Source organism: Pyrus communis, chromosome 16, assembly GCF_041283825.1.
Source record: "Pyrus communis isolate YQ-2024b chromosome 16, ASM4128382v1, whole genome shotgun sequence".
Taxonomy (NCBI): Eukaryota; Viridiplantae; Streptophyta; class Magnoliopsida; order Rosales; family Rosaceae; genus Pyrus; species Pyrus communis.
The window spans coordinates 25463421-25535509 of record NC_142580.1 but is presented as its reverse complement, the minus strand read 5'-3'; the positions used below and the strand labels follow the sequence as shown (position 1 = coordinate 25535509).

General features: G+C 38.6%; 3 protein-coding genes across 4 annotated transcripts; all 3 read right to left on the bottom strand.

The window, feature by feature from the left end:
• Nucleotides 1-25354: 25354 nt before the first annotated feature.
• On the bottom strand, nucleotides 25355-31849 carry LOC137731516 (cyclic nucleotide-gated ion channel 17). Its single transcript, XM_068470638.2, has 7 exons — nucleotides 31434-31849; nucleotides 29813-30377; nucleotides 28818-29030; nucleotides 28423-28712; nucleotides 27215-27326; nucleotides 26817-27053; nucleotides 25355-26439 (listed from the first exon to the last, which is right to left on the bottom strand). Exons 1-7 carry the CDS (start codon nucleotides 31460-31462, stop codon nucleotides 25717-25719), a joined length of 2169 nt encoding a protein of 722 aa, XP_068326739.1. The 5' UTR covers nucleotides 31463-31849; the 3' UTR covers nucleotides 25355-25716.
• A 15180-nt stretch (nucleotides 31850-47029) lies between these two features.
• Nucleotides 47030-50199, bottom strand: LOC137731906 (uncharacterized). Of its 2 annotated transcripts, none has more exons than XM_068471163.2 (5): nucleotides 50011-50199; nucleotides 48915-48999; nucleotides 47896-48009; nucleotides 47480-47581; nucleotides 47030-47256 (listed from the first exon to the last, which is right to left on the bottom strand). In XM_068471163.2, the coding sequence occupies exons 1-5, from the start codon at nucleotides 50106-50108 to the stop codon at nucleotides 47212-47214; spliced, it is 444 nt and encodes a 147-aa protein (XP_068327264.2). In that variant the 5' UTR covers nucleotides 50109-50199; the 3' UTR covers nucleotides 47030-47211. The 2 variants fall into 2 exon arrangements, with proteins under 2 accessions (XP_068327264.2, XP_068327263.2); XM_068471162.2 differs by having other exon boundaries at nucleotides 47030-47316; nucleotides 50011-50196.
• Nucleotides 50200-58036: 7837 nt separating this feature from the next.
• Nucleotides 58037-59171, bottom strand: LOC148690187 (uncharacterized). The gene has a single exon (XM_088687318.1). The coding sequence runs from the start codon at nucleotides 59116-59118 to the stop codon at nucleotides 58156-58158; it is 963 nt and encodes a 320-aa protein (XP_088543444.1). The 5' UTR covers nucleotides 59119-59171; the 3' UTR covers nucleotides 58037-58155.
• Between the last annotated feature and the right edge of the window lie 12918 nt (nucleotides 59172-72089).

The following is a 72089-nucleotide window of genomic DNA, read 5'->3' as shown; positions in this document are numbered from 1 at the left end:
CTCACCCCTGCTCACTCTCTCTGCATCTCTTTCCCTCTTGAACATGTGAACTCTTAGCCCCCTTTCTCTCCGAATAAAAGATACCCACTAGGAATTTTTTTTTTTTTTTTTTGTTTTTTTTAAATCCACTGGGTCACACTAACCCGGTTCTATCGTGAGCTCAACAAATTAGGACCTTCCGATTCCCGTCCGCACGTAAGGTCTAAGGTCCACACCTTAGAAACGCCCATATGTTGAAAGGGTGCCGGGTTGTCAGCCAAAATTTATTTGGTTTGCTTCACAAGTGACCCAACCCAACTCATTTCGGTTGATTTGTTCAGGTTGGGTGGCTGACCAGTGAACATGCTCACCCCTAGGTAGCATATTCAAAACTTAAGCATGATAGCATATTAATATCTTCCACTTTGAAAAAGCATTAGGTGAACCTCGTCACACTCTGAAAGCTTTTTCCACCACCTTTTAGAACATATACATCTCCCTCAACTTGGATGATGACTTTCAGTCCTACTTCTCTCATCAGTTTGAATTAAAACTTGCTTTCCCCACCTTTTTAGAAAGTCTTTGGCTCATCATCATTATAAAAAGGTCTTGCTTTGCATTCGGTTCCTTCGTAGGGAAAAAGTTCTTTTTTCCCACTACAACTCAATGCCTTTTCAAGCCCTCCCACCTTAGCAATAATAGAGGAACCATAATGCTAATGAAACTTTCTTTTGTTTTTTCTTCTTCCCTCCAATTAAGGATTGATAGATCCACCAATAACCCTAGTTCCAAGGATTTTCCAAGTTGGCTCTCATGTAATTGATTTTTAATAGAAAAGGGCTCTCTAACTAAACTGTGGTTTGTAATGTTACGTTGTTAAACTCGTCTTAATTACTAATCAGATAATATTTATTTAGACTTTTTGTTTATTTTACTCATTTAATTTGAATAATTAAATATGAAGATTCAACTATTTTTCTAAAAAATAGTTAAAAGAAAATTTGTATGCCATCATGTATGATACCTACACCCTAGGTTGACAAAATTTAACCGGTGATTAAGGTAGAAAAATATGAAAATAAATAAAACTTAATCTAGCTATCGAGAATAGTTCAAAGAAATTTCATCTTCATACATTTATAGATCCATACCATTATGTATATGCTCATACATATGGTAGCTACAAAATAAATTATTAGTTAACACAATTAACATGTGATGAAGGTAGAAAAAGAAACTAAGATAGGATCTAGAGCAAGAAGAAGAAGAAACAACCCTAAATTCTTATATTTAATCTAAAATTAAGTTAAGTATAATCCCATAAATAAGCTATAAGATTGACAATTTAATAATAATAATAATAATAATAATAAGTTGATGTGTATAATTGGTGAGCGGACATAACCCAACAAAGTGAACTAAACCCAATAGTAACTTACAAAAGTAGACTTATTGTTGTAGAAGAAAATAATTTGGGAGAAAATGAGAGAATGAGAGAATTCTAATAGAGAATTTCTTAGTGTGTTGCAATGTACAGCATAGCCACGATTATATAATGTTGTGGCTATCTTGTCAAATTGCACAAATATCCATGATTCATTAAGGAGAATCAATTTTGCTAATCAATTGAATGACCTATTCATTTAAGGTTTGAGGAATCAATGATCTAACAATTGCAACAGTTACACCAATTAGTGGGTGAACATAAATATCCTGCAACACTCATCATTGGACGTTCACAAATTGCTTAGTTGGGTAATAACGAGAACTCCATGTCCATGCCTCACCTTTGTCTCTCTTAAAAATGAAATGTATGCTTTTCACACAGACAACCCAGAAAACTCAAGTAGGGAGAAAAACTATTTAGTCAGCATAGAAGAAACTTCGTACCCCCTGGGGATTTCTCCCCTTGAGAATGGCAGAACACCTTGGGAGGCTTTCCATGACTTCAGGCATGACACAAGTGCCGAATGACCATTCTTGTCTGGTCAGAATACCAAAACTGGTGCCTCATTATACCATTTCCAAAGAAAATGTCAAATACGTCAACTAGGATTAAGAGACATCAAGGTGTTCTCCAAGAGAGATTTCATATATGACTTTTCAACTGAGTCATTGGAATCCTTGCTTTCTAGCTTTATTTTTTTATTTTTTATTTATTTTGATAGCAAATAATATATGGAGTCAAATGCCTTTAATTTGATTTTTAATGCAGGGTTTCCATTGACAACCAATAGAATGAAAACTAAAATCAATTTTTAATTATATTTTAATAGTTAATGAACCTTTGGGCCCAATTTATTAATCAAATAAATATTTAACACATCCATTGGAAAAAAAAAAAAAAGCAGATTTAACATCTATATTCATTAGCCACATCAGCAATCAAATATACTTTTGAATTATTATATTTAACAACTCCTTTGATATGCTCTTAAAAACCTTTCTAAGCAAAACCGAATGGAGTAAAAATTTAGCGAAGGAAAAAAGAATACACGGGCCAAGGTGTTGGAATCTTCGGGATGTCGCCCCCTAACTAGCACACGACTAGGTGGTTCCAGAACATCAACATGGACAAGATGCTTCATTTTAGCTCCGAAATCTTTTGTAACCCAATACCTCTAACGTACTTCTAAAATGAGCTCTTAGTCAGGGATTTGGTAAATAGGTCCGCATGGTTTTTCTGGGAACTAACAGAAGGGACCTCAATTATCTTCTCTTGCAACTGTTGTGCGAGAAGAAGAATTTAGGTTCTATATGTTTGGTGGCATGACCCTTGATAAAGCCTAACTTTATCTGGCTTATACATGCAGTGTTGTCCTCATAGATGATCGGTCATCGGTAGCAGCGGTTAACTTATACGTACTTCGAATAAGCTCGATCATAGCTCGTATCCAACTACACTCCCGGGTAGCTTTATAAAACACTATGAGTTCAGCATGGTCAATCGAGGTAGAAACCAAAATCTGCTTTTAGACCTCCAGGATATAGCGATGCTTTCGACCGTAAAGATATAACCCATCTAGGAACGTGCCTTATGCGTGTTTGATAGGTACCCAGCATTGGCAAATCCAACAAGCAGTGCTCGAACTTCTGGGATGCGTGGGTATAGAACAGGTCCACAACCGTAGTACCCTTAAGGTATCAAAATATATCTTTGATGACATTCCCATTGAGTGTTGGCGCAAAAATGTATCTCGCCAGGAAATTCACAGCAAATGAGATGTGGACGAGCAGCAACGAAAGCAGTGTGCTGAACAGGAGTCATTTGGGCAACAAGAGTTTGTTGTCCTTCAAAAGCAAGTAGACTAGTCCTCGGGTCAGAAACGGAAGGAAGTGGTGGAAAATTCAGAAGCGTAGTCACAATCATCTAGTAATATCAAGTCCCAAGCCACGAAACACATCAGTAACCAAGTCAGAATTGGAGATAAGTTCGTGGATCGCTGCTAGTAGGCCATGCTTTTGGCTGTAGCCAGGTATTCAAAAATGGACTGGGATCCTTTGGTAAAAAGAGAAGAGGCAAAAGTTTAGTTGAGCGGAGTTGGCAAGTGATTGTTGGGAGAAATTTTGTTGAAGGCACTCCCAAATTTTCTTGGAGGTAGAGAAATCGATGACTTGACAGGAAAGACAATTCGAGCTTTCCACCGGAAACTCTAGGAACACACTTTTGGGTGTCGGGTTGGGCTTACTTATGGAAGTCCCACTAACAACAAAGTTGCTATGGCTTTACGCCCAATGGGGATTGAGGCATCATGTTGAGCCTCAATATGGCATATACATGTATATTATGAAAAAGCACAAACAACCGCTTTCGATTTAAAAATCACAAACAACTGTTTTCGGTTATATGCATAAAATTAGATTAAAGAGGTTCATGCATCATGGTGATTTTGTGTATCGTGAAGCTTTTGCAAAATTGAAAAAAATAAAACGATATATGATAATAAAAATAAATCTCATAACCAATAAGAAAATATTATAATCAGGTTCATCCTTCACCTGATGTTTAAACATATAATTACAAGTTTGGCGTGAAATTGAAACCATGAAACAAAATACTTACTTCAAAACGCAAAAATGATCGTACTTTCAAAATTCAGAGAAACTGAAATTTTGTTGCCAAAAGGTGAGACCAAACTGTAGGTTTTAATTTCATTAAGAGCAAATGTGCTGATAGCATGTTGTAGAGGAAAATAATTTGAGAGAGAATGAGAGAATCGATTAGAGAACTTTCAGTGTGGTACAATGTGTGGTACAACCACCTTTACATAGTGGTGTGACTATCCTGGTAAAATTACACAAATACCCCTAATTCAATAAAGAGAATCAACTGATGAATGAATAGCCTATTCATTTGAGAAATCAATGACCTAACTATTACAATAGTTACTAGAGTAAAGACATATATGTCGTGCAACATTTATGTCAAATTTACTCTAAAAAAAATCTCGGAATTGATGGAATATCATGAGACAAAAGGGTCCACAACTCTTTTCACTAGTGCAAGGGAAAACCCCACCTAGCTCTTCTTTTCTTTGTTCTTATTTTAAAAAATACGAATATATAGATGGGACAATCATGTCACCAAGGTCAAACTTTAAGCATAAAATAGCTACAAATCATTCACAGCTGGGAAGAATTGTGAATTGAGAGTCGTCCCCTCGAAAAGGTTTTTGGTAGCTTCTTGCTCTCAAAGCAAGCAAGACTTTGAAGCCCCCCTCCTTTTTCCACCCCTCCTTTTTAGATTAGAATAAAGAGAAAGTGGCCTTGCTTTTTCATGAATCATGAGAAATGAATTCGATCGGCAAGAGGAGCACCAATCAAGCAAAAGATGACCATTGGTTCCCCCTTTCACCAGTGTGCTGTCATCTAGGTTTTATTTTTCTTTTTTGGTTTTGTTTGTATCATCTAATTTTATTACAAGGAAACTACGGGAAAAAGTTTAAAATATGATGTCAAATTTTTTTTTTTTTTTTTTTTTTTTTTTTTGGGAAGAGAGAAGATTAAAGTTAAAGAGAAACCTCAGTGACACTCAAGGTCTCGTGAATCATACAACAGAGCGTTTTTTGCTTAGGGAGGAACACACTCATCCCAAACATATAAATTAGTACAGTTATGCCCAAGGTAAGTGATAGGATCCGCTGTGAAGCTCACTTCCCTGTAAACATGATTTCCATTCTACCAGCTCGAAAGATGAGGTAAGCCATTTAATATCCTCAACAATGGTCCTAACTCTCCACGGAACATCACACTTTCCTAAAACTACATCATTGACAATCTTCGAGTCTCCTTCCACCACAATTTTTCTGATTTGGCGATGTTTGGCCGAAGCCAGAGCATCCCGAAGAGCCTAGCTTCCACCATGGTTATAGTGTTTGGCCCATGATGACGAGCACCCGCCAATGAGGGCTGCCCCCGATGATTTCTGATGAAAAAACTCGTAGCAGTAGACGTGTTCTCCACCGACACATCAAAATTGAGCTTATAAAAGCCTTCTGAAAGTGCTTTCCAACTAATGGTGTTGCCTAAGCTCTTACTCTTTCTTGGTTTATGTTTCAATTAGCCTTCAAGAAATCTTTATTAATTGTAGCTGCATGCCATTAGACAACTAGTTGGATGAAGTTTAATCTGTTTAAAAACAAAATTATTTCTATTATTTCACATTTGCCAACAAAGAATTACGATTTTACTAGGATTAGAAAGATCATCTTAATCTAAAAATGACATCCTTATTAACCAATCATTCATATTGGTAATAGAGGAGGATAGAGACAAGTCGTTACAGAGTTTCCAAATTTCATGAGCATGAATACAGTTAACAAAACGGTGTAGTTGATCCTCCTTTGCAATATTACGTAAAGGACAAAAAGTTCGACCATTAAGGTGATGCTTACTTAATCTCTTGTAGGTAGACAATCTATTTCTTATAAGCAACCAAGCAAAAAACTCAACTTTATGCGGTATATTAAGTTTCCACACTTTCTTTAGTAAATCTAAATGTGATGTCAAATGCTGAACCAACCTTTTTTCCTTTTCCTTTCAAAACTTTCTCTAAAAGAGAAAATGGAGAGATTATTAAAACATTCACATTAGAACTGGGTGTGGATTATATTGGTTTTGTATAAACCGTGCACCAAACCGCACACAACGGTTTGTCTAATAAACTCAAACCACAACTGAAATACAATGTCTTAAAGTCGAAGTAATTAGTTCACCAGTGTTGCGATTTGGTTTGGTTCGGCTTCCTGTTTAACCTACACGTATTACCATATGAAAATTTCATAGCTGGGGACAAATAAGTTAGAAAAAATTCATAAACATATCAATTTATAATACATTCATGGAAAAATTAGGTTTTCATTCATATTTTTCCTAGTTCATTAATTAAAACCTTATTCCTTTTCAATTTTTTTATCAAGGTCCTTAGGTTTTAATAAACGCCATTAATTATTTCAATAATAAAATATTTTTTATTTAGAAATATATTCATTTAGTTTTAGAAAAGTTACATTTGGTATATTTAGATTTATGGCTATATTTTTTATTTTATATATATATATAGTTTGTAAACATTTTTAATTTGCAACCCTTTTTTTAATTTGTACTAATTTTCTTTTTAGTTCTAATTTGTACCCATACATTAATTCCTTTTTGTGCCCATATTTTTTAAACTTTTATTTGTATTTTTGCCCATATTTTTTAATTTATTTTGTACCCATTTTTTATTTTGCTAAAAGTATTATTGTTTAAAATATGTTAATAATTATGTGGGTACATTATTTTTTTTTTTTTGTGAAGAACAATATTACTCTAAAATTGATTTTTAAGTATTTATTATATTTTAAAAATATTATTTGAATTTGTTTAAGTTTCATAATTTTTGGGACATTAAATGCATAAATGCATGAGTTTAATCTCTTAAATGATGCTAAGGATCTTGATCAAAATATTTCAACAAACAAGGTTTCAGTCTAACAATTAGGTTGATTAGGGATCGAAACCAAAATGACCCTACATTCGTTGTCAAGATGTCAACCTTGAAACTTAAATTCACAATCTCATAACTCAATCACAGTTTCAATCTTCCAATATCATAACTCTAAGATGTTTAGTAAACTACTAACATATATACATGTTTGGGCCCGAAATAACGCTTTGTGCCGAGTCTAGAGTTATTCTCGATCCAAAGAGGGATAATGGGAATATTCTTCCATGGACCCAGCCTAGTGGAGTTCGGTCGAATCCTATCAAGAGATGGTTTTATCTGGATAGGGGTTAGGTGATCAAATCCCAGTACAATGAGGATTCTCAAAAATTAAGGATGCTCAAAGTCAGAAAAGATGTTGAGAATCAAGGAATAAATCTAAGTGATTAAAGAGCTTGGTTCAAAGTCCTTTGGTCGAGACCTGATGAGATTAGGTTGAGGAATTCTAGTCCAAGTGAAATTCTACCTCGGCCATGGAGGAAATCATTACTATAAATAGAGAGGGGAGTGCATCATTCAAAGCCCCTCTAATTCAACACACAACTGCCCTGCGAAAACCTCTCAAACATCTTGAGATTTTTATTTTCTTTTTTCCTGCCAACACATCTTCAGTTTGGATAAACAACACTTTGAAGGCAACCAGCAACATCTTCAGTTTGGATAAACAGCACTAGAGCCGTAGAATCAACCGACCGAAGAGTACGTTCAGTTTGGATAAACAGCACTGCTTCGAGACCGACTTGGTTATCTATCCAAGTCTCGATCAATAAGGATTTCCAAGTCCTTGTTGGAAGAGGTCATCTCATCAACCTTCTTAACAAAGTGAAGTGTTACCAGGCTCGGCACATTGAAAGCTGAATTGGATATTCGCAAGTACATTTTAGAGTTCGGCATTCCGAGGGCTGAACCACATTTACAATCAAGACACTTATCTCTTTTGAGTATTTGTGTTCGTACAATTTGGTACCAGTTTAGCGTACTTATATTGTCACATCCCTGCCCGGGACGGATCACTTCCCAGGCCCGCTCCACCACCGTAGCACGATATTGTCCGCTTTGGGCTTACCATTGCCTCACGGTTTTTTTTTTGGGAACTCACGAGCAGCTTCCCAGTGGGTCACCCATCATGGGATTGCTCTGGCCCCCTTCTCGCTTAACTTCGGAGTTCCTACGGAACACAAAGCCAGTGAGCTCCCAAAAGGCCTCGTGTTAGGTAAGGATGGGAATATACATTTAAGGATCACTCCCCTGGGCGATGTGGGATGTCACAATCCACCCCCCTTAGGGGCCCGACGTCCTCATCGGCACACACGCGACCAGGGTTAGGCTCTGATACCAAATTGTCACATCTCGGCCCGGGGCGGATCACTTCCCCGGCCCGCTCCACCACCGTAGCACGATATTGTCCACTTTGGGCTTACCATTCCCTCACGGTTTTGATTTTGGGAACTCACGAGCAACTTCCCAGTGGGTCACCCATCATGGGATTGCTCTGGCCCCCTTCTCGCTTAACTTCGGAGTTCCTACGGAACCCGAAGCCAGTGAGCTCCCAAAAGGCCTCGTGTTAGGTAGGGATGGGAATATACATTTAAGGATCACTCCCCTGGGCGATGTGGGATGTCACATATATTCTTAGAAATATAATTACTGTGGCCAAACCCTGCGCCAACGATTCGTGAACTTCGAAGAAACTAGCAACCTTTCAAGCTTTAGAACCCAAAGGCTGAGACGATTTCCTTCCTCGCCGCAATTGCAAGATGCATAAGTCAGCAGCGCGCCCAACGCCACATCAACACATATTTTAATCCCCGCCCAAGTTCGGCTGACGAGTTGGCATGCCCCACATTTGATCGAATGATGTAATTAGCTTATTAATTACTCAACCTACGTGCCACGTAGGCTAGGTAGTTTTTAAAGTCAACAATGAGGATTCTCAAAAATTAAGGATGCTCTAAGTCAGAAAAGATGTTGAGAATCAAGGAATAAATCTAAGTGATTAAAGAGCTTGGTTCAAAGTCCTTTGGTCGAGACCTAATGAGATTAGGTTGAGGAATTCTAGTCCAAGTGAAATTCTACCTCGGCCATGGAGGAAATCATTACTATAAATAAAGAGGGGAGTGCATCATTCAAAGCCCCTCTAATTCAACACACAACTGCCCTGCGAAAACCTCTCAAACATCTTGAGATTTTTATTTTCTTTTTTCCTGCCAACACATCTTCAGTTTGGATAAACAACACTTTGAAGGCAATCAGCAACATCTTCAGTTTGGATAAACAGCACTAGAGCCGTAGAATCAACCGACCGAAGAGTACGTTCAGTTTGGATAAACAGCACTGCTTCGAGACCGACTTGGTTATCTATCCAAGTCTCGATCAATAAGGATTTCCAAGTCCTTGTTGGAAGAGGTCATCTGATCAGCCTTCTTAACAAAGTGAAGTGTTACCAGGCTCGGCACATTGAAAGCTGAGTTTATTTTATGATTGGATATTCGCAAGTACATTTTAGAGTTCGGCATTCCGAGGGCTGAACCACATTTACAATCAAGACACTCATCTCTTTTGAGTATTTGTGTTCGTACAATTTGGTACCAGTTTAGCGTACTTATATTCTTAGAAATATAATTGCTGTGGCCGAATCCTGCCCCAACGATTCGTGAACTTCGAAGAAACTAGCAACCTTTCAAGCTTTAAAACCCAAAGGCTGAGACGAGTTCCTTCCTCGCCCGCAATTGCAAGATGCATAAGTCAGCAGCGCGCCCAACGCCACATCAACACATATTTTAATCCCCGCCCAAGTTCGGCTGACGAGTTGGCATGCCCCACATTTGACCGAATGATGTAATTAGCTTATTAATTACTCAGCCTACGTGCCACGTAGGCTAGGTAGTTTTTAAAGTCAATAATAAGATAATATATTTTTGTTTGAATATATTTGTTTATAATATTATACTTATTATGTGTTATTTTATTATAAGCAATTCGGTTCGGTTAACTTACGATTCGTAAAAATCAAAATCGCACACTAACTGATTCTTCCAGTTTGGTTCAGTTTTATAAACCGAATGGACAAAGAAAAAAAAAACAAACCAAACCAAACCAATCTAAACAATTCGGTTTGTTTGACCGAAATTTGGATAAAATGTTAAAAAACAAACAAACAAACAAAACCAACACAGAAAATTGTCTAAAAAAATAGCTTTGTTTCCAAATTCTGCTCTATTCTATATACAGGTTCTTGAAAACTATTTATGATTAAATCTTAGTTGTAAAATCTTGATGATAGGGGGCACTTATATTAACTAAATAACTTCTCTTTATTCCCTAATGACTATTTAAATATGCCGAATCTCCACCTCAAAAGCTTTGTTGAATGAACATGCATGGCATCTATTTGCTTTTATTTTTTGGAGTTTTGGAATCCTTAAGAGTTACTAACAATAGAAAATCCCACTTTGAACATAAGAAAAGCTACTTTTTTCCACTAATGGTGTTCAAAATTAGTTTTGTCAAGCACTAATCTCTTCTACTTTACGCATAAAGCATTCAACTTTATGACAAGAAATTAACCAAAGCTTTCTAAGCATGACTGACCCTTTTAAGTACATGGCAAAAGGAAGACATGCCCACGTGAGACTCTTAAACCCTACATTAATGGATCGATACTATTGTTATGGATTTCAATTAAAACTATAAAGTTAGGTTCTAAGATGTGCTATTAAAAGTTAAGACAAATCTTGAAGATGCTCATCTCTTATAGGGACCTACTACATTAATAAATTTAATAATCACTAGTGGTAACGTGAAGTGTATCTTTATGATCGTTTATCTTTATGTGTACGGCTCCCAAAAACAAAAGTATTTCTTTTTCTCAAGTTTATAAAGCAATATTAAAGCATTTTCAAGTACTGTGTAGAGATTGACAAATTATGTGGTTAAGAGCATTCGTACATGTATCTAAGGTTTTAGGTTTTATTCCCCCCTCTCCTCCCAAAACATGCATGTTAAAGGAGGAGGGTAAGGGATCCCGCACTATGTTTGATCATAACATTTACACTATCTTCACGTCCAAGTTTATTTTTCCAAGTTTCTTACTTTGTATTGAGCACAAAATGTTACACCATCTTCACATCCAGTAAGGGACCGCAATGGTCCTTTGTTAACCTCCCATTTTTTAGCATTAACAAGAACCATTCTACATAGGGATTCCTCAAATAAGCTTACTTGAGGGACACATTGTGTTTCTGTTTTGTAAGTTTTTGAACGATCCAAACTATCTATATTTTAATAGAAAAAAAATCATCCAAAAACCATTTAGATATCCAATTTGTGAAGAAATAGACAAATATCTTACTAAAATGGCTACTGTATAATCCAACAATCATATGATTTCAGATTTGGGTGATTTTTTTATAGAGAGAATCATTGAGAGAAGACCTCTAAAGATAGATAGTTGGATCGTTGAATAACATGGAGAATTGTGTCCTGCAAGAAATATCTTATTTAAGGAATCTCTCAACAACAACCAAAAATACTTGTCTCTCATTTTCTTTCTTTTCTTCGGAATCGAATAGAATTTTTTAATTTTTGAAATTATAGTTTTCTTCCTTATTCGCCTCTCATGTCTCAACATCCATTTTGCACTTTCGTCTTCCGATCCAATAATATCATGATCATCATCTCACTCTCACCTTCCTTAGACACCCTTCCTCTCCCTTTATAATATGACAACGACTTCACATCGCTTTGTTACTTTAGCATAACCTCCTTGAGGTAGCAAAAATCTGCTGTCTTCAATCTTGATATATTTGTACCTACAAAACAATTACACTTTGTTACTTTAGCATAACCTCCTTGAGGTAGCAAAAATCTGTTGTCTTCAATCTTGATATATTTGTACCTACAAAACAATTAACACCTTTGATCAAGAACAAAGCCACACGCACGCAAGAGGTGTTAAAGGGGTGGGTTCGGCCAATGGATCATCGATGCCTAAGTCAATAACTATGAAAAAAGAGTGAGTGTTTAGGGCTTGTATGTGTAGCAAAAAACTTACCAAAATTTGGTGGAGATGAGGTATTAATAAGGAGGTGGCCGACCTAGGTGTAGGTTTTGCCCTACATGTGCCGGCTTCCCATTGGTCAAGTTTGTGTTATCCTTATGATGGATGAGGAAATAATATTACCAAGATATTAATTAGGAGATAATATCTTCGAATGATGATGGAAAGATCCTTGATTGATTGTGATGAGGATTACTTACTAGTTTGAGTTGATCTTCAATTAAGAATGTATTGAAGATAGGATTTGGTGATTAATCCTATCTTTTATGCCTTCGAGTTTTCCATGACTCGAGCAGGGGAGCTTTGAGCAACCGTAGTCAGCTGCTTAAACCTCCAAGGATGATGAGTTGCTCGTTGGAATATTTGTTTGTCTGTTCATTTAACGAGGGCAATCTTGTCTTCTTCAGGAAAAAGTCCATGTGTCTTCTTCAGGATTTTTGGGATTATTCTTTGCTCTACAAATGCCCCTACACCTACTACCTGCACACAGAAAAAGGTAGTAGGTGTAAAAATCCCAACCTGGATAAGTGAGAGAGTTATTTTCCAATTTGAATAGATTCTCCGCTTTGACTTGGAATAGAGTCTTTGAAGAAAGGGAAACCATTTGTCACCAAAACCTATTTAAGTCTCCCTTAAGTAGGGGTTAAGTAAATTTGGAGAGCAATTTTAATCCCAACAAGAAAGAGAGGAAACCAGAGGAAATTTGTTCTCTTTCCCCTAGTCTTATTCTTTACTTGCCCTTGCAAAGAGTTGTTTGTCATCATCGTTCTTCTTCTCAGTGTCACACCAAGGTAAGAAGAATTTAATTCTTTTTCTTTTTTATTTTTCTGGATCATCGGGGCTTCATGAGATGGTTCGACTAAGGCCAAGAACGTGAGAAAACGTGGCTGGAAAAACACGAGGCTGCTACGGGAGGAAATGGCTCAACTGGGCTAAGGTGGTAGTGTGGCGTGGCTGGCTAGGCCAAAGTGTTGGCTCGTCTTGGGCGAGACCACCCCCTCCCCCTGAGGAAGAGGTAGGGCGCAGTTAGGCAAGACTGATGCGCTAGGCCTCACACAATGCTGGGCTAAGTGTTGTGCTAGGCCAAGATGAAAGAGAGAAGAGAGGCTCATTTGGGCCTTGCTCCATTGGGAATGAGGAAAAGGGCATGCGGGCCCATCTTCTAGAGAAGAAGGAAGGAGGCACGAGCGTCTTTGCACCTTAGTCATAGGGCAACGTGGTGGACTGCAGCTTGGTGTGTTGCTCCATGCATTTTTTTAATTCTTTCTCTTCTGAATCACCCCTAAATATTTTCTCGATATTTTTTATGCAGGAATTCTTCAAGTATGTCTCCTTCTAGTTGCAAAGGTGATGAGTAACCACTGCTCTTCTATCGTCAAGGCGGACACCACACATCAGAATGTACCAAAATCAAATGGCAAAGTAGCTTTAGAATCACAATTTGGAAAGGAAGTATGACGACTCTTAGCCATGACTCATGTTTCACGCTTGACCTCTGAATCACTACAAGTGCAAACAAAGAAGGAAACAGATGCTTCAGATAACTAATGTGATGGATGTCCCAAGCGTCGATGATGCAACCAAATTTGATGTTTATCATCGACTTTCGCATTTAGAACTTCATGATTACTTGAACCTGAAACAACTATGTCTTCCATAGTCAAGATGTACAAACCCTCAATTCTTTTACCACGACCAATAATCTTCTGAGTTTTAAGGTCTTAAAATAATAATATGTGGGGTGGAACAATATAAGGTATCAAGTAGTTTTCCTTACCGACAGAAAATTGCACTTAACATTAGGAACAAGTACAACATGGACTAGTGATAAGGTCGAAGTAAGAGAGATAGTGCCAGGTGAAGGTGTTCCATTTGCACTAGTAATATACGGATCATGAACATAATTACATAACTCATCAAACACTTTAAGGTCATCAGTCACATGGTCAATGGCCCCAATATTAATTATCTACTTCTTTGTTCCAGCAAGAGAACAATTAAGGCACAACTGAAACACCCCGACCGAGATCAGGGCATTTTGGCCGTCACATGGAAGTGACGTAACCATGTGCACAGTGCGGAAGCTAATAAAATAATAATAAAAGTACGAATAAATAAAACCAGCTTTACACAAAGTAAGAACATACATGTGCAAACGTAAATGTGAAAACAAAGTTCAGAGCACAACAACCTAGTGCATTCCGGGAGAAACAACACTACTTAAACACACTCAAAGGTGGTCCTACACTGGTGATAATCTGTCAGATATGCCGGAAAAATCCTCTGGGGAGCCACCAAAAGTGCTAGCCAACTAAAACCTGGAGGGGCGCAAAACAAAAAAGGTGAGTGGGCAAAAACAAAGCTTTTCAAAAACCATTTCATAAACAAGATTCTAACCCCTCGCCGTAAAACCTGTATACTTCCCAGAAAAATAGAATATAGATATATATAAGTCATGCTCAGAAGTATGCCGTGCCAAAAGCCTCGAAATAAAATGCAAGTGCTCAGGTAATGTCAAAACAATGCCATGTAATCTATCAGCCGGAGTCACCTAACGTGACCTATACGGCTGAGTCTAGAGCTAAAATCTCCATCTCACTAACTATACCTGCACACGAGTCGGAACCACCTAAAGTGGTCTGTACGACAGAACTGGGTGTAATATAAGTACGTTCAAGTGCTACGATCACATGAAGGTTGGGCGAATAATCGCAGGTCACCTACGAGTCGGAACCACCTAAAGTGGTCTGTACGACAGAACTGTGCACCTAACTTGGATCCAAGATGAGCGTGTGGTGCGGGAGGTGAACATCACGTGAAGGATTGTGCCCAACTCTGGGCGGGAGCACTAACACCGGGGGTGCAGGTTATGAGCTCTCTATGCATCTCAAATCACTACTAAACATAAACATAAATCATAACTCATCTGGCACCTACCTGTGCGTCCGTAGCACCTAACATATATATACATATGCGACTAATAATGCGTAAATAAATGGCAAACAATAAGCATGGCATATAAACGTATAAACGTTTCATTTCACTTTCTGGGAAAAGTATAAGTATATAGGTATATACGGAAAACCAGAAGCCCACTCACTGGTATGTAGAAGGGTCGTAACCCCCTTACCTCGAGTGACCGCGCTTGTCCTCAGGATAGGTCTCATCTATATGCAAAATAACTATAAAAACGTTAATTTTAAAGCACATAACCAACATCACGAAATAACTTCTCATACAAAGCTCAAATGGGGTGTATGAATACACCAACGTGATCTACTCAACCTCAGGAATATCCCCGTATTTTTAGAAAATTTTTCTGACGCTGCACACGCCCCCACGCGCCGGCCACGCGCAGGCACGTGCCTGGTACACTGACGACGTCAGTTAACGCCGTCAGGAATATTCCGTTAACTCTGACGGATTCCGTTAACGCCGTTAGGAATATTCCGTCCAAACTGACGGAATATTCCGTCATCTTCTTCGGCGAAGCTCTGGCGCCGTTGCCAGCGCAGGAAAATCGGGAAAACTTTAAAACCTTGTATCTTCTTCGTTTTTCAACCAAATTTCACAAAATTGGTACCAAAATGAAGCTTACAACAAGAGGAACAAATCCATACCATTTTCAAGCACTAAAACCCACGGAATCTTGACGGGAAAACACCACCAACTCCGGCCAAGCTTGTAACTCACGATCCCGACGTCCAAAACCTTCAAACGAACCACCTCGAGCTTCCTAAGGACCTCACCAAGCTTCCTACAAGCTTGAAATTCCCAAAAACACAAGAATTAACGTGTGCATGAACAGTGACCAAATCGGGGTATCCCGAGTTCAACGTGAAAACAAAGGTATCCTTATCTGAAATGGGTATGGTTGAACTTCCAAGGACCTCACGAGCACAAATATGTAATTTATTTCCTCAATCTGTGAAGGTTTGGATGGTTTTGGTTGTCGTCCGTACAAAGAGAATAGGAATGGGAGACAGGGAGGGCTCGGGATAGGGCAGGGAGAGAGAGTGAGTGAGTGTGGTGTGTGTGTGGTCCAAAACCAGCCAAGCAACACCCAAAAAGAACCACACAACGGAACCACCATAATAGGGGCAAAATCGTCATTTCACCCCTACGGTTCGAAAATCCGGAACTGGCTGTCACAACCTACCCACCTTATTAGAATTTCATCCCGAAATTCAAAACAACCACACAAATCAAACCCCTAGCGATCAAAGAACAAACGAGGATACAAATCTCTCATCCGATCTTCAGTTTCCCAAGTAGCTTCCTCCACGGAATGATTCCTCCACAAAACTTTCACTAAATTCACTGTCTTGTTCCTCAGAACCTTTTCTTTCCAATCTAGAATCGTCACTGGTTCCTCATCATAGTCAAATCCGGATTGATTTCCAAGGGTTGAGGAGGTATCACATGAGACGGATCAGCAACATAATGTCGAAGCATGGACACGTGAAAAACGTTATGTACTTTAGCCAACTCAGGAGACAATTCCAGCCTGTAAGCTACCTCGCCAACTCGTTCGGTGATCATGTACGGTCCGATATACCTGGGACTCAGCTTACCTTTCTTTCCAAACCGTACAACACCTCTCCACGGTGAAAGCTTCAGAAACACCCAATCGCCAACCTCATACACCCTGTCAGTAGCATGCCGATCTGCAAAACTCTTTTGCCGATCCTGGGCCGCCTTCAAGTTAGACTTGATTACCTGAACATTTTAAGTGGTCTCCTCAACAATCTCCGAGCCCACCAAAACTCTTTCTCCGACCTCTGACCAACACAACAGGGTGCGACAAGATTTACCATACAATGCCTCAAATGGTGCCATGCCGATACTCGAATGAAAGCTGTTGTTGTAGGCAAATTCCATTAAATCCAACCGCTTGTGCCAAGCATCACCAAACTGTAACACCGAAGCTCGCAACATATCCTCCAACGTCTGAATGGTTCTCTCTGACTGTCCGTCCGTCTGAGGATGATACGCCGTACTATAAAGTAGTCTTGTACCCAAAGCTTCCTAAAATGCCACGCAGAATTTAGATGTAAATCTTGGATCACGATCCGAGACAATACTCACAGGGACACCATGGTACTTCACGATCTTTGAGATGAACAACTCAGCTAATCGGCCCAAAGAATACTTATCCCTCACTGGAATGAAATGTGCTGACTTAGTAAGCCGATCAACAATCACCCAAATACCGTCAAAACCATTATGTGTACGCGGAAGCTTGTAACAAAATCCATAGTAACGTTTTCCCATTTCCACTCTGGAACGGGAAGTGGCTGCAACAACCCAAACGGTTTCTTTCTTTCCGACTTAACTTGCTGACAAACAGCACACCTACTCACATACTCAGCTATCTCTCTCTTCATACCTGGCCAATAATAAAATGGTCGAATGGTATGATACATTTTAGTAGCTCCTGGATGCATAACATAAGCCGAGATATGTGCTTCATCGAGAATTGCTTTCTTTAAATCCAAATTATTAGGCACAAACATCCTACCCTCCTGCATCAGCATGCCATCCGAATCACGAACTCTGAGGTCTCTCCTCCTCCCTCGATCTCGAGCTTGGATCAATTCTTGAGTTTCCCTATCAGCTACCTGAGCTTCAAGCACCCAATCAACTAAAATTGGCCTAACTTGAAAATTAGCAAGTAAAGACAACTCTCGATCTTCTGCCTCTAACCTCACTCCCGTAGATCTTAAGTTTGCCAAAAGAGGAATACGATTAGCGTACAACGCATTGATACGGCCCTGAGACTTCCTACTAAGTGCATCAGCCACTACATTTGCACGACCAGGGTGATAATCAATCGTGCAATCATAATCACTGAACAGCTCCATCCACCTCTGCTGACGAAGATTAAGATCATTCTGCGTAAAAAGATACTGAAGACTCTTATGATCTATAAAGATCTTACATTTCTCCCTATAAAGGTAATGTCTCCACAACTTCAACGCAAAAATAATGGCTGCTAACTCCAAATCATGTGTAGGGTAATTCAACTCATAAGGTTTCAGTTGTCATGAAGCATAAGCAATTACCCTACCATGCTGCATCAACACACAACCCAGACCATTCAAATAAGCATCACTATAGACCTCGAAATCACCACTATCGTTCGGGAGCCCCAAAACAGGTGCATGAGTGAGACAATACTTCAACTGCTGGAAACTCTGCTCACACTTATCATCCCACTCAAATTTAACATCTTTCCTCGTTAATCTCATCATGGTAAAGCAATCATAGAAAAATCCTTAACAAACCGTCGATAATACCCTGCTAAACCAAGGAAACTCCTCACCTCAGTGACGGTTCGCGGTTGCTCCCATTTCTCCACAATATGCGGTAATGGATAACGGTTTTTAATTGTTACCCGATTCAATTGCCGGTAATCAATAGATAGCCTCAAAGTTCTGTCTTTCTTTCTCACAAACAACACTGGAGCTCCCTAAGGTGAAGTACTAGGCTGAATACAACCCTTATCCACTAATTCCTGCAATTGAACTTTGAATTCCCTTAACTCCGCAAAAGCCATACGATAAGGAGTCAAGGAAATAGGATTAGTACCTGGAAGCAACTCAATGGTGAACTCCATGTCTCGATCTGGCGGCAAGCCAGGTAAATCCTCAGGGAAAACATCAGGAAAATGTCTGACTACCCTTACATCCTCTACTCTACTAAGAGCAGCCTCATCCAACACCACATGAGCTAAGTACCCCTGGCAACCTTTAGATAACAACCTTTTTCGCTCGCATAGCAGAAATAACGCCATCTCTCACCCCACTCTGCTCGCCCACAAAAGTAACCACAGGTAATCAAGGACGATGGAACGTAACTATTTTCCCGTAACAATCAATATTGGCATGATTGAAATGCAACCAATCCGTGCCCAGAATCACATCAAAGTCAACAATATCCAACGGGATAAGATCAGCTGGCATAACAACATCCTCTATTATCACTGGACATCCTGGGTACACACGATCTACAATACATCTCTCCCCTCTAGGCATAGCAAACTCTAAATCATACCCTAGAGGTGTGGGGCGAGGTTGCGTCACTTGGGCAAATGTATGAGAAATCACAGAATGTGTAACACCAAAATCAATTAATACTCTAGCAAAATAACCAAGCATATTTAACGTACCCATGATCAGGTCTGGATTGTTTTGAGCATCCTGCAGAGAAATGTTGTGAATACGCCCCTCGGTCTGCTGTTGTCCACCTCAACCTCTGCTCGTCTGGCCACCACGACTCTACGTACCACGCCCCTGACTGGGCTGACCAGACTGCCTCGAAGACCCCGCACTACTCGTAGCAATCTCCCCCTGCTGAGTCTGTCCTCCCTGAAACCACTGAGACCCGCCTGCTGGAACTGGAGGATAGGGCATATAGCCACCAGAATACTAGGGATAACCACCCTGAAAATATGGGTCATAGGGATATTGATATTGTCCCGGGGCATAAAGAACAACATCGCCCTGATAGTAATAGGCACCACCTCGACCCATTTGCCCATAACTGCCAGGACTAGGAATCTGCTGAATCGGTGCAGGTGGTGGCAAGAAAGTCTGCTAACTCTGGGGACAATTTGCAGCCCAATGTCCTATCTACCCACAAGTAAAGCAACCACCGCTACCTCGCCTACACTCACCAAAATGTCGATTATTACACCTGCATCAAACTGGGGCCCTACCTTTACCAGCATCACTCTATCTCTGGCCTCTAGCACCACCAACAAACCTACCACCACAACCCTGACCAATGGCACTAAAGCCACTGCTAAAAGAGCTAGAATTAGTGCCACCCCTCTTGAAGTTCTGGGTCCTACGAGGTCCGAACGACGCTTAACCCTTGCCCTTATCACCCTTCCTCTGATTATCGTCTTTCTCTTCCTCCTCACTCTCGCTCGGCATATTCTTTGAATCCTCAATTCTCAACAAAATCTCATAAAACTCCTGGTAGGTGTCACAAGGGGTAGTGGTCACCATCGAACGCCACTTCTTCTTAGTGCCTAAACGGAAACGACGAAGCATTTCCGCCGGATTGCCAGCAACATCCGGATGATAGCGAGACAGATCAGTAAACCTCCAGTAGTACTCGTTTGCTGTCAACTTCCCCTGTCTCAACTCAGTGAATTCCTACTTTTTTGCGGTAAATATACTAAGGAGGCACAAACCTTCTCCTGAACAACTCTCTAAATACATCCCAATCAGTCTTCTCCGCTGGAGACAAACGAATAAGTTCCTGCTCCCACCAGGATGCAGAATCCTTACCCAAAAACCACAATGTCGTCTCAACCCACTTCTCGACAGGGAGATTCCCCTGATTATGCAGAACACGAAAGGTCTTCTCAATATGTTCTAGCCACCACTCCGCACCCTCAAAACCCTCGTTGCCTTCGAACTTATCCAACTTCAGATTATACATAGTCTCCAGAGGAGTCCTCTGGGGAGGGCCATGCACCAAATGGATAGCTGTAGCGATAGCTTACCCCAGCTGAGCTACATCGGGGAAACTAGGCTCAACAGAGCGACATAGTTCCCAACGAGGCAGCATAATTCTGACAGAAGACACCAAAACCATTAGAATACTCACAAAAGTACAGGACTGCGAAACCTAGGCTCTGATACCAAACTGACACACCCCGACCGAGATCAGGGCATGCTGGCCGTCACGTGGAAGTGATGTAACCATGTGCACAGTGCGGAAGCTAATAAAATAATAATAAAAGTACGAATAAATAAAACTAGCTTTACACAAAGTAAGAACATACATGTGCAAGCGTAAGTGTGAAAACAAAGTTTAGAGCAAGACGACCTAGTGCAGTCCGGGAGAAACAACACTACTTAAACACACTCAAAGGTGGTCCTACACTGGTGATAATCTGTCAGATATGCCGGGAAAATCCTCTGGGGAGCCACCAAAAGTGCTAGCCAACTAGAACTTGGAGGGGCGCAAAACAAAAAGGGTGAGTGGGCAAAAACAAAGCTTTTCAAAAACCATTTCATAAACAAGATTCTAACCTCTCGCCGTAAAACCTGTATACTTCCCAGAAAAATAGAATATAGATATATATAAGTCATGCTCAGAAGTATGCCGTGCCAACAGCCTCGAAATAAAATGCAAGTGCTCAGGTAATGTCAAAACAATGCCATGTAATCTGTCAGCCGGAGTCACTTAACGTGACCTATACGGCTAAGTCTAGAGCTCAAATCTCCATCTCACTAACTATACCTGCACACGAGTTGGAACCACCTAAAGTGGTTTATACGACAAGACTGGGTGTAATATAAGTACGCTCAAGTGCTACGATCACGTGAAGGTTGGGCGAATAATCGTGGGTCACCTACGAGTCGGAACCACCTAAAGTGGTCTGTACGACAGGACTGTGCACCTAACTTGGATCCAAGATGAGCATGTGGTGCGGTAGGTGAATATCACGTGAAGGACTGTGCCCAACTCTAGGCGGGAGCACTAACACCGGGGGTGTAGGTTGTCAGCTCTCTATGCATCTCAAATCACTACTGAACATAAACATAAATCATAACTCACCTGGCACCTACCTGTGCGTCTACAACACCAAACATATATATACATATGCGACTAATAATGCGTAAATAAATGGCAAACAATAAGCATGGCATATAAACGTATAAACGTTTCATTTCACTTTCTGGGAAAAGTATAAGTATATAGGTTTATACGGAAAACCAAAAGCCCACTCACTGGTATGTAGAAGGGTTGTAATCCCCTTGCCTCGAGTGACCGCGCTCGTCCTTGGGATAGGTCTCACCTATATGCGAAACAACTATAAAAACGTTAATTTTAAAGCACATAACCAACATCACGAAATAACTTCTCATACAAAGCTCAAATGGGGTGTATGAATACACCAACGTGATCTACTCAACCTCAAGAACATCCCCATATTTTTAGAAAATTTTTCTGACACCGCATACGTCCCCACGCACCGGCCAAGGCATGACCACACGCGCCGGCCACGCGCCGGCACGTGCCTAGCACACTGATGGCGTCAGTTAACACCGTCAGGAATATTCCGTTAACTCTGAGGGATTCCGTTAACGCCGTTAGGAATATTCTGTCCAAACTGACGGAATATTCCGTCATCTTCTCCGGCGAAGCTCCGAGGCCGTCGCTGGCGCCGGAAAATCGGGAAAACTTTAAAACCTTGTATCTTCTTCGTTTTTCAACCAAATTTCACAAAATTGGTACCAAAATGAAGCTTACAACAAGAGGAACAAATCCATACCACTTTCAAGCATTAAAAACCATGGAATCTCGACGGGAAAATACCACCAACTCTGGCCAAGCTTGTAACTCACGATCCCGACGTCCAAAACCTTCAAATGAACGACCCCGAGCCTCCTAAGGTCATCACCAAGCTTCCTACAAGCTTGAAATTCCCAAAAACATAAGAATTAACGTGTGCATGAACAGTGACCAAATCGGGGTATCCCAAGTTCGACGTGAAAACGAAGGTATCCTTACCTGAAATGGGTATGGTTGAACTCCCAAGGACCTCATGAGCACGAATATGTAATTTGTTTCCTCGATCTGTGAAGGTTTGGATGGTTTTGGTTGTCATTCGTACAAAGAGAATAGGAATGGGTGAGAGAGAGGGCTCGGGACAGGGCAAGGAGAGAGAGTGAGTGAGTGTGGTGTGTGTGGTCCAAAACCAGCCAAGCAACACCCAAAAACAACCACACAACGAAACCACCATAATAGGGGCAAAATCGTCATTTCACCCCCATGGTTCGAAAAACCGGAACTAACTGTCACACAACAGACACAAAGTAAAATTGAGACAATTTACTAGAAACGTTCGTGGCACTATGACAAAATCATTGATCATTGGCACGCACTGTAGCATATCACTATTTAATGGCACTTAGGGCGCAATCCTAAGAAAAGTGGGCACAAAAATTAAAACACACAGGTCACCAAGAGAACTGCTCTGATGTCAAGTTGAATTGAAAATGATAATTACCAAAAATATATAAAATAATATTTCAGGAATTTCTTGTACATTTATTAATTTTTAAAGTTAATTATTAGTATTACATATGCACTTCGTCAATATGAGACGAAAAACAAATGCATATATAGAACAACAGTAAATTTATTTCGTGTAAATCATTTTGGTTGGATAGAAATTCAAAAAGCCAAAAAGGGTGATGGGGTCCTCTTTCAAACATGCGCTGTAAACAAAAAGCTGACTGATAAAGAAACTCACGATAAATCCCAGAAAGAAAAAAGAGAAAGCACGGCACTTGTTTTGTCAAGGATTCACATCTTCTCATGACCTTTTTAGAGTTTAGGGTGCGCAAACAAAGCCACTGTCATTCTGTCAAAAGTGAAAACAAATAAGACAGCGAAAAAGGGAGTAGTTACTGTAATTTTTTGTTACTTAGGGTATTTTTATTTAAGAATATAAAAATTAAAATTTAACAGCTAAAAAATTACAACCTTTTGTCACTCAATTCTATGGTCTGGTGGCATTCTTCTTAAAAAAATTAAAAAAAATAAAAAATAAAGAAATAAAGAAATAAAAAAAAAAGTCAAAAGTACCCGGTATTTCAGAGCTTCGAAGAATTTTTGTTATTCACTTCACCATGCACGATTTTTACCCTACAAAATTGCCAGTGCGGTTCTCTGTCTCTGTCTCTTACCTTTTAAGTGGTTGGCATGGAATTCAACTTTCTACTTCTTTATGTTCCACAATAGATGGGTCGGAAAAGTGTGTGAGATAACTGAAAGAAAAGGGATTCACATTTAATGCAAAAAGTGAAAGTGGGTGCTGCTAAGATGGGATGCAGAAGCACCCGTAATTGGTGCTGCTGACTCTGTGTGTGTGTGTAATTAGTTGATGTTTCGTGGCAAATGGGGGCATACGTGACCTCATATCTTAATTTCTTTAGGGTTTTCGTTTCTATTATTGCATGTTGATGTTATTGTTTTTATTGTTTTTAAACAAAAAAAAAAAAAAAAAAAAAATCAGCTGATGGTTTAGGCACAACAGTTCATTAGCTGGAAAGATTTACAGAGACATTTCGATCTCTTCCTGACCACTATAGTGTGATTCACCGACGCCAAAAATTGATAAAACTAAGTTATGTACACATTTCAGAGTTTTTTTTTAGTCAACATAAATTTGTTTTTTGTGTGAGTGCATTGAATTTGAATAGATTGGTGCAAGTAAAAATTAACATGGTGGAGAGGTTGAGAAGATGATGAGTGTGAAACGAAAAAAGAGGCACAGATGGCATACGGAATTCAATGTGATACAGACGAGAGAAGCAAGCTGGAGCACACAGGGAGGGAGAGACGACACCGAGTGAACGAAGACGTGATACAACTTTTTTCATCACCCACAAGACTTTTTTCTTTATTGGCCGGCATATGTCGACATTTGTAGAGACTTGTCGATGATGAATACAAGATACTATGGAGTAATGTTGAAGACTATTAGTGCTTTTCACCTAAAGTATTTCATACAAGAAGAGAGAAAAGAAAAAAAATGAAAGAAGAAAATAGAAGAAGTAGGAGGAGGAGACTGTAATTTAGTTTGTCTTAACTGTTTATAGAGGTCACATACAATATACAAACAAATATACATGGATTTTTTAAGTTGTTGAGATCGAGGATAACCAAAAATCCTACGCTGGCTCCGTCAATGGGTAAAAATTGTAAAATTACAACTATTTAATACTGAGGATAACCAAACACCAAAACATTGTAATTCGGTCTCTAATAAGTCAACACACGACAAGTTAGGGAGCTATTACAATGCTCCACCTACGGTATTAGGCCCAACCCGGCTGAGAAAGATGTAGAATTCGGTCCCAGCCCACTCCCAATCCTTCAAGGCCTATCGTCGTACTTGAACCTTGATCGTGGTTGCTAACTCTGATGCCAATTGTGAAATGCAGGTTCGGAATTTCACTATTTAAATTTTGAATTTGAAAGAGGACGAAAATGCCCCTGTTGCGCCTCTCTTCTTATCATACTTGGATAGTACGTGACCATACAAACGCATTGGCTCAAGGAGCAGGTAATTTACACTTGCAAAAATGGAGATTTGAGGTAGTTGCTACACATACACTGGAGCTTTTTCCAGCAACATCACTTGGTCATTCAAGCAGACTCCCCAGTTATCCATCAGCAAAACAACACTAAATATAGACGAAAGTGCAGAGGCAGCTCTGTTGGTTGCTTGGTTTGAGCATTACTCAAAAGGACTCGAATGGCTATATTTCTTTGCTCTATAAAAATGGCTGTAAGTCTTGAACGACCGTAAACGTCTTCTATTCAGTGTTGCTCTGGTTGAGCTCACAAACTGCGATTATATCAATATACGGTTTGTCTTATACATCCGATGCACCCCAAGAGACAATAATGTCCAACTTCTCTAACATCCAATGCACCAATTCACCTCTTCCACCAACCTCGATTGGTCGATTATGGCGGTATAATTCGGATGTCAATGGTATCAGGCATCGCAATCGGCGGGGATTCGCGTGAAACCTGAAATACCCAGTCCTGCAAACTAAGATGATTATGTTGTACATGAATGAGTTACACTTCGCCTTTGACGAAAAAGCTAAACCTATCTTTACACCCATAAGCCTGCTTTAAGCAAAACCTACTAATCTTCAGGCTCAGTGGAAAAGTCCGGTTCTTCAGGCTTTCGTAATTTTGGCATCTCGTCTTTGAGCTTCTGAGCTCCCCTTCTTGTGTTTGCAGCAAATCTTGAAGCCAGTAATGTGACCCCAAGATTCATTTTTACCTGGGAAGCGGGATTTGAAACAACAGAAAGATGTTCTTCCTCTTGCTCAGTCTCATAAGCCACTTTCTCATCCAAAGAAAATGATTCGCTCATACAATGATCTTTTACCGTCATTCTTCTTTTGTGGCGGCGCCAAGCAGCCTGTATGAAGCAGGCCGCCCAAGTTCTCCAATGGTGAGAGTAAAACCGAAATGTGTGCTGCAGCTTCTTGCTGTGCAGGCGTCTGAATTGGTTAGCAACAAATTTGAGATCTTCAGCTCGCAATGCAAAAGCTTCAACTTCACTAAGTGCTTTAACTGTCCGTGTTGAAGAAGGCAAATTAACAGTGGATTTTGGGAGCAAAGCCCATGCAAGCAGCTCCTCACCACAAAAGTCTCCAGGTTTTAATGTGATCGAGTTGAAGAATCCACTCCGCCCTCCATTGGTAGTAGAACTATCCAGAGACCCTCTTATAATGAAAAGCATTTCTGTCACCGGGTCACCCTCTCGAACTATGTAGGTACCCCCCGTGCTCAGGGAAGACACCAAACGCTCACATATTGCATCGAGAAGTTGATCATCCATCTGTGAGAAGAACGGGACCTGAAGAAATGAGAAAGGAAAGTGGGTTAGTAAATTTCATTTACAGGCACACGAATCAGCAGAGGTTTTATATAAGTACGACATTATAAGCAGTTAGAACCCATATTGTGCAGTGTCATTATAGCTTACACTACGTTAGATTGAGTTCCCAATTGTGCCAAACACATGCAATTTGAGACATCCTCAAAAGAGTCATACTAAACTTTGATGCCTGTTTAAATTGGTAAGCCTTTCAACCTTAATCCTAATCCAACATACATTGGGGACTGGAACCTAATCCTCTCATCCTGTTAATTTGGATGGAATATGAGGAATGATATTTATTGAACAAGATTGCCTGTAAGCCCAAAAATATAAATACTCGGGAAGAATCATACTCTTCGAACAAGATCTAAGCATAGGTGGCGTTGAATATCATGACGAAGATCAGCAGGTAAGCCATGAAGGATGGCTTCTTCATCAACTCCTCGAGTTGCCAGCCATTTGTATTGAACAAAGCGACGAACACGTCGTCTCAAATCTTCAGGGAGTTGACGATGCTTCATCCATTCCTCAGTGTCTCTTCGCTTAAGCCTCCACTCCTCAAGCCTCACAGTGATTGATTGGAGATAGGTCTACAATATAAAGACAATCCCCATGTTTAAACTATCAATTCCACGTGCATCAACGATTATTTAAGGACTAAAAAGTGATGAAAAAAATACTCCAGACATGAAGGAGAAGAAAAGTAAAACTAAACGCAAGATACAGAGGCAACAAGTGTTTCTCCTATTACCTGCATATTCCCGATTAAGTGGGCAAATAATACAAGACCCACAATGGCAATGAGAATGGCAAACGACGTCTCCCCAATAAAAGTGCTTGTCGACAAGTTTTGCCCATACGAACTAAGACAATAAGAATGGAACGGTAAGAATCAACATTTTTCATTCATTAACAGCTTTAAAAAAGGTACTATCATCAGATCCCACTTTATCTGAAATAAGAAATTAGAAAAAAAAAACTGCCATTTCTTATAAAAACTGTTCTGTCAAATTATAGGTACACAACTATGTTCCAACCACCTACGGTATCTCAATGTGGTAGTCGAGCTATTATATCAATGCCACAGAAATCCTTGACAGCCAAAGAGCATACAACCAAGGAAATGCTAATAAGCTGTATACTTCAAAGTGATCAGTATTGACCCTCTATGTAAGGCGCAGGTCTATTCCAGCAAATCGGAGGCACTGGTTCAACATCCAAAAGCAAAACCATCTTCTAACCATTGTAAAGTTAATCTAAGATTCAGTTTCACAATAAATGTTAACCGATTACTACACAGGATTGCATTGATAATCTTCATTCTCTTTTTAATTTTTCCAATGCATGCCTAGGAAAATGAATCTTTCTAGACCGCAAGCAAAAGAAAAACATTCGTGCCAAAGCATATTGTGTATGTCTCCAATGTGGAAACCCATCTTATGATGGTCTGTCTAAAATCAGATAGGAAGGTAACAATTTACATAGAAGTGAGAAGGAATTTAGTTTTGGAACTCAGAATTCTTCAACCAAATTATTCGAACTTAGAATTCTTATGATGGTCTGTCTAAAAAATCAGATAGGAAGGTAATCATTATAGGTGTCGCGGGATTATATCCTACTGCAGGTCATATAAGGGAATTTGCAACTAACTGGTATTTAATGAAGTATATAATGGTCTACAGACTTATAATATTTCAAAGTTCAACAAGTGAATTACCAAGACTCATTTAGAAAGCAACAGGAACCAACGATGATAATTAGTAAGTAATCAATCATAGCCACTATCATTCTTTGTGAATAAAAATAACTACCACCGGTAATAGAATAAGCCTTTTCTGAATTTAGTCTGTGAATAATAACATGGCGTCTAAATCTTCATGACATCTTAAATTTCCAAATTTTCCTTTTTGTTGATTTTATTCATACCTTTCTACCTAAAAAAAGGAAAAAACACCATACCTTAGTTGTTGTAAGCCCCACCATAAACAATAGAAGTATTTTGTGATGAAGTTTAAGGAGACAACATTTTTTGTCACTGCGCTTTCAAATATGCCATATTTGAAATTTTTGCTTGCAGGATTACAATTCTCGAACACATTTGTACTACTCGCCCAACCTTTTCTGTTAACATTGTCACAATCTAGATAAGAAAGCGAGCATTTTGTAGTGTTGAGTTCCTTTTTGCAAAATGACTTCCAGCATGAGGTATATCGGTCAATTGATAGCAAATACCATGCTGCCCCTAACACCTGTAACAACAAAAGAGGTAAAAGATTAGCATCCTGTTCTGGAACTCAGAGAGGACGGAGGGAAAGAAAAAATTAATAGGAAGAAAAAAGCAACCAGAGACATACATGGCTGGCCAGCATGTACAATAGAAGATTATATGCAGCCCCTGCCCAGGCAGTCTTTGTCACCACTCCAGTTGCTTTGATTATTTGCAAACTCAACGGAAAAATAAGATATAATCTGGGGACATATTGGATCAGAACAATTAGTGCAAGCGCATTGTTGTTATGATCCGTTTGAGCGCTTCTTGTTGCGGGGATAACAAACCAGATAACTATCTGCAAAAAAATTTCAATCAGTCATGAACCTAGCATTTCAGATTTTAGTGATAGTCTCATGTCTCATGTTAATGAATCTAGCATTTCCTCTACGGAGACTGTACAGTCTCTAATAATTAAGTATTTTAACCATATTTCGCAGGGTTTAGGGTTCTGGTTAAGATTGCCAAAACCTCACCATCAGACAAAGAGGTGGCAATCTTTGAAACAACACAAAATAAACACGGGTTTTAGTTGGTGTAATCATGATCGAGTGGAAATTGTGTCCACCAGTTTAACATGAACAATAAGCATTTGTGTTTCGAGCCAACTAACCTAACCCGAACACTTCAAGAATTGACATGTTTAATAAGCTCATATTGATACACTCAATAACTGTGTCACGTTGACACATTTATAACCTATAAAACAAGACATAATTATAAAGTTTAAAGTAACACTGACAATGTAAACATAACATATCTGTCAAAGAAAAACTAATCAGACATCTTCGATCAAATCAGGCTGATCTCTACTGCTATAACCATTTGCATTACCTGTTTAATACAACTCGCACAAAAAGGCAACAATTATGTAATCTTCTTCAGATTAATATTGGATCGCTCTGGTAAATTTTAGAGTAGCACTCACTTAATCTAGCTCTTATACATATTTTCTCTCTAATATTATATGGGTATCATAATTTTCTCACTCATTCTTTGATGCAATATAACTTGAACAGAAAAGGAAACTAAGCAAACCTACAATGTCAAGAATCAGTTATAATCCAAAAAAAAAAATACCTGAGGGAGGGGCAATGTGGCTATGAGATCAATGAAGAAGTCAGATGTAATATATCTCCGCGCAATCTTCTTTGGGTCCATGACAAGTTCACCCCTCCCAAAAACACGAGAACTTGGCGCAACATAGGCTGTCCTAAACTTTATCATCACATGCAACATATAAAAGATATCCGCAATAGTTCGGAAACAAGTCACAACAATTCGCAACCTTAAGTCCGTCTTCACACAATATGTGTTTGCATCCCCTCCCAGCATGGGCAGATAAAAATACAAAGGGTCAACAAAAAGTGCCACCAAGCAGGAGACAATGAAAACCCGATTCCATTGCAACACGATCTCACTACCCGGGTCAAGTATTCTCTTTTGCCAAGGTTCATAGTCCTCTGGAAACACCTTTGAATGCCCAATGCTGGAAGTTTCAACAAATCTATTTCTTCCCCCCACTAGTCTAGTGTCAGATTTAAGCAATGAAGACGACTTATATGCAGATGATGACTTTTCAAGCTGAGATGGCTCAGCTCTTCGCCATAAAGATTCTTTATGCCGTTTTTCATCAGAATAAAACCTAAGCCACATTAAAGGTGAGCAGAGTATTAAAGAGTGTCCTGATCCTTAGATTGAGTAAGGTTGTTTCAAAAGTTAATTATAATTCTCGTTCCTCACATTAAACTTAAGGAACTTGATGATAATATTCAACAAATTAGATGCATAAAAGGAAGTCTTATTAAGCAAATGAAAAAAAAAAAAAAAAAACCGTAGAACAATAAAATTAAGGGAAAATTGCACAAACACCACCTGGACTATTAGCGCCGTGTGCAAATACCACCCAAACTAAAAGTCTTGCCAGTTTATGAACCAGACTCACGTTTTAATGTGAATGTCCAGCCTCCATTAGTTTTCATAAAAAAATTTAGTCAAATTCATCTAAACACAAGTGAGCATTTTTCTAAGGGTATTATGTCACTTGCCAGTTTACCAACCAGACTTACGATCGGTTGACCAAAGCTCGTGGGATGTATTTTCCACTTCCTCAAGGGCAAGACACAGTCATCAAAATTCTTACCCTTAAGTCATCTAGGGGTCTTGTTGTCATGGAGTGGTGAAAATACACATGAAAAAGTGCTCATGTGGGCAGCACCATATGAGATTTTACGGAAATTCTAACGGAGATTTGACAGTGGCGGTACATGCCCACTACAAGTGGATTCTACATTGGCAGGAGTTCAGTTTGGGTGGCATTTGTGCACACAAACTAGATGTGGTATGCCGTAGCCTCCAACCTGACGGAATTTGTTTGTACGGGTTTATAGAAGGGTAAATCATTCTAGCTGTATGTATAGATTAGATAACCATTACTTTCCCGGGTCCCATATAATGAAGAATTTTCAATATTTTTCATCACATTTTCTCAGTATCCAAACAAGCACGGAAAGAAGAAAGAGGGACTGAAACATGGGGTTCCCAGAAACCTTGAGCTTCTGTCATATTTTCCCATGCCCAGTCCTACCTATTTCCTAAGCTCAATAATCATCATTCACGTTCTGAAGCAAACAAACAGAGAAATAATTTATTAAAAAAAAAAAACAAAAAACAAAAAAAGGGAACTTTGTGGGTGATTCACCTGACAAGCCTTTCCTTCCTCAATTCCATGGCAAGGAGGAGGAAGCTGAATCCAAATCCTTCAGCTCAAAACCCTAACATACCATCTCCCCCACCATTTGAGGAATTTTGGTGTGTTGCAAATCTAAGTTCAGAGTAGCCGACAAGAGAGAGCGGTGAGAGAGCGACAGTGGTTTAACGAGAGAAAATCTAAAAGTAGTCCCGCGAGTAGTCAAGACCCAAGAGAGCGAGAGAGAGAGTGTTCCGTCTACCGTCTACTAACTTAAGTTTGTGTTCAGATTGATCAAACAAAACCGATTCCGATAAAATTATGTTAATATTTTATTTTGAATTTTGTATAGAGAGAAAAGGACAAAAAAAATGTGAGAAGAGGAGAGAAAGGGGAAAGGAAAGAATCCAAATAGCACGTACATCAGTATATATTCTGCTGCAATACTTACATCTATTATGTAAAAGGATATACTATTCACACACCTATTTATACTTTTCACACATTTGATTTTAGTGTATGTCTTTTGATTTTCTTTCATTCGTCTAGTCCAAAAATCGAAAATTAAAAGGACATGTAAAAAGTAAAAAAGAATACATAGATAGTCCAATCTTAGCAATTGTATTACATCCCTGATATTATTTAAATTCCATTAATGGACGTGGGCCCAATTGAATTTTGTATACTAATCACAAATGATAGTGGGAAGGAATGGATGTTTTGGGTTTTGATTATTATTTTAATTCAACTAAAGGATAAAAAAAATATAATTTTGTACCAAAGACCTAATTTGACACATGGATTGTCGTCGTCCACTCAATGTTGTAATGTTGTCAAGATAGAAAGAAAGAAATTTGACAAAAAAAACATAAAAAAGAAGAAAGAAAGAAAGAAATTGAAACTTGCCCCTACATTATGACGTCCAATTATGGCGGAGATTACGACACACAGCAACCAAAAGAGAAATACAAGAGGATAATAGTAAAGACTTGACCCTAATAGTTATAATGTTTTAGGCCTCTCATGACTAGGAGTCCATCAACTCCTTCCGGAAGCCACCAGCGTCCTCCCAAGTAGCGTCCTCGACAAGTAGTCCCAGCCACTTGATTAGCCACTTGAAGTGGCAGTGTAATTGAGTAGAGGAGTTGACATGATCACGCACTTTTTTTCTTCAACAAAGAGACATTGAATGTATGGTGGATTCGAGCAATAGGGGCACCTCCAGCTTGTAAGCCAGCTTACTAATGTGTTCCAGGATTTTATAGGCTCCAAAATAGCGGGAAGAAAGTTTGCGACAATGATTTTTCTTCATTATGGTCTGCCGATTAGGCTGGAGGCTCAATTAAACAAAATCCCCCATTGTGAACTCGTGTTCAGTATGACTTGTTCAAATAGTTTCTCATCCGATCCTAAGCCATTTGTAGATTATGGCATAGCTGCTTAAGGATATAATCTCTGTTGAAGAGCAGTGGAAACCTGATCATAAGAAGTGACAGTATGCTGTTGGTAGCCATAAACTGTTGGGTTTCCGGGCATGATTACTTTAATTCAAATAATTAAATACGTAGAGGAAAATAATAAACAACATACAATATTTATCTCAATTACACATATGGTTGGTTGCAATTGATAAAGCACCAAAGTAATAAGTCGATGAAATTAACTTACTTGAATTTCTAGCCATGTGCATTCCGGATGATTGGATCATTCTGTGACATCCCGTCCCGGAAATACCGAAATGTACGTATGAAATTACAATTTTACCCCTAGTGTGCTTTCGTCACGTTTTGGTTGTTTGTTGTGTTGTGGCATGTGTTTGGAACCTCACACACTCCCACACACACACGGACACTATCCTTCTCTCTCTCCCTCTGTCTTCTCTCTCTCCCGAGTCCTCTATCCTTCTTCTTCTTCCTAAAAACGTACGGACCAACACACATACCCCTCAAACCGTGACAGATCGAGGAAACTAAGGACACCATTCAACTCGTGAGGTCGAGGCGAGCACAACCATACCATTTTCAGGTAGGAACCTCAACGTTTTCACGTCGAATTCACAAGCCCCGATTTATGTACTGTTCATGCAAAATTTATACGTTGAGTTTTTGGGATTTCTAAGCTCATAGGTAGCTTGGTGGTGTCCCAAGGAGCCTCGGAGTGCTTCGTTGGACGAAATTGGACGTCGGGATCGTCCTACTCGAAGTCGGCCGGTTTTGGTTGTTTGCACAGGTAAGATTTCGTAATTTTTAGCCTTTAAAAGTGGTCCAACGTGATTCTTCTAGTCTAGGGCTTTCTTTTGGTCCAAGAATCATAGAAAATGGTTGAGAAACGAAGGAGATTAGTAAGTTTAAAGTTTTTCCCAGTTTCCGGCGACTGGAGTCCGGCGAGGGTAGGCCGGAGAAGAAAGGGGAATATTCCGTCAAGTTTGACGGAATATTCCTAACGGCAGTGACGGTATCCGGTTAGATTTGACGGAATATTCCGTCAGTTTAACGGAATATTCCTGACGGCGTCTGTTGACACCGTCAGTGTGCCTGGCACGTGGCCGCGCGTGGGGGGCGCGTAGGTCCGTGCCTGTGCTGGCGCGTGGGGGCGCGTGCGGGGTCCAAAAATTATTTTAAAAATATGGTTGTGATCCTGAGGTTGTGTAGAGCACGTGGGTATATTCATTTGTCCATTTTGAGCAATGTATGAGAAGTTATTACGAGAAACGGGTTATGTGCTTTAAAGTTAACGTTTTTATAGTTGTTTCGCATTTAGGTGACACGTACCCAGAGGACGAGCGTGCACACGCGAGACAGGGGGGCTACGACCCTTCTACATACCAGTGAGTGGGCTTTTGTTTTCCGTATATATACCTATATACATTTATATTCCCAGAAATTGATTTAAAAAGGGTTATTTGCCTTATGCCATGCATGTTATTATTATCGTTTATGCATCATCACATTTATTAGTAGTGGCATGCATATACATATTTATATGTGGGTGCTGTGGAGGCATAGGTAAGTGCCAGGTAAGCGTTAATTAACGATTGCATTGATTAGTGGTTAGAGATGCTTAGAGAGCTCATAACCTGCACCCCCGGTGTTAGTGCTCCCGCCCAGAGTAGGGCACAGTCCTTCACGTGTTGTTCACCTCCCGCACCATACGCTCAGCTTGGATCCAAGCTAGGTGCATAGGCCTGTCGTACAGACCACAATAGGTGGTTCCGACTCGTAGGTGACCCGCGATTATTCGCACAGCCTTCACGTGATCGTAGCACTAGAGCGTATATATATGTTACACCCAGGCTTGTCGTACAGACCACTTTAGGTGGTTCCGACTCGTGGGCAGGTTTAGATATTGAGATTGAGATTTGAGCTCTAGATGCAGCCGTACAGGTCACGTTAGGTGACTCCGGCTGCTAGATTACATGATATCGATATGGTTATACCTGGGCACTTGCATATCACTTTGAGATTGTGGCATGGCATATCTTGAGCATGATTGGTATACCCTTGAGCATGTTTTGCATGTTTACACATACGTATATATGTTTATTTTTCTGGGAAGTATACAGGTTTTACGGCGAGGGGTTAGAAAGTATTTTGTAAATGGTTTTAGAAAGAATTGTTTTTGCCCACTCACGCTTTTGTTTTGCGCCCCTCCAGGTTCTAGTTGCTTAGCCGTTGCGGTGGTTTCCCTTGTGAGCTTTTCGGCGTTCTGACAGACACTCCACATTGTAGGGTCGCCTTCGGGCGTACTACTGTTGTCGTTTTATTTGGACTGCTATAGACCTGCTCTGAATTTGTATCGCACTAACTAGCACTCATTCTAGTACTTGTATGCTAGTTTTTAATTATTCGTACTTTTATATTACTACTTCTTAGCTTCCGCACGTGCACATGGCTACGTCACCTTTGTGTGACGGCCAGCACGCTCCGATCTCGGTCGGGGTGTGTCACATTCCATATGCTTGCAATCTTTCTCTTCATAATGGATCACGCAAAGCTCCCCAAGTGTTGAGCCTCTAAGAGTATCCACACTAATAAATCTAGAAATGGATGATGGGGTGATTGTGTAGAATTATAACTTTCTTAATTTCATTTATTCACAAGATTACAAATATATACAAGTCAAGTGACTTGGTGGACAAGTAAACCTAGGCCCACAGAGATTTACAAAACCTAGCCCATATTAATTATCCTACATTAACAGCCCCCAGCAAAATTGGCGGTCTCGAAGTGACAAGTTTGGACTTTAAAAATTCAAAACATGGTTTGGAAAGGCCTTTAGTGAGAACATTCTCAGGTTGATCGATCAAAGGAATGAACAAAACTTCGTGAGAACTCCCTGGACTTGTTTCACGGACAAAATGATAATCAAGCTCAATATGCTTCATTTGAGCATGAAAAATCAAGTTTGTAGCCATGTACGTGGTACTCAAATTATCACAATATAAAAGGTGGCAAAAGAAACCATAAATTGAAGCTCACAAAGCACATAAGAAAGCCCAAGAGATTCTGCACAAGCATGAGCTAAAGCCCTGCATTCAAATTCCGCAGTAAATCGAGAGACATTCGGTTGTTTGGTGGAGCTCCAGGAGATTAAGTTAGGCCCTGTTTGGGTTAATATTTTAACATTGGGCTTAGATAAAGGAAAGCCCAAGGATGCCAGATTAAAGGGGACTTGCCCGAAGCCCAGCACCGAGCCCAAAAGGCAAATTAAAGCCTTCTCAGCCAAGATGCAAGCCACGTGCTTGCCATTGAAGTGACAAGTGATGGAGACTAACTTACTACCAGCCAAATAACACTTTCTAGTGGCATTCCAAGTAAAAAGCCGATGAATCATTACCCTCTAAATGCTTTCGGGCAAGAGCAAAGTTACAGTAGTCGGGCTAATTTGTCCATAAAAGGAAGAAGAGGCCCTAAAGACAATGACACTCAACCAATCAAACAAACAACAACCAAACTCTGCTCTCAAGCCATATTTACATCCAAAAGCTGTAATTAGCCCAGATCTCAGATATTTTAGTAACAAGCTATCTCTTGTCTAGTGTAAAAGCTCTGTTATTTCCCTCAGCGGTGTAGTATCAATTCCCTTGTGTAAACTTGTTTACCATCCATCCTTTTTAGCATATAAACCCTGTAATTTCAAGGATAAGTAACTGCAAGAAGTTCAACCTTGCCATACAAGGTGAAATCTTGCCCAAAATTCTTTGTTTGTTTTCTAAGTTAATAGACCTATTACTTAATGCATTCTCCAGTATGAATTCAAGTCATATCCACTTGTTTTCCTACTTTAAGAGTCTTATTTGTATCTGGATGTGGTTAGTTTAATGGATATGTCTTCATTAAAAGCAATCTAGGACCAAACAAATAACTTAAAGGGCTTTGGACTCCCTTCATTTGAACGTACAAGACCATGAACCAAAAGTCCTTGTTTACAAGGCAAGAAAAAGAACTTAATGCAAACTTAACTTATCTACGACAATCCTTTGATAGCAAGAAGTTTGATTAACTTGGGGCGTAAGTAATCGAATTAAAACACACTTGTTCTACGTCTGCTATACTGAGATAGCAATGGCACGCCTAGTACTTAGTTAGTTTTGATTGCGAGCCTCAAGGCCTACACCTAAGGCCCCCACACAGGCACCTTTCAGAACTAACTTTATTCTCTTCTTGTAGCACACCAACAAGTAAGAGCCCGACTACACATCCAAAGTGCCAATCCCTTGGGGAGCTGTGCTGAGGTCCGGGGAACCTTCTCCAGAGAAATCTTTGCCTAAACAAGCCCATTGTAACGACCAAAAATTCTTATTTGGAAGTTAAATCCGGTGATAGGCCAAAATAAAGTCATGGTTAATCTCTACACTATTAACCATAATAAATTTCTTTCCTTAAAAAAAAAATCAAGAACAATTTAACTTTGGGTTATTTTATGGCTGCATCTAATCTTCTCGTTAGACCGCTTACGTACCCTACGAAGGGATCAAGCCAGTCGTAGTTCGCCAACACAACGTTAATCCATTTTCTAAATCATTCAAGTGACTACCAATCACGAAACTAGGTTCAAACAAATGAATCACAACAAATGGATATCATACATGGATTCAGAATATCAAAATTAGCCTAAAAAGACAGTATCATCCCTCTGGCTCCGCGCGGTTTCGGTAAACGGAAACCTAGTTTTCCAACGAACTCAAAAAATTACCAAATTTTACAGGAAAATAGAGCACAACAAGAGGAACAAGTTTTATACTTGCCACGAAGTCCAAAAGTAGACGGAAGAAGGTCAATTTTTCCAATAAAACCGACGGGTGCCTAAAGCTTCTCGGCATCAATTCGTCGCCTACAATGGTCTAACGGGGTCAAAGCTGGTCGGGATTTACTCCTGGGATGATGGGCTACAAAACCCAAGTGGTGGCATCAGCCCTCGCTTTGCCGATTCACCAGAAAAATGAAAAGGGTGGCCCAAAGAACTGTTGATTTTCGTCGGTTTTTGTAGCCTCGTACCGCCATGTACGGTGGTCAATCAAGATGGCTCTTGTGTGGGTTTTGTAGTGGGGAGTGAGAGCTTTAAGATGGTGGTGGTGGCGTCGAAAAATTCCACCAGAGTTGGCCGGAATAGTCATCGGAAGTTCATGGATCGCGAGGGTCCGTTTGGGTTGATTTTCTGGGTTTTTGGGCTTATGGACCAGGTTTCCCGGAAACCACCTAATTTTGACTAATTATAGACTCACTACTAATAGTAAGTCCACGTGTCTAAAAGGTCTCACTACTTCTGTGGCTCGTAACTTTTCCGTTCTAACTTGGAATTAAGATCTGTTTGCACTTACGCGCTCGTATCGACACGTACTATCCAGATATGCAAAGAAATTTGAAAAATTATGCAAATATCAAGTATGTCCACAAAGAATCTTGTTTAGCCCACTAGGGCTTTTTTGTCAATTTTCACTTAACGAAAAATTATACGACATAAATAATAATAAAATTCAGAAGCAGAATTTCACATTTTCCCCATTCGAATTTCATAACCAAATATTGATCTATTTTTTATTTTCCTCCACATAAATAATAAAATGAATATCCACATCATTTTTAAAATATTCAGGGTATTACACCCATGAAAAATGAGAAAACCTGAAGTAGAATGACGAGTATCCAAACAACCAGCCCAATTCGCATCCAAATAGCCACAAAGTAATGGAGGACCAAATGAGTGACGAAAAGAAATCCCATGATCAAGAATACCTTTAACGTACCAGAGAATGAGTTTAGCATCAATAAGATGAGTATGAGTAGGGCGGGACATGAACTGAGAAATATGATTGACGACATATGCAATGTTCGGACGAGTCAAGGTGAGCAATTGTAGGGAACCCAACAGATGCTGAAATTCAGTGGGATCCGGACAACAATGTGTCGTCTTGATTGGATAGTTGAGCACGAGAAGCAATAGGCATGTTAGATGGTTTACAACCAATTATATATGTCTATTTCAATAAGTTAAGAGTGTACTTAGTTTGAGACAAGTAAAGACCAACTGTCATAGGACGAACCTCAATACCCAAAAAACAGTGAAGATGACCAAGATCTTTAATCTCAAATTCATGTCCCAAAAAATCCATAAAACATCGAAGAGCCACATAATCATTCCCAGTTAAAATAATGTCATCCATGTAAAGTAATAAGATGAGATGAATCGTACCACGATGAAAAGTAAATAAGGAGGGATTGGTAATCGAAGCCCTGGTGAAGGATAAAATTGCTGAAGCGCTAAAACCATGCTTGAGGAGCTTGTTTGAGACCATAAAACACCTTTTGTAACTTACAAACATGATGAGGGAGTTGAAGATCAACAAACCCCAGCGGTTTGACCATAAATACATCCTCTTATAGGTATCTATAATGCATTTTGACATCTAATTGATGAATTGACCAGCCATAGATGACAACTAAACTGAGGACAAGGCGAATAGTGGGCAGGTTTAACAACTGGACTGAAAGTCTCATCATAGTTGAACCTATGCTATTGATCAAAACATTTTGCAACTAAGCGAGCCTTGTACTGCTCAATAAAACCATCTGCATTACGCTTGATACAAAAGACCCATTTGTAACCAACCAAATTTTGAGAAGGATGAGAGGAAACAAGGGACCACATACCATTTTTAAGTAAAGTATTAAATTCCTTTGTCATAGAGGAACGCATTCTGAGAGACGAGATGCTTAAGTAAAGTACGTGGGCTCAATAGCGTCCAAAACAGAGGCAGTGAGAACATGTGGAAGAGGATAGCGAACAGTACCATCGGTGAATTGTTTGGGCTTAGAATGGCCTGTATGCGAGCGAGTTTTCATTGGATGGGTTGAGGAAGACTCAGCTTGGGAAAATGTGGGTTGCATAGCAGCTGGTGGAGCATGCAATATAGGTAGAAAGGCAGCAGCATGGGTTGAGGTCCACTAATAGATACGCCTAATTGTGGCAACACAAAAGAGACAAGGGGGCCCGGGAGTGAACTTGGGGTTGGGATGGCAACGAGAGAGAAACTTGAGGAATCATGGGCGGGGCCAAGTGACAAGTTAGGAGCAGCATGAGTAGTTGATGAGTATATTTTATATTATATATTTAACCCTATTCTTAGTATATTTTGGTTAATAATTTGGAAGAATTTTGATACTTTGAATTATATTTCCAATATAGGATTTTCGACTTCCTCTGGAGCAAAACATGGTCAAATGGACGAATTTTGGAGTAATTTCAATTGGAGGACGTTCGTGAGTCACTTAGCTTGATCGTGTCAAAATATCAGATTTTTCTACCAAGCGATGATTTTCTGGCAATAAAATAAAGGAGCAATGTGCAGTGCTGGAATAGTGACGTTTCGGGCTTGAATTGCATTTTTGGAGTCCAAGATGACCTCGGATGGGTTTGTGGCCTTCTGGAGATGTGTTCAGAATGTTCTTATCTTTAAAACAAGCTATCTTGGGCCGGATTTGAAGAAGATTTGAGGCTAAAACGGGGCTGAACAGTTTCTGTGCAGTTTTTCCTAGTTTAATTAGGCTTTATTTTCTATTTTATTTTATTATTATTTAGTTTCTTAGTGGGAATAAAATACCTGAGGGTTAGGGTTTTTGTGGTTGGCTTGAGGGAGATATTAAAAGGGTCAGCCGTTCTAAATCTTGGAGGGAGGCTTTTCTTTTATGCAACTTTTGGGAGACAGAGAACTTGGCTAGGGTTCTTGGAGATTTTCTACTTTAAGGTGTTTTCATTCCTTTTATTCTTAATAATATGTTCTATGATTTCAATTATGAATATGCGTAACTAATTCCTTTTGCTAGGGTGAAGCCGTAAGCCTTAGCATGAATATGTGATTTTTATTTAATTGCTTATGATTGATTGCATGCATACTTTGAATTATTGATCACCGTGATTAAAACTATCTAATTGTCTTAATGCTTGATCACCATTATGATCTTTAGAAAAGTAATTTGATGCAATTTTGGTCGGAAGGTTCCCTGAAATTGATGCTGGCTTCTTGTGATTAATGATTGTAATTTCACTTAAGATGAACACCACGTCTTAAGGGTTGCATGGTTTTTCAAAGGGTTTTTATAAAGCATAATGAGTCTCTCATGTTCAGATTTGATCCGAACGTCCGGACGGGTTGCATGTTAGATATACGTTCTATGTTGGAGGTTCCAAGTAGAATATAAATTAGAAAAACCTAACCTTCAAAGTGGCATGTGTAGATCATAAGTAGTTGATAAAAATACATAGGATTGCAAGGTGATGGTGGAACTCTAGTGTTTTCTTAATTTGATTTTTTCCAAAACAGTTTAATTTTCCTTTCATCTTTAATATTGCATATTAGTTTATTTTTATTAATTAAATTCGTTTTAATTTAAGTAGGTTATAAAACCAATCATCTCAACTTTCTGCTTTACAGTAATTAATTGGAATTTAGTTTGTTTCGAATTATTTAATAATCCCTGTGGAGAACGACCTTGCGAGAACCGTTTATACTACAACAACCTTGTCATTCTTGCAAGTAATATAGGAGTTTTTAACCCGTTTGCGTGTGTGGTAAATTCTCTATCAGTAGTCATAAGCTGGGCTGCAAGACACGACAGGGAATTGAGTGGGCTTCAAGAGACGAGTCACAGCAGGAGACTAGGCTACAAGGGCAATAATGGATGCAAGTGGAAAATTGGATTCGTCAAAGATGACATAGATATAAAAATCTGATTGGTCTTGGGATAAAGGCACTGGTATCCTTTGTATTGGAAACTATAACCTACAAAACACATTCTTTGGAAAAAGGTTCGAGTTTGTCAGTAGTATAAGCTCCTAGGTGCGGGTAACTATACTAGGTGAATGTCACCTAGTATAGTTAAACCTTGGTAAAAACCGGCTACAAGGAGAAGGAAAGAAACTCAAGTCTATTTGCTATGGACCATTCAAAATCATTAAACAAATTGGTGATAATATCTTCCGGCTCAATCTACCACTATACATGCATATGTATTTGGTCATCAATATCGAGAATTCGAACCTCTTTGAACCATCTCTATTGGATGATGATCCTAACAAAGATACTCATCTCCCTTCAATTGATGACTTAAGAATGGAGTGAGAAGATCCTTTTGAGGAAGACATAACCATTGTAGTTGAATGAATTTAATCAAGAAATTCCGAGAGCAATTCAAAGCTTCTTATTAACTTCATATTTTTTCCTTTTCAGTTTCCTTTCATTTAATATAAGTTTACTTACTTTCAAAGAGAAGTCTGACTCTATATTTTGTTATAACCCATACCTTAAAATATTGTTTTATAACCCAAGACGTGGGAAATGAGTATTTTGACCCTGAGTAGGTGTCTTGATTACTTATGGAGCCTCAACTTGAGAATAATATCCTTGTACTTTCTTAAGTTTCATAATCTTTATTTTCGTACGCAAGTTTTACGTTGAAGTTGATTTACGAATCAAGACCTTGAGGGCCTACTTGTAATTTTAACAATCAGTGGGGGGGGGGGGAGGGGGGGCAATTTTGTAATTTTTCTTAATGGGTTTGAGTGGGATTGCATTACTCTCCGTCCCTCTCTTTTCTCCTTCAGTTGAAATCATATCTCACATTCTCTATAAGTCTCGAACTCTCCTTTCAACCCTCTCACAAATCGAACTCAAACACTTGATATTTGGAATCCTTGTGACTCGAGGAACTAGCCTATACCCTTGCATGTGCCATCAAGGCACTAGACAATGACCTTCCATGGAAGTCGTGAGCTTCGAGCTCTAGCCCTCAATCTCAAGTGAAATTCCTTCATTGTAGTTTCTTTCTAGGCTTTTAGCTATGTTGGAATTAAATATTTCTTCGAGTTTGAACTCAAGTTCATACCCTATGCCACTTTGCATTTGCATGCCTAAGCTCAGCTTCGAACTCCGGCGAGATTGTCGTCGAGTTCAAGGTTGATTAGGTTTTTGCAGTGCTCTTATATTAGTTCCTTCTTGTTTAGAACTGCAATTGATGAAGTTATACCTATTCTTGTGGTTCTAAACCTCTGCATGCTTCTCAGTGCAATTTCCCAGATTCCAATCATCTTTCCTGTGCAAACTCCGGCGAGTTTGTGATTTATAGCGCTCGGGAACACCTCCAATCAATCCTAGGTATTTAGATACCTTCATGCATGTTATTGTTGGTTTGAATTGGTTGAGTTTGACATGCATGCACACTGATTTCCATTTCTAGAATCCAGTGAGGTTTTTCGAGGGAAATTCGTTGAATCTGAGGTGGATTCGAACCCTATTCCTCTTAAATCGATTCAATGTAAGTTCCTAAGCTTCTAATTGATGTTTTCTATTAGTTCAGAAGTGAAATGTGTGAAATTTGGGATTGGAATCACCCTCTGCAATCTCTTGGTGCAATTTTGTAGTTTTCGGTGAGGCTCCGGTGACGGTACACGGCCACCGACGATGATTACCGTTAGTTTTAATTGCAGGAATTGAGATTCTGTTAACTCTAACGGAATCTACTAACGAAGCAGGTATGTTTTGTTATCCCTGTTTAAATCTTCACTGCACTTGCACGTGGCACCGGGGACGACGAGTGTGACGTCTACTTGCCCACGGCAACGCGCTTGCCAGCTGTTGCCGACCCACAGCGGTGCGTGTTTTCCGGTGCATGTCACCACTGCGGTGGTGCATGCAGTGGCATGTGACAAACCCGAGACCTAACCTTAGATTTTTCGGTGTTCTAATTCACGTGGTACCCTCCGTTTGTGCAAATTCGAAGCCTAAATGGTTGAATTGGACTATGTTCCATTAAAATGATGATTTAAGCTTATCTTAGCTTATATTGACATTCACCTGATTGATTGAGGATCGGAAGGATATAGGCAATGAGCCTAATTGCAAGGGACGCTCTGCTTACTTGTGAGTGGACCCTTTCGAAAAACCAATTTTTTTAACGTTATATATTTACGTATACGCTTTAATGCTTAATATGTGGATGCATGTTATTGTGTTAGTCTCAGATGAGATTTGTGATGATATTGATAATATCTTTAGATCATTCATGATCTATTTTCACCACATTGTCATCATGTGATGAGTTGTATAGATATCTTTGGTCATAGATTTGTTTGCAAGTTTTATTTGTCCTAGTGGACACTAGGGTTGATGATCATTACCGGTATAGAGACTAACTAGTTGATGCTAGTATATTTCATGCTTGTTATACTTATGTTAGTGGATGCTAGCATGATTGATTGATGGAAATTATGATTTCTGAACTTAACTTGATGGTTTTTCGTTGATATTGATGAACAAACTTTTCTATTATGGTAGTATTGTATTATATAGTTTTTCACTATATATGTTTTCAAAACAGGAGTTTTTATGTTTCATGATGATTTTATAACTGTGATAAAAGTAGTCCACTCACATTTTGTTTTATCGACTCCTTCAGGATGTAACGAGACTAAGGAGAACACCGATGGGGACGAGTGGGCGTAGCAGTAAGGCTTCCATCCTCTGGACTTTGAGTGATGGCTCATTTATTGCAGTTTTATCTTAGTTGTAATAATGTATGCATGATCGTACTTTTGATTATGCATAGCACTGCACTTTGTGTTTATTGTTGTGTGAAACTTCTGGCTGCTCTAATCTGATGTGATTAATAACGGGGTTAAACCCGAGATAATTTGTGTCCCCAAGTGGGGAGGATGATAAGTACTTATGAAGTAACTTTGGATTTATTATTTTCAATGAACACCTTTTGGTTCAAATTCTTGCACATCATAAATATCTTACTATGGCTTCATCGTTGAGTTAGCTTGTGACGTCATCTCCGGATGGGGTCATATAGTCAATTTAGTGTCGTCCAGTACATCACAACCTCGTAACTTGTGTTATTGGGATTGTGGTGTGTCGATATTCCAACAAGTTAGGAATTTAAAGTTTTGTCGCCCAGAATTGGAATCATTAACTTTTGTATGACAGCTTAAACACAAAGGGCACAAAAGCCTAATGACTTAGCATGGCCCGCCATAAGAGAAAGTTTGGTTTGGTTTCACTTACGCCACTCAAATGTGGGTAGTTATATAAAGGGGATTATAACACAAACCTCATTAGGTTTTCTATGAGGAAAGAAGGAAAAATACAACTCCCTCTTTCTCTCTAGGAGGCCGACCCTAAGGGGGAGGATACTAGTATCCATCTCTCCCTTACCCACTCACCTCTTCTTCAAATCCTTCCTTAGTGTGGAGATGTTAGAGGTTCCTTCTCTTGGGAACTTGGAGAATCCATTCATCCATCCACAACTCCAAGAAACCCATGAAGTAAAGAAGCAAGGAATGAAGGCCCTCTCTTTGAGTGATTACCCTTTGCTTATACAAAGAGGAATCTACAAAGGTATAAAAAAAATTATCAACTCTTTTTCTGTGAATTTGAGTTTGGTCTTTGGTTCACCACACTACTAGGCTTTGAATTTCTTGGGTAAAGTTTTATTTTGAGTGCATATGCTTTAGCTTCCGCTATTTAATTGTTAAATGTAATATTTTTGTTACTCAAATGAGCTTAGAATGACCAAAATTTTCCTTCAAATATAAGAGATAGGTCTCTTTGATCTAACATTCTTATATCACCGTCTCTTAGGTTGATTATATTCTATTATTCAGTAAACACATAATACATCAAGTAATGATTAACAATAAACATTGCTCATAAGTATTTCAAAAGTATGAGCGACTTTATGGCCATACTTCCAACACATGTACCCACCTCCACCTTTATACCCACCATATTTTGCCGAGGACAATGGTTCAGTAGCGTCAAAAAACATTGAAGTTGTGAAACAGAAGAAAGCTTAAGATCGAGGCTGCTAAAACAAAAAACCAATTGAACAGAACCAAAAAACTGAGCCGGTTTGGTTCACTTGGTTTGGGTTTTTTTTTTTTTTTTTAACTTTTTTTTTTTTTTTAACTTTTTTTTTTTTTGGTAGATTTTTCTATTTTTGGATTGAACTAGATTCGGTGCAATATTTAGTTAAGGTTTCAAATTTGGGTGATGAGATAGACTGTACCTAACGGTGCTCACCCTTACAAGGAGCCACTACAAACACAAACTTTTAGGGATCTTAACAGACTTTAGTCATAGTACATGTACCTGCAATAGAACTAGAAAAATGTACACACAAAAACAATAAAAACGAAATACAATTACTAGGATATTGATGTCCAAGTTTAGCCATTGCATCAATTGTTATGTTCGCCTCTCTCAAAATATTTTAGAACGATAATTTGTAAAAATCTTTTCGTGAGATGAATTAACAGTGGATTTAGTTATTTTTCTATTTCATAAGAAATAATTTTATGCACAATGTTTATTTATTTATTATTTTTATCAATAACGAATGATTTCCTTTCATAACATAGGCAATTATACTACTTGAACGAGAGAGACGAGGAAAGAAACAACAATAGCAAACAAACAATCATACACCTCTCACCGGGATGGTCATTCTTCATCAGTAATGAACCACCACCAGGAAAAGCTTGCCGCCTGCTATTGTTGGAAATTATACACTTCTGTCATCCAAATCATCTTCCAAAATTGGCTCTAGCCGTGGAGCAGCCTCCTCCATCCAAGTCCTGTGCTCGTTACAACTAAGCGTTGAGCGAGTGTGCTACCTTGTTTGCCGTTCTCAGCTGCCATTGACAACCAAAACTTCGAAAACAATTCCGTAAAACTTTGATCTCTTCTACTAGATGCCGGTCCACTCCTCCATCAGCTTCTTCATCTTTTAAGCCATGAGTTCATAACAAGTGCCCGTTCCCAGCAAGCATGCAACTTAAGCTATTTATTCTAGGGCTGGAGTGGAGTAAACATACACTAGTAAGAAATACATCCAAGACACCTTATCCTAGCGGTTTACACGCCAAAGGCTTCTTTAAAATCTATCAGCCTATGCCTATGATCTCTCGTCTAACCCTCTTTTGGTCCATACTTATATAAAGTGATTGAAAAGCATATAGCTATGCATCCAGCTTCATCCTTCAATGATGGACAGCCTATTTACAATATCATTTTACACATTATGCAGTACACATGCGTAATGAAGTCCACGTGAAAAGAATGCCATAGTGAATTACAAACAGGTCGGCACAGAAGCTGAGTTATAAGTACAACATATATGTTACACAATATGTTAGCAGATGCAACGATTATTTAAAACAACGAATTCATAGGATTTGAAAGAATAATACAAGAATTAATCTGCAATTCTTCAACCATGCACCAAAATCATCTCTATCGCATGAACATGTCGACAATAGCCCTCCAGTAGCCAACCAACTGAAGGGAAAAGGTTTCAGGCATGAAAATGTCAACAATGACACTCCAGTAGTCAACCAACTGAAGAGAAGAGATTTCAATCAAAGCCCACAATAGAAGGAATCCAGTGAAGTGGCAGAGGTTAAATTATCGGCCAATGAACTGGTGTGGCATATGTGTGTGGGTGTGTGACAGTTGAACACCATGTTACATGAGCACTCAAAAGCTAGGAAAGTAAGTTAACCTGGGTCGGAATGCTTTTTCCAGTTTGAGCTTCAATTAGCAAGCCTGCTGTAAGACCAATCATTGCCCATGCACCATTAATTGCTTCAATTTGACGCTTTCTCTGTAATCACGACAATATTTTTAGAAATGAATAACTTCTATGTATGATATGTAATCATAAGAAAGCTTGAAATATGACATCAGCTGACCCCAGTTATCTTGCATTTTGTGATACATTAGCAACAGAAAAGAAATGAAAATAAGGATTGGGGCCTCATCAAGGAACCAACTCTTGTTTTAAAAGAAATCAATATTAGCTAGAGGATACTGAAATATATGAATTGTACATGAATCTGGATATAACTTTAATACAGAAGTTTGTTGGACAAGTCATTTTCATACTCGCTATCTTAACAAAGCATGCAATTCCTTAACCTTGTATTTCTCTTTTGCTTTAATTTCTTCCATTTGCTTGGCAGCCAACCGCTTGGCTTCCAAAGGATCAACCATTATCACTTCATTATTTGATGCTCCTTTCTTCGAAGAAACCTGTACCGAAAGAAAATACAAATCAAGTTCAATCAGAAAGAAAGAAAGGAAAAAAAAAAAAAAGGGAAAAGAAAGAAAGAAAACACATGAATTCTCTTTTTATCAACTGTAAGTTAATTACCAAGAGAAGGAAGAAATGGAACCAGGAAAAATAACTTTCACCATATAGCTTCAATTTGATCATGTAATAAGATTGGCGACGGTGCATAAAATGAAAAGTGAAAGATGCAACTTCATCGACTTCTAATTGAATTGGATTTAACAAGAGAAGTTTGAAACAATTTTTGTAAGATTCGGAATATATTGAAGTATTTTACAATAAAAGTCTTTATTAATTGTAGACCAAATCTAGATGATATTCAAGGAAAGCCCTTCCAGTAAGTCATAGACTGACTAACTTGTTTGAACTCAACATCCCCGCATGCGGCTTGCCACTAACTGATATTGATTGCCTATGTTCAGGAGGTAACGGGCAACTACAGTATACAAGAGTGAACATCCCTGCTGGAACCTCCTTAACTTATGAGGATGCATAGCAAGCAAGCACACACAAGTTGGTTGATGATTCCCTTAATTTAATTTCTACAGATTATTGTTAGACGAAAGTAGAACACTCAAACAAGACTGGAAATTTAAGCAATTGATCAAACTGCACTTAAAAGTCTCAAACCCCGACCCAAATGCAATCAGTTTTAAAACTTTTAGGACTGTGGTTTCTGCTGTTATACTTGATATGAAGGTTCCAGAAACTGATGATGCATTATTAACTAGGAAAACAATGAACTACGAGCATCCGTATCTAATGTCTAGACATTCGGACCAACTACATACCTAAAATATCTTTGACCATATTCAAACCAATACATTGGTGTTATACATGTGGAATCCTTGGGGTTGATTCATACATTAGGATTGGCCAACAATTGAAGAGCACTGCCATTGGTTCTGTAAGCAACTACACTTCCACCTTGGTGTCTTCTCCAACCCCAACTGCAAAACAAATAAAATTTTGCAAAAAATTATAAGCAAGAAACAAGCTTAGAAGCTTGGATAATAAAAGTTCTAAATTATATAAGAATCCATCAGCAAAGCAATAACTACTATAATTACAACTGAACAGATTACCATACAGTCATGGAGAAGACCATCTTAATGACCTCAAACAATAAATTGTTATTCTTGTGCTCAATCCAATTTATGTTCATGTTCACCTTCTCAATGGGTTTCACTTGTATTGCTACAGAATATGGGCGTTCTTTCTGAGCCACGTCAAGTTGAGCCAGAATTTAAGTGATAGATTGCATAATGCATAGAAATATCATTATTCTCCGTCGACACTCTTTGATTACTAACACTGCTCAAACAAAAGTTTTAATAACTCCCCAAATGCACCATTCAAGCCTGTAAATTACAATCTTCGACTTTACGAAACTCAGAAAATCACTCAAGAAATCAGATTATTGCATCTCCAATGCGCAACTATGATTCTGATGTACAAAAACATACACAACCAGAAAACCAAAATCATTTCAGCCTACCACAAAAAGGTTAACGGGGCAGTCTAAATTAGAAACTTACCCTTGTACCAGAAAAGGATAATGGGGTATATCATATGTGTATTATGACCAATTCATCATATTTTCATCAATTAAAATTTTCTGTCACGTAATTCTTGGGATATTTATTTGTATTAAGCACCACACTGTTGCAATATCAGCCAATATTTCTTAACAAAATAACTGCCAAAACATCACAAATGAAACATAAATCTCGAAGACATTTTTTTTAAAATTTTATTTCTCATTTTCTCAGCAACCAAACATAAATTGCACAAAGCTAAAGAAACGAGCAGGTAATTCCAGTTGTTGGAGTAATACAAAAGTGGGTGTGAGAGTTTAAAACTCGTTTGGTTTTCCACGAAATCAGCGGGCAGAAGTGAAGAAAGTCGGAGAATTGGATCGAGATAGGAAAGAGGTAAGCAAGAGAAAGGATTGGACTTACTTGTAGAGAGGCGCAGAGGGACGATGGTGATTGGGAAACGATGAGCTTTGAGTGAAGAGGAGGGCTCCATTGATAGGTAGCAGAGATGTGGATGACATCCTCCCCTTTCGTACGTGTTCTGTTCTTCTCCAACGATTTCGGTTCCGTCTACCATTTTATATGCACCATTTTATTGTTCAGACCACATTTCAGTTTTACCCTCAACTTCTTCCTCCCAATTTTTCCACCTCTTGTGCTTCCAGTTAAAATTATATTATATTTTTTAATATAAATTAGTATAGAACAGTGTTTGTATTCTTTTAATTTTCTACTGCTTTACAAAAATTGATATTATACAGAACCTATCGGAAACCCTCCTTATATTGGTTTCCACGTATGCAACTAGAATATACATATACCAACATGTTTGAACATAAATAAAAGAAAAAATTGTAACAATGATCTTTAAATTTTAACTCAATTGGAGCAACGGTTCCTTAACTAAAAATCAATGACCATTGGTTTCTTAACTCCTTAAAACGTGCCGCTATGATCATTTTCATCCATTATAACTTCTTTCAAAATGAGTCATGTTGAAAGAATCATTGCTACATTTGGGTTCAAGTTGAGACCATTACTCCAATTGGGTAAAAGTTGAGGGACTATTTGTCCAATTAGGTTAAAGTTGGAGATCATTTCTACAATTTTTTCATTTAGTTTCTCATTTTTGCCCCTTGATTTTGACTTCATGTGTGTGTCATGTGACTTATTTTTACGGAAGTTTTAATGGAGTTGATGAAAATGATCATAGCCACACATTTTGATGTGTTAAGAGACCAATGGTCATAGATTTTTAGATAAATGATCATTGTTACAATTTTCTCTAACTAAAAAGGTGGTGTTATTGACACTCTAAAAACTTATTATGCACTTCAAACTTTCTAAATTTAAAAAAAAAAAATACATTTAGGAGGAGTGCATAATTAATTTTTAACCGTATCAAAACCACACCCAAATAGAATTATTATAAATAAAACTCGATTATACAAAAGACTTTTATTAATGGTAAGAAATATAAATCTATTCAGTGAGAGACCTTTAAGTCTTGGATGATCTTTTCCATTTGCTTTCTCCTACTTGCCTTTCCTACTCAATAGATGCCATCTGGACTTACCCTACACTCAAATCTATGTATTAATTGGAAAGGGATCCGGAGAGAATCCCTTTCATCTAATCCTCCTTATCAAACAATCCGGACCCTTGAAATTTGATCCAACGGCTAAAGTTATTATAACATTTTAAAGTGGGCCCTTGTTTTTAGCTGTTTAATCAAATTTCAAGGGTCCGGATTGTTTGATGAGGAGGATTAGGTGGAAGGGAGGATCCTTTCCGTATTAATTGTGTTTAAAACTGTTTTCTTCTCTTTCCAGTAATACCCCTAATTAAATTTCATACGTCAACCAAATCATTAAATTATCTACCAAATTTGACAAATCTAATTATTTTAATTATTAATTTATTATTTTTTTATACAAATTTCATTTCCTTATTTTTTTACTCTCCTTTTTATTTTTCTCCCCTTTGATTTTAGGCTCTAGGAGAGGACTACAAAATTTTTAGAGATGTTATTGTTTTTATAATACATATGCCACAAATAAATTAATAAAAGACCTTTTCTCCCTTCATTGGAGTAAATAATCCTTTTTAATCTATTTTACTTGGATGTGCACTACTTGCGGACGAAACTGCTCCCACATTTATTTGTTTGACGAGAACATGGGCTAGAGGAACGGGTGGAAGACCTCCTTTTGCTAAATTAATTGATCCAGATAAGCCATGAAAGCTGTCATTGCAAAAGTTTTTCCAAATGGTGCGACATAGGTTGGGCTGCTGTGGCAGGACCAAAGCCTGTTGTGTAGGAGCGTGCTGGGCCATACCAAGCACTTGAACTTGGGCCGCAGCAGCTGCAATCATGGCCTGGGCTGCAGGTTCTAGGTGGGTTTGAGACTCAAATTGCAGGAGCCGAGACCGGAGATCAGGAAAATCTGGCAAGGGATGAGAATTAATTACCGGAGTCACAAACCAAGGCCTTTAGAACAGAGCTCACCAAATCAGTATTAGAGACAAGTTGATTAATAGCAACAAGAGAGTCATCGATAAACTTAGCATGTTGAAGGTAGTCAGAGACTCAGAGATAGAACTCGAGCCCTTTGTAAGAGCAAGAAATTGAAACCGAAAGTTGATGGCATTGGCGAGAGACTGTTAAGTAAAGTGGTCATGGAGGCACTTCCGAATAGCATGAGAGGAGTTAGTAAGTGACAAAATAGGCTCGAAAAGAGTGAACGTCAAATAACTGACAATCAGTTGGTCAATCTGAAACCACTGAGCAAACATGGGATTTGGTGCAGTGGGTTCCTCGCCAGCAATAGAGATAGTAGCGGCAGGGGCCAGGATTGAGCCATCCACACAGCCAAATAAATCGTGACCTAAAAGAAATGGTTTCATCTGACTAAGCCATAGCAATTTGAAAAAGTGAGCTACGTTAGGATTGGAGAGAGATGGTCCAATTGTGGTAGAGGAAGAGGAAGAGTGAGAGGCCATGGGAAAAAGTGTGGAAAAGGCACGGCAAGGAAGGGTAAATTGCTAGGGGGGAAGGCAACAATAAAGGAAGATAAAGATTAGGCTAGGGTTTTTACTAGGAAGGGGTAACCTAAAACTAGTGATACCATGTAGAATTATAATTTCCTTGATTTCATTGATATCACAATATTACAAATATAGTCTAATCAACTAACTTGAAATACAAGTAATCAAAAGTCCACAGAGATTTACAAGACCTAGCCCAATAAAATCCTAACCGGATTCTCCTACACTAAAACTAACTTAATGATTTGGTTGATATATGAGATTTTATTAGGGGCATTAGTGGAAAGAAAAGAAAGAAGTTTTAAACACAATTAATACATGGACTTGAGTTTAAGATAAGTCCACTTGGCATTCATTGAGTGGGAAAGGCAAATAGGAAAAGATTAGTAGGAAAGGTAGCTAGTATCCCTCTAAGTCTTAAATACATATGAAAACATAATAATAAGTCTTATATACATATGAAAACGTAGCACTATTATCTTAGTTAGAATTATAAGATTAGTACATCTTTAAGTTTTAGTCGATAAAATTACATAGTTGGTAGCCACATTTCAAATGTAGGGATGGCAACAATTCAGTTTATGGACAGAAATGTTATATTCATCCCTGTAATCTCCTGACTCTTGCTCTCGAACTGGCTTGTATGCTTGTACCATCTCTGTACCAGTTGCAGGTTTTGGTCCTAAAACCAAGCTCGGTTCTCTTACCAACTCCATAAGGGGAAGTAGCGGCCCACTAACAACAAAGGGAATTTAGTCTAACCATATTCATAATCATAAATTAACCATCAGGGATTATCCATAACCATACTTATCGGGTAATGGATTCCCCATCGATAACCATACTTATCGGGTAATGGATTTCCTATCGGTTAACGATTATATCCATTTTCATCAATACAAAAAAATATATTTGTTCAATTGGCACATTATAATTTAGTAGATGCTAATTTTAATTCGTCATTAAACATTTGATGTATAACATGATTCAATGAATGTATCTTGTAGAGTATAAAAATTAAAGCATTAAATTTAAAACATTGATGATGTTGGCTGATCTTTGATATCTCCCATAAATACCATTGAATTCTCATTGATTTTGATTCAAAACTTTTGAGCTTTTCCACAACATGCAATTTTTGTGTTACAAGATAATGAGTTCGATGAATAATAAATATACAAATAGATATATATATATATATATATATACACACACACACATATTATAAATTATATTATTTATCGTTTGGGTTGGATTCGGATACGGGTACAAATGGGAGGCTCGTATAATCATATTCAAAACCCTAATATTCCCAGTTTTTCTGTATCCAAAATATACCCAAAACCGTTTCATCCGAACGGTTATGTACGGTTATTAGGTTTAATGGTTATAATTGTCATCCCTATTCACATGGTGTGAAGAGAAAGTGATACAGTGAAGAACTAAAGCTTCTCAACCCTTCTACTAAAAACTCCGGTGGGCTGTAGTGGGATAACTTTCCTCTAGTACATTGGAATTTCGGACTGCTCTTCAGATTATCACTGATCATGTTCAAGCGCTAGCCAGAACCAATCTTCCCCTGCATGTGCTAGGTTGTTTGCGTTTATTCACCTTTATCCGCATCAACGGTATGAATTTGGATTTAGGTTGTGAACATCAAATGAGTGAAGTGGATGAACATCAAATGAGTGAAGTGGATGAACATCAAATGAGTGAAGTGGATGAACCAGTTCCCGAATTAATCATTGCCAATCAGTCTACCAATCAACCCACTACCGATCAGCATGCCGATCAGTCTGCTGATCTAGCCCACTCTCGATCAGTGTGCTGATCGGTCGTCTGAAGTGTCCTCAGAGAAGCAGTATATGAGACTCCCAAACTAGCTGTTGTCCAATACACCCCAAAGGAATTTCCTCCTCGTAGCATGAGAGGTATCCTAAAAGCTACCTATGAGGGTCGAACCTTACTAGTAAAGTCAAATATCCCATTAGCAATTATGTGTCAACGGATAGGTTATCAAGGTCATATTTAACACTTGTGAACTAATTATATTTTGTATCTATGTATCTATTCTTAACAATGCGTAGAAAGCCTTTGCCGATCCAAGGTGGAAAGCAGCAATGGACAAAGAGATGAATTCCTTAAAGAAGAATGAAACATGCGAGATCGTTGAATTACCACCAGGGAAATAACCTGTAGGGTGTTGATGGGTTTAAACAGTGAATTATAATTTTGATGGATTAATTGAAAGATACAAAGCATGACTTATGGCGAAGGGATACACACGGATGTATGGAATTGATTATGCTGAGAAACTCCAGTAGCAAAACTCAACACCGCTAGAGTTCTTTTGTCACTATCAACAAATCTTGACTGACTGTTGCACCAATTTAATGTGAAGAATGTGTTTCTGCATGGAGAATCAACTAAAGTAATGTAAATGGAGCTCCCACCTAGTTCGAATCGGCCGGCCAAGCATTAAAATAAAAGTGTGTCAATTGAAAAAAGCATCGTTTGGTCTCAAACAATCACTGGGAGCTTTGTTTGGATGATTCACGAAGTCCATGAGAGTCTTCGGCTACAAACAAAGTAATTTTGATCATACTTTATTCTTGAAGAAGAAGAAAGGTAAGGTTAGGGTACTCATTGTTTATGTAGATGATTATCCTGAGGAGCGACAAGCATTGCAAAGTTCCATGCTACGCGAATTCGAGATGAAAGATCTTGGTCCACCAAAGTATTCATTGGGTAAGTTGCCCATTCGAAGGATGGCATATTTCCGTCATAGAGAAAACATGCTGTTGATTTGTTACATGAGACTAAAATGTCAGCGTGTCACCTAGTTGATATACCATTGGAAGAAGGTTTGAAGTTGTGGTTTGATCTGGATCAACGACTGTGTGATAAGAAGAGACACTAGCGGTTGGTAGGAAGATTGATGTATCTAGCTCATACGTGGCTAGACTTGGGTTACGCTATAAGTGTGGTAAGCCAATTTATGCATGATCCTAGGAAGCAAGATATGTATGCATTTATGCGAATTTTGTGAAGTTAGCTTTAGGAAAGGGATCTTGTTCTCAAAGAATGGTCATTTGAGAGTTGAAGCATATACAGATGTCGATTGGGTGATCAATCAATGATAGACGTTCAACTTGAAGTTACTTCATGTTTGTGGTAGGTAATCTGGTGATTGGAGAAGTAAAAAACATAAAGTAGCTTCTCGCTCAAGTGTCAAAGTGGGGTTTTATCACAATCAGTCAAAGTGGAATTTTATCACAAAACGCCTCAATATTAGTTGAAGTGGAATTAGAATATTTAGATTTTTCTTTCTTTCTTTCTTAGTGTCAAATATCACCACTGTGACTTATCCCTATCCTTGTATCTAAGAGTGTTTCAGAATCAACCAACAGATGTAATTATCTAATTCGGTTAAGATTCAGAATCGGATAACATAATTTTTACCTTTCCAGTGCCGCGAAAACCTTGTTCACAGCTTACCAGACAAACATAGGCCAATGCTATTAAAATTGACAGCTCCACATATATATAAATTAATGGAAATTTAATAATATTATTATTATATTAAATTTATTAATTGAATGGAAATTATAAGTAATGTTTTTTTTTTTTTTTTTTAGAGAAGTATGATAATTCATTGCAAAGAAATTCAGAATACAAACAAAGTAAGGATAGTGTGCATACTAGGTCTCGATAAAACTTTACTGGGAATTTCACTCCAGTCCAAGAGAAAAGAGTGTCTCCCACAACATAATTGAATGGAAATTATAAGTAATGTTTTTTTTTTTTTTTTAGAGAAGTATGATAATTCATTGCAAAGAAATTCAGAATACAAACAAAGTAAGGATAGTGTGCATACTAGGCCTCGATAAAACTTTACTGGGAATTTCACTCCAGTCCAAGAGAAAAGAGTGTCTCCCACAACATAAAGGACGTATCCTCAAATGTCAATCCATAAACAAATTCCAAACTATCTTCAAACAAAATATGCAACTTGGGGGGGTCTTCCACCCACTAAACTGATTGCTTACAAAGCTTTCAACCATTTTGTGCAGTGAGCGCCAACCGTGGGGTAAAGCTTTCGACCATTTCTTCCATAGTCTTTTACACACGCTGCAACTCAGTCTAAACCACCAGCAGAAAATGTCTCCAACAAATTGGATTAGTTGGACCCACATCCACATAGTATCAGTAGGAGACCTATGCCCGCAGAACTACGAACACAAAATCAAGGTAACTCGCCCCTATCGGCATAGACGAAGCAGTCACTTCTCCTAAGGAAACCTAAGAAGACCTAGGAACGCTAGAGAGCAATTTTATAAGAAGACCAAGACTAAACTAAAATAATTAAAATAATTAAAACCAATCCATTTACCCATCACCACTTGCAACTAGTGCAAGTCTGCTGCACCCACGAGCCAAGGCCACCAAGGGAAGGTGGAGCCAACACTAAACAGTTGAGAAGGACCACATAACACAGAAAATCAAGCCATAGGGGGGATTTGACTCCACAACAACAAAAAATCACCAGCCCAAACCCGCAGATCTAGTCCCAAAAACAGGGGAGAAGCCTTGTATAGGAATAAATCTGGAGAAATGTATCAGAGGCCTGCATTTGAGCCGAAAAGGATGGTCGCCGACAAAGGGAGAGGAGAAAAAGGTGCTACGCAGCACCACAGAGGAGTGGATGCATCGGGGGGGGGGGGGGGAGAGAGAGAGAGAGAGAGACTGGGTAGGAAGCGGGAGGGGAGAGGCTACGAGGAGGGGGCGCTAAAAGGAGGGAGGAGAGGTTGCCACCAGTCCCAAGCCAAAGCAAAGGACCGACGACTGGAGTTTGCAATTTTGGGGTTGAGTTTGGAGAAGGAAAAGGGAGAGCGGCTAGGGTTTTAAACTGGGTGTTGTTAGTTATAAGTGATGTTTTTTTGGTGGAAATACGTGTCTATCTTAATGAAGAGTTGTAACTTTTGACTCTTTATGAATGGTCACATACTTTCCAAAAAGGTATCTCAAATTCTATAAATAAGGAAGCCCCTATAACCATTTAATTACTTCTACATTCACATAATCATAGATAAAGTGCACTAACATTAGAGAGTCTCATTGATTCCAAATGAGACAGTTTTCAACACAATTGTGGTTCATTGGAGCCTTGTGATTTGGAGTGCTACTATTACAAGGACGTGATCGTTGTATCTTGGGAGACAAGCGCTGATCAACCATGAGCACCGTAGTAGGGCATAAACTTGTCGTAAGGACAGGATGTCTGACATTCGCCTCAACCGTATTTTCAGGTTTTTATAATCTATTATGTCATGTACATTTAACACTGGTCATTCATGTGCATACATTACTTTGATATATAATTGCATGAATTGTTTCTTGATTTTATATGTGATTAATATAGCAAGTAGACTTATTTTTCCAACATAAATGGAGCAACAGAAAATATGGTTACAACAGATGCGCAAATTGGAAAAATATTAGAAATACAGACATCGTTCATCATGCCACATCTGCACTGATAAAAGGGGCAGATGCAGATGTGGCCACTTTCGTATATTCGGTGCTTCCTTGCATTTCAAGCTCTTCTCCATGAGTCTCCTTACACTTATGGTAAAGGACAGTATAAATCATTAGCATGGACATCCTGATAAAGCAGAATATAAGATTCATGAGGAGCAATGGAATCGTTGCCGCATTTAGTGACTTGTTTGTCCCAGTCTTGTGCCAACCATACAAGACCAAAAGAGAGAATGCTCCGGACAAAAGATTTAGGAAAAATCCCCGTAGCATAGATCCTTTAATAAGCTGTCCAGCCTTCCCTAGTGCCTCGATGCCACTTTTTTTTTCGAGTACTGAAACAACTAGTGCTAAATTCCAAACAACAGCTAGATAGGCCTGGAAAACCAAAGCCAAAAGAAATATGGTTTTGGAGAAAGCAGGCGTAGTATATGTAAGATCAAAAGTCAGCAACAAAGGAAGCAGAAAGACTATAATAAATAGATAAAAGCCTAAATCAAGTAGGGTTACGTAAAACCAAGTAACAAATGGTCTTTTCAACGATTTCACAGCCCTTGATAGGAGTTCCTTGACAGACAGGTCTTGACCACGATAAGTGACCCCTGATGCTAAAATTGAAGCTGTTGTAAAGAATAATGAGGCAAAACAGGAAGCGGAAATGAAAAGCCACTCAAGTCCAGCAAATAACCGGAGGTCCTTTTTCAAAGTAACCAAAAGGTGGTTGAAGTCGGGGGTACCAGCGACCGTAGAAGGTAGGAGGGCTGCATTGAGGGTGAAATCAATGAGCAATGGTTTGATGGAGTACATATTGCTCACCAAGAGGATAGAGCTAAAGGAAATTATGAGTAAGATGATGCAGGACATGAGCTTCACATTTTTCAAGAAAAGTTTGAGGGTTTCTCTTAGAATTCCCACGAAATCCAAAAGCATATAAAATTTCATCATGAAATTAAAAGGATTGAAGTTCTTGAAAAAGTTTCAATCTCTTGTTTTTTGAATTAATTGTAGAACAGCACTGATGGCTGATATTTATAGACCATTAATTAATATTGTGAATTGTTTTTTGTATTATTTTCTGAATCTTTCTACTGGCTACGTACACAAAGAAAAAGTAAACAAGTTGCCTTGTATTATCAGAAGCCAACAATTGAACGTAAACAAGTTGCCTTATATTATCAGAAGCCAACAATTGGTAGCTAAAAGTCAATCATGCGTTTATTATGCAGGAATAATACTTTCTTCATTACTTCATTTCCTATTAATTTCGTTCAGATCCAAAAGAGTTGACGCGGCAAAGCAGAAGAATAGACCCGGCCTGCAATTAAGAATAATTAATAATACCAGTCATTTTCAATTTATCGGAAAAACGATCATATGATGTTATTTTTTACTTACAGTATAACTTGTGGTTTTGTTCTTTATTAAAATACCCTCGAAGTGTAACACCAAGTCGTCCACTCTTATCACAACACATAAAATGATATAGTACGTGACGTGTTTTGCTATAATTAAAATTTCTATAAAAAAATATGTTAGTTAATTGTCCCATTCCACAGGAGAAATCCACATGAGGAACAGGTAAGACCTGCTACAAATTGGTGTGGATGTAAATAAAAATAAAAACAGTGACAAGGTCAAGCCCGTTGTTTAACCCAGCAGCTTATGGGCACAAAAGTAAATACCGCGGAGATTATATATGAATATCTATGGTTTAGTCAAGTCCATCTTCAAAACAGATTATCCCTCAAAAAAATGGTTTAAGACTTAGGGGCGGATCTATTAAGGGACCCACATGGTCTCGGGACCAATCGGAAGTTTGATTAAGTGGCTGTGAGGGCCTCTGAGGACCACCCAAGTCTAGGCATGTAGTGGAGGGGGAGGAGCGTGGCTGCACAACATTTCTGGTATTTTGCATTCTGGAAACTGGAGGAAGAAGAAGACTAAATGGTTTTGAGCCAAGTCATTTAAGTAAAACGGTGTGTTCGGTTAAATGGTTTGAAAAGACACCCTCCTTTAAGCCTATACTAAAGCCCGTTCTTTAATATATAGTTTTTACCATTTTTTACTAAAAAAATAAAAAGATTCAAACTTTTAAAGATATCTGACTTTCCCAATTCCAATACTAACAACCCTAATTGGTTATCCCATTCCCCAATTCCACGCTCTTCCTCCACGACCAGGTCCACGGACAACTAATCAGTTGTCTTTTCTCCACCACCATTTAATCTCTTCATTTTTAAATTTAAGTAAATTTTTCATTTTAGTCTAAATTAATCACGTAGAATGTTAAATATAGTTATTGTTAATTTGTTATGATTTTTTTATATTGTTTGGATCATGTGTTGGTTAGTTCATTTATATTTTTTTACTTTATCAATTGATATGGTTTTTTTGTTTTGCTTAATTGATATGTGTAGAAATTAGGAGTATGAAACGATATTACAAGGGAAAATCATTAGAATATAAAACCTCGTCATAGACAAATTTAGTCTTTATAGCTTGTAATGTTGTTTGTACATATATTATGAATGAAAAATTGTAATTTATCATTTAATTTTTTCAAAGTTATATTTTGTCCAATGTTCTATAAAAAGTTAGGAGCTAGTCGGGTGGCGGGCAAGGTATATCTACCCAACAAGTTCAATATTTAAAAAACAGTAAGTATATAATCATAATGAGGAGTATTCTTGGATGATAGATTATATTCTTACTGTTCATGATCCTTGTATTGGATTGGACATAGACTAAACTATTTAACGTTGCTGTATCTAGTTTATTTCTTTGTTTTGTAAGTATCCTCTCAAAAGTTCTGCAATTCATTTCACAATTGGATGAACTTGTAGTCAATCCATCATTTGAAAATTAGGTACACCATTTTCACAAGTATACCACCATGAAACTAAAAATAAAAAATAACTCACAATTAATAAAAATAACCAAATCTGTCTAGGACTGCCTAGGTGCACCTAGGACGGCCTAGCTCCAGACTGATTTTTTGAAACTATTTTCCCTAAATAGGGACGAGTCTTCACCACCTAGCTCTTAGACCGATTTTTAGAACACTGATTTTGTCCAATATTTTTTGGAGCATTTATATTGGGACCACCAAATATTAAAATCCTAGATCTGCCACTGCTAAGACTGATTCAAATACCCAACTTCTAGAGTCTAAAGTCATCGTGATAAAAGATCATAATATTGGATTTATTCTAATATAAATCAACCTTAAATGGTCTACAACATATAATAGAAATGTAATATTGGATATTAACATAGATATTGTGATTTGATCTCCTAAGGTATCAATCTTATATTAGGTATTATGTATCTTGTAATACAAGTAAGATCAATGGAGTCCTTGATTATATGTGATTATGATTTCTAAGTGATAGGCTAAAAAAAAGGGGTTTGGAATTCCTTTATGGACGGAACCTTAATGCCTTAGCTAGTATAAATGCAAACCCTAGATACACAACAAACACTTCTCATAAAGTAGTTATATCCGGCTAGATGCTTTGTAGAAGACTTTGGTGTTGCCGTAGCTCTCATCCTTGATTTGATTAAAGATGTAGAGAAAAATTGAAAAATTGATGCAGATGTCAGGTTTCTTCTTCTTTACGGTGATGACTAAGAGCTGATTAGGAACGGAAATTTTGATTAGACAATAGCATTACGCGGACTTCTCTATATTATAAATTCATTATATTATTAAGTGTTGAGAAATACAGTACACATGTCTTGAAAAATTTGTGCAATCTTTTAATCCACATCCGTCTATTGCCGTAAGTAACATCATCATATTTGACCTCCGCATTCCTTTTCTCTTGCGGCAACAAGGTCATAAATTACAGAGCATGGTTTTAATCTCTGCCATTTTTTACAGGATTTATGCTAATTAAATTCATATCCATATCACCAAGTTTTCGATCAGGCTGAATAAAATCATCTACCATAGCAAAATGGTTTGTTTCATTGAATTCAACTTTAGTGATGGTTTATGGTATTGTACTTTGGTTGATATATATTTGGTTGGATCCCTGAAGCTTAAATTGGTTATAAGATTAAGATATACTTACATAAGTGATGTGCTAATTATTACAGAGCATGTACAAACATTGAATACCATGGTTCGCTTCAATTCAGCAGTGACGTCCTAGTAAGGAGGCCCATATGGATGCCTCTCTTGAAGCCAACATCATACACAAGAAAACACCTTCCCGAGAGAAGACTAGTCATGGTAACAAGCCTTTGGGGTCGGTGACGATATATATATAGTTTTATGTTTGTTTATTTCGAGCAGATGAAATTAGTAATATTATCCGCGAGTGTACACATTCTAATTGAACGACTAGTTCTAATTGTTTTGTTCCGAAGCCAATATAATAAAATTATGTAATGTAATGTGATGCGTATACCTCAAAGAGTAGGCACTTTGGGGATCTATTTTCCTTTTGAGAAGTATGACTTATGCATTTATTCCACGCCATTTTTTGGTGTCTCTCCATATTTGGGTCAGAAACTAGCGTTAATAAGCTCGGCAAAAGTATAGGTTATATACAATTATAATCTCAAGTTTTGTAAGCATGTATGTGTATTTACATTTGTTCTAACCTTGCACTGGAGAATTTCTTGAGATCCCTCAATCTAGGAAGCCCAATGAAGAGGTTCATACATACATCAGCATGTACGATTCTGGTATGATCTTTTCTTTTGGTCATCATGATAAATTCAATTATATATATATATACACACACACACACACAAAGAATGGTTGTGTTGGATTTAAGAAGTGTTAAATTGTTCCCACAAAATCCAACCATGTCGTGACATCTTTCTGATTGCAAGAGATGGAATCAGTTTTGTTATAGAATTTATCAATACTATTGTGATATGTTGTGTCTATATATATGATTGTGATAACACATATTAAAGTTGCGTTGCAGGGATGCATATGCTAAGTTTTATATGTATTTATACATGAAAGTAAGTTAAGTAAATTTTGACAACTTTTATTATGGCGTGAATAGCATTACAAGTATGGCTATTTTGTTTCAAAGATGTGTAAGGTGACACATTTTCCCCTAATTTTTTCGTGACCTCATTTGATAAATTATAACTATTTGTTTGAACCAATTTTCACGAGATGTGAATGAAGTTTTATGCTATTAATAGCACAAGAAATCTGCATCACTAATTTGTCGGGGTTGTCTACAATTTTGCTTTCTTATCTCAGTAGTCATTCAATTCTACTTGACTAGTTCACTATAAAGAATTGGTGCATAACTTGTTGATTGACTGAGAATGCAATGGCAAGGACAAGAACGGTATACAAATGAATGAGGTTTGTAGTAATTATGTGACAGTTCACAGTTGATTTTATTTATTCTTATATGAGAGTTATGGTTAGTCATGTGATTATATATATGTTTATAAAGAAGTAGTGAACATATGAAGGCATGAAGTATGTACTTCATCCAAAGCATGTGACTTAATTGATAAGCATAAGTTTTCAAACTTGTATATAGTTTGTTAGTTTTTCCTATACCTAAAGAATTTAAACAATGCTTTCATTAGTCAATTTTTTTGTGTCATAAGGGGAGAAAAAAGAATTATTCAAGGCTAAAGTATGGCAAAGTATTGGAGATGTTGCGTTTGGAAGAAAAGAATTTTGGTTGTTCATTTATTTAATTTGGTATTTACAAGGCTAATGCATGATTTTGATGCTAATGTTTGAGTAGTCTTGTTGTGATGACCCGTCCCTAATTTTCTATGTGAATTTCCTTCACGAGTATGTAATATGACGATTATGCCCTTACTGGCAAAGTGGAACCGGATGTGGACGTATTTATTCGACTTTTAATTTATTTTTGCTATTATCGTAATTACATAGTACTCGTTGTTACGAATACATGAGTGTGAGGTAGACCTGAATTGGAATTGTAACGAAAAAGTTACATTTAGTTAAAGTACGTTAACAACGGGTAGAATTGTACACATGTGTGCTAATAATTTAGTGTAGGAAATACTATTTTTGATAAGGAGACAGATTTCGTGTACCTTGAATTATACAAAATCTTATCACTTTCTCTCTTTAAAAATCGGGTCTCGTTAACCTACCTCACCACCAATCAGCTTTTCCCCCATTTCTACTCACCCAATCAGAGGCCTCCTTTCTGTCCAATCAGAAATCTTCCCTCTCTCTCTCTCTCTCTCTCTCTCTCTTTCTCTCTCTCTTTCTTCTTCTTCTCACCTTCATGTTGAGCCTCTTTCTGCTCTCTGCAACATAAACACCATCATCAAACCTCACGGATCAGACCTCAAATCACCACCATCGTACTCCCCTCATCACCACAAGTCCATCCGTATGAACCGATTCTAAAATGATCGAGGTTTGAGCTTCCAACTCGGAGCAACTTGGAGCTTCGACTCGGGTTTAAGTTCTCAGACGACCCTCTGTTCAAGTTACAAGGTTTTGGACGATCTAGATGCAACTACGCAACTCCCTAAGGTCCCTAGCCTAAGTTTGAAGTCGAGCCAATGTGTAAACACGCATCTTTGGGAAGTTGGAGTTAGGTCTGAGACTTTTGAGCTGTTTTCAATCCATTTCCATCCACTTTTTGGACTTTTAAAAGGTACAAACTTGTTCTTCTCTTCCTAAGCTTCATTTCCATATAAAGTACGTCTAAAATGGTTGAGAAATGAGAAAGATACAAAGTTTTTACAAAAATCGGCCAAATTTTCCAGAATTCGACGAACCAGACGACGGCAAACGGTAATGCTGACGACGGAGGAGCTTTACCGGAGAAGGAGGAGGAATATTTCGTGAGGTTGACGAAATATTCTGATGCCGTTAAGGTATTTAACTGACGCCGTTAGATTTAACAAAATATTTCATCAAATTTGACGGAATATTCCCTAGGGATCTGCCAGCGCGTGGGCGTGGGCGTGGCTGCGACCTGGCGGCACGTGAGACCTCATGGTAGCGCGTGGTCGACGTGTACGAGTTTGTAAAGTCGAGTAGAATGTTTTTGTATATTTAAATCCTCTGTTTGAGCAAACTATGGGGGATTTTCCTAGCCTTTTAGTGTATGTCTTAATTAATTAATTAATTACTATAGTTGTTTCACATATAGGAGAGAATTATCTCGAGGAGGTACGAGGACAAGCAAGGCTTGGAGGCTACGATCCGACTACGTATCGGTGAATGGGTATTTGTTTATATATATATATATATAATATAAAGTTTTATAGTTTCCACAAACACTTTTGGATTGATATTACGCTTTTCATGCCATATTTTATTTAATTTTAAAAGTGCTATTATATTGTTGAGATTTATAAATTGTCATGGCATGTTTGTATACCTTATACTTGCAAATCATGCATGCTTACATCGGTGTAGTACTCGCCCCGGGCCAGGGCCGAGCTTCAAGTGTATGTTCACATCGCACCACACCCTCACCTTGGATCCATTGTAGGTGCTAGTCCTATCCTAGGTTGCAATAGGCAACTAGGATTCGTATGTGAGGCACTTAGCACCGGTCTTCATGTGATTGTAGTACTAGAGCGTATATCATGATTACACCCAGTCCTGTTCATTTTAGAATCCCTTTGCATGAACTCGTGTGTTAGCATTGATTAATGAGCACCTAAGTTTCTTATGCTACGGTTGATATATTATGATTGGTGTATTTCTGGATTTATTGTTGATTTGCATTTGATTTCGTACTTATATGTAGTATGATTTTCTGGAAACTATACTTGTTTTATGGCGAGGGGTTAGTATGTTCAAAAAATAACTGTGTTTTATAAAACTTTGATTTTGCCCATTCACCTTTCTGTTTTTTGCCCCTCCAGGACTTAGTTAGCTAAATTTTTTGTGGCGTACAAGGGATCTCTGGCGGTTCTGACATATCCCTAGATAGATGTAAGAGCTTATTTCCGGTTGTGTAATAAGTACTTTAACTAGTATCGACTGCACTACTTATGTCGTATTGTCATCTATGCTCTAAACAGTTGTATTTTATGGGTTCTTCCCACTACTGCGCACTCTCTTTATTAGCTTAAATTAATGTTAGCTTTGGTTTAAATTTATCCCTATTTTTATGCATCACTTTCCTTTTTGGTTACATCACCTTCGGGTGTCGACCAACATACCTTGACTCTAGTCACGGTGTGTCAATTTGGTATCAGAGCATAGGTTTTGGCAGTCCTGCATTCCTCTTGTGTATAGGTCTTAATAATTTTTGATCTCTTATGTCAGAATCATGCCACCTCGTAGAGCACCACCTGTCCCTTTCGAGACAAACTTTCCTGATTTTGGGCAACTCGGTGAGGCTATCGCCAAAGCCATTCAGTCAACAATTCGTCCTCCTAAAGGACTACCTTAGAGACAGTATCTCATCTTCAGATAAATAATTTCTTGGGCAACGAGGGACCTGAGATATCCAAGGGTTGGATTGACCATGTTGAAAAGACTTTTCGCGTTATGCAGCGACATGGGGAATCTTCCTGCGGAAAGATGGGTTGAAACAGGGACATGGTTCTTTTTTCTAAGAGCAGAGTCATGGTGGGCTCAGGAGTCACGCCCGTTGTCTGCCCAGGATGCCATGAGCTGGGATGTTTTCGGGTGCCTATTTAAGGTCAGATTCACACCTCCTGAATACAAAGATCGAAAGAACGACAAGTTCACAGAGTTGAAGCAGGGTAAAATGTCAGTCACAGAGTATCACTGGAAGTTCACTGATTTATCTCGTTATTGTCCTGCTATTGCTGAAAATCCCAAAGAGATGTTTCGTTAGTTTAAGAAGAGGACTCATAAGCGACTGCGTTCTTTGGCGGCCTCTACTCCATGCTCCACTATCAAGAATTCTTTGAGATTTTGCTTCGTGTTGAAGATTTCGAAAATGGCCTTGATAATGATGATGATGAAAAGGATAATAATGATACTCAGAAGAATAACAATAAGGGGCAGTCATCTTTTGGTCCTCAAAAGACTCAAAATTTCAAGAGAAGCAATAACAATTCTAAATCGTCTAGCGGGGGTTCAAATTCCAATACAACTCGAAGGGGAGGCAATTTCACTGGCAGTTCATGTTTTCAAAGTCAAAAGAACTCCAACAACTCCGGTGCTCAGTTATGTCACAAGTGCAATAATTGCCACTACGGTGAATATAAGAGGGGAATAATGGATGTTACACATGCGGTTAGATGGGGCATAAATCTAGTAAATGTCTTCAGAATCAGAAAAATCAGCCTCCTACACTACCACATGCAGTTACTCTACGACAGATTTTAGGACCTAGTACCTACCAGCAGACAGGTTATTGGGGTGTTTTCCACTATCAGGGCGATATAGCCTAGTATCCGAGATGAGTGTATCAGTACCCACTTGTCGTTCCATATTACTAGGGCGACTATCAGCAGTACCAGGGAGGTTATACCCCGTATTGGGGTGGCAGAGCACAGTAGTATACTGGAGGATAGTATCAAAATCTCGATGTAGCTTTTACCAGTGGCAACTCGGGCAGGCAGACAAACCAAACCAACCAAGGTTGAGGCAATCAAGGACGTGGCAATCAGAATCAGGTAAACAGAGGTTGTGGAGGCAGATAGCAAGTGCAGGGTCACGTCAACAACATCACCATACAAGATGCTCAGAGTAATCCCAACTTAATCATGCGTACGTTGAATGTTCTAGGCCACTTTGCTAGAATTTTAATTAACTTGGGTGCTACTCACTCGCTTATTTCCCATATGTTTGCTCAAAAGACTCAACCTCACCCCACTCTCGTCGGTTATGATTTGGAATTCTTATGCCTAAAGGTGAAATTTTCTATGTTAGCTGGGAGTATAGGGGATGTCCTGTCCTCATCGAGGATGTAGTAATGCTAGCAAATCTTGTTCCCTTGGAAATTGTTGACTTCGATGTTATCTTAGGCATGGATTGGTTAGATTACAATTATGCTATATTGAATTGTTGCCAGAAAATTATCACATTTCATCAACCAAGTATGCCTATTGTAACCTTTGTCGGCGAACGGAGTGGTTTGAAACACGGAGTTATCTCTGCCCTGAGGGCGAAGCGAATGTTGAGAAAGGGTTGTCAAGGCTACTTGGCTCATGTAGTAATGACTGAGGATACTTCTGCTCATGTGGAAGGTGTTCGAGTAGTCAGACACTTTCCTGATGTTTTTCCCGATTATTTACCTACCACTGAATCGTGAAGTAAAGTTCACCATGGACCTAATTCCAGGTACCGACCTATTTCTCTAACTCCTTATCGTATGGCTCCTACGGAGTTGAGAGAATTAAATACCCAATTGCAAGAACTTGTTGATAAGGGGTTTATTCAGCCGAGCATTTCCCCTTGGGGAGCTCTAGTCTTGTTCATGAGGAAGAAAGACGGAATGTTGAGGCTATGTATTGATTACAAACAATTGAATCAGGTGACAATTAAAAAACGTTATCCGTTGCCTCTTATCGATGATCTTTTTTATCAGCTTCGTTGTGCTTGTACTTTCTCGAAAATCGATCCAAGGTCTGGTTATTATGAGTTGAAGATTAGAAGTGATGATGTTCTGAAAACAGCCTTCCGAACTTGATATGGTCATTATGAGTTTCTTGTGATGTCATTCGGGTTAACTAATGCTCCAATAGCTTTTATGGACCTGATGAATCAAGTATTCCGTTCGTACCTTGATAGGTTCGTAATTGTCTTCATTGATGACATTCTGGTGTATTCTAAGAACAAGGCCAACCATGTTAGACATTTAAGTTTGGTTTTAAAGAAGCTAAGGGAGAATCAACTGTATGCTAAATTTAGTAAATGCCATTTATGGCTGGATCAGGTGTCATTCCTAGGACACGTGATATCAGCTCAGGGTATTCTCATGGATCCTCAGAAGGTAGCAATAGTGGAAAATTGGGAGCAACCTCAGACTGTCACTGAAGTACAGAGCTTTCTTGGTCTTGTTGGCTACTATAGACGCTTTGTGAAAGACTTCTCAGCCATAGCACTGCCTTTGACAAAGTTGACCAGGAAATGAGTTAAATTTGAACGGGGTGATGATTGTGAACAGAGTTTTCAACAGTTGAAGTACTGTCTCACTCATGCACATTTCTGGCACTTCCCGATGACAATGGGAATTTTGAGATCTACAATGAGGCTTTTTTGAATGGTCTGGGCTGTGTGTTAATGCAACATGGAAAGGTGATCGTGTATGCTTCACGACAATTAAAGCCCTATGAAATAACCTACCATACTCATGATCCTGAATTGGCAGCTATTGTATTCACTCTAAAAATTTGGCGGCACTATCTCTACGGAGAAATGTGTCGAATCTTCACTGACCATAATAGCCTCAAGTATATGTTTACTCAGAAAGAACTTAATCTCCAGTAGCGTAGATGGATGGAATTAATCAGCGATTATGACTGCATTATTGAATATAACCCTGGTTATGCAAATACTGTAGTAGATGCTCTTAGCAGGAAATCTCACGGTTGACTTAATGCTCTTTATGCATGTTGTGTTCCTCTTCTTACCAACCTAAGATCTATTGGAGCGACTTTGGAAGTGGACTACCAGGGAGCCCTACTAGCCAACTTTCAAGTCAGACTAGTTTTTTTCTATCGTGTTCTCGAGGCTCAGATGAATGACTTAGAACCCCAGGAGTTAAAGCAAGTAGTGTTGAATGGCAATAGGGGAGATCTCAGAATTCGAAGACTTGATGGTATGCAAGGCGATCAAATGTATGTACCGAATGTGGAAGAACTAAAGAAAAAAATTCTCAATGAAGCACATATCTCAGCTTATGTGATGCATCCCGGGAGTACTAAAATGTATCATACCATCTGACCTTTCTACTATTGGCTAGGAATGAAAAGAGAAATTATTGAGTACATGAGTCCTTGTCCGGTCTGTCAGCAGGTGAAAGTGGAAAGAAACAATCCATTTGGGTTGCTACAGCCACTTTCTATACCTCAGTGGAAATAAGATGATATCATAATGGATTTCATGTACAAATTGCCTCGTACGCGTAATGGCTATGACGGTATCTGGGTAATTGTAGATTGGCTTACCAAGTCAGCATATTTCCTACCTGTTCATGCAAACTACCCGTTAAGTCAGTTGGCCGATCTTTTCGTTTATGAAATTGTCAAATGCCATGGTGTTCTAGTTAGTATTATTTCTGATTGGGACCCCAGATTTACTACGGAATTTTGGGTAGCTTTTCAAGAAACGTTAGGTTCGAGATTACTTTACAGTACAACCTATCATCCTCAGTCTGATGGACAATCCGAGGGAATTATTCAGACTTTGGAAGACATTTTGAGATCTTCAATCCTATAGTTCAGAGACAAATGGCACAAAGCCCTTACCTTTGATAGAATTCGCCTATAACAACAACTTTCACTCTAGCATTGGTATCACCATTTGAGGCGCTGTATGGGAAACCTTGTCGTACACCGTTGTGTTAGTTCGAGGTCAGCGAAAGAGTTTTGGTGGGCCCTGAAATTATAGATGAGACAACATAGAATATTCAAGTGATAAAGGGTAATTTGAAAGCAGCACAAGATCAACAAAAGAGTATAGCAGACAGACATTCGACTGACAAAGTATATGTAGTTGGAGATTGGGTCTTCTTAAAGTTGTCAATATGGAAGGGTGTTGTACATTTCGGGAAGAAAGGAAAGCTAAGCCCTCGTTACATCGGGCCATATCAGATCATTGAGCGAGTTGGTAAAGTTGCCTACCTACTTGATCTACCTCCAGAATTGTCAAGAGTGCATAATGTGTTCCACGTGTCCATGCTACGGAGATACGTCTCTGATCCGTCACATGTGATTCCTCCACAGCTGTTAGAGATTAATCCAGATTTGACTTATGATGAAGTTCTAGTGGTGATTCTTAACTAGAAAGGGAAACTTCTCAGAAACAAAACCGTTCCTATGGTGAAAGTCTAATGGAGAAACCACTATGTTGAGGAAGCTACCTGGGAGATAGAGGAGCATGTGTGAGACCTTTATCCACGTTTATTCTTTAACTATGATCCTCAGTAGTGTCGAAATTTCGGGGACAAAATTTTCTTAAGGGGGGTAGGTTGTGACTACCTATCCCTAATTTTCTATGTAAACTTCCTTCCCGAGTATGTAATATGACAATTATGCGCTTATTGGCAAAGTAGAACTAGACGTGGATAGTCATTCAACTTTTAATTTATTTTTCCTATCATCGTAATTAAATAGTACTCGCTGTTACGAATATATGAGGGCGAGGTAGACCCGAATTGGACTTGTAACGAAAAAGTTACATTTAGTTAAAGTACGTTAACAATGGATAGAATTGGACACGTGTGTGCTAATAATTTAGTGTAGGAAATACTTTTTTTGAAAACGAGACAGATTTCGTGTACCTTGAATTATACAAAATCTTATCACTTTCTCTCTTTAAAAATCAGGTCCCGTGACCTTATCTCACCGCCAATCAGCTTTTCCCCCATTTCTTCTCACCCAATTAGAGACCTCATTTCTATCCAATCAAAAGTTTTTCCCCCCCCTCTCTCTCTCTCTTTCCTTCATGCCGAGCCTTTCTCTTCTCTCTGCAACACAAACATCATCATCAAACCTCATGGACCGGACCTCAAAGCACCACCATCATACTCTTCTCAGCACCACGAGTTCATCTGTACGACCCGATTCTAAAATGATTGAGGTTTGAGTTCTAACTTGGAGTAACTCGGATAACCCTAGTTCTAAAATGATTCTAAACCCTAGTTCTCCGATAACCCTTTGTTCGAGTTACAAGGTTTTGGATGGTCTAGATGTAACTACACAACTCCCTGAGGTCCCTAGCCTAAGTTTGAAGTCGAGCCAACATGTAAACACGTGGCTTTGGGAAGTTGGAGTTAGGG

Bases quoted from the DNA above. Each gene is read 5' to 3' on its own strand.
- LOC148690187 (XM_088687318.1), bottom strand. From the start codon at position 59,118: ATGATGAAATTTTATATGCTTTTGGATTTCGTGGGAATTCTAAGAGAA.
- LOC137731516 (XM_068470638.2), bottom strand. From the start codon at position 31,462: ATGGAATTGAGGAAGGAAAGGCTTGTCAG. The intron at 28,713-28,817 runs GTATGTCTCTGG...TTGTTGTTACAG, and splicing joins TGTACATGCTGGCCAGCCAT to GTGTTAGGGGCAGCATGGTA. The intron at 27,327-28,422 runs GTATGGTGTTTT...TTATTGTCTTAG, and splicing joins TGGGGCTTACAACAACTAAG to TTCGTATGGGCAAAACTTGT.
- LOC137731906 (XM_068471162.2), bottom strand. From the start codon at position 50,108: ATGTCATCCACATCTCTGCTACCTATCAATGGAGCCCTCCTCTTCACT. The intron at 49,000-50,010 runs GTAAGTCCAATC...TTTGTTTTGCAG, and splicing joins CCCTCTGCGCCTCTCTACAA to TTGGGGTTGGAGAAGACACC. The intron at 47,582-47,895 runs GTTAAGGAATTG...TCGTGATTACAG, and splicing joins AAGCAAAAGAGAAATACAAG to AGAAAGCGTCAAATTGAAGC.